Raw genomic sequence first — 72089 nt, forward strand, 5'->3', positions numbered from 1 at the left:
AAGTGTAAGGGTTTGAATCCCCTTGCAAGCAAAATGTAATTATTTTGCTACATGGAGATGGTAAGTGGTTGAATTGGATTGAAACTCTGGAAGGTTGTTGTGGACCTGGTAAAATGGGTCAAGTTTGAACTAGTCATGGTTGTTGAATTGAATTTGAATTGGGGGAAGTTGGAGTAAATCAAGGAGAAAACGGTGGAGGAAATCAGGAAGATTATCAAGGAATTTGATGAGTGGCCGAATTTGGGGTTACATGGTATTATGCATTCAGTTTTTGAGGGGAAAGCTTTTTGGGACTTTGTCTTTGGAGGTGCCGAATGTGTATAGGAACTTTCGGGGTCTTTCATCATCCTTTTGTTTCAGTAGCTTTCCTCTTAAGCTGTTGTTCTCCCAATCTTGGTGCATTTTTGACCATTCAGGTCTTTTCTTTTTCAGTATTATTTTGCAATTGTTTTTCATTTTGCCGAAACTCAAGTGAGCAAATGCCAAATTCTCTTAAAAGCATTCTTTTCTTCTTCCTTTAATTTCTTCTTTGGCCGAATCTGTTTCATCTTTTTTTCTTACACCGAATCTTTTCTCCTCTTTCATCGTATTATTCTGTCAATTCATTTTCAATAGCTGAATTTTCCCCTCATTCATCTTCTTCTCCTCTTGGCTTTCTCCTTTGACCGAACATAATTCTTTTGTCTCTCTTGTTTCCTTAAGCCGATTATTTTTGATTCACCGAATAGCATAACCTTGTAGTGAAGGGTGGTTTGGTCGAATTTTGCTATTGGTGATTGTCTCCATTTCATTTCCTTATGACGCCAACCTCTGTCAACTGGCCGAATATTAAAGCTTTCATCTTTATTCCACTATTCAATTTTGTCTTTCGAATGGGGAGGTTTCTCTAGTATCGTAGGGCATCTGAAGTGATTACGTGGGGATACACGAATCTGACAAGTGATCAGTTCAGATCGATGACTTTGGAGGATCAGTGATCCACTTGTGCTGCAGAGGTGAGATAGTGCTTATTTGGGTTAAGTGAGTATGATCGTTTAGGTAGGGGACTAACCAAATATTGGAATGAATGTAGGCTTTGGGTGTGAGCAGTTACTCGGCTTTACAAGTAAAGTGTGTAACCGTACACCCAATTTCGTTACTGTTAAACGCGGGATACAGGTGTGTATTCACACCCCTATTTAACTATGAATCGCCAAAAACCGAAAAGCCAAAATGCCAAAACCTCAGCATTCAAGCCCTCACGAGCGTGCGAATGCACGTGGGGCGAACTGAGCCCCAAATCGTGGGTAGCAGACTTTAAAGGCCACCACGTGCATTTTTGTGGACTGGGGCTATTATGGGCCTTGATAGGCCGAAATAGGTCGCATGGGCCCAATGGGCTTGTGGGCCTACACGGGTAAAATCCTCAATAAGTGATCATTGATGGGTTGGTTTATGAGGCTCGCGATGCCGTATGTGAATTTGGACTAAATGGGCCCACGCGAGCGTATGGGCCCACTTGGGCCCAATAGCGGGTTTTGGGCCCATATACACTATTCTGGCCATGTAGGTTATCTGAGTCTCTCGAAGTGACGATAGACCTTTTAGGAGGTCGTAATAAGTATCAAGACCCCAATATTGGTAAATGACCAAAATATCCCTAGGGTAAAATCTCCGTTTTACCCCTAACTGATGGGAAGTCCGCTACACCCTAGTGGTAGGTTGTCTGATGAATGTATGATAGTTATATGATTGATACCGAGCCTGACATCCTTCATTCACATATGTTACTGCGACATGTCATCCTGCATGGGGTTGGGTTAATATTGACGGAGGAAGTGTACGGCACGTAGTCGTTCTATACAAGGCTTTTAGTTTTTCTACGATACTTATGGCTTATAGCCATTCTGTCTACTGGTAGCATTGCTGCGATATTTATGGCCTTTAGCTGTTCTGTGTACGGCATTGAGCCGTTCTGTTGACTTAGTGCCACAACCAGTGCTAAGCTTGGTGTGTTGGCTGGGTGGGTCGATTTTATCCCTACATGGTGTGTTGCTTGGTATGGGTGGTGTATTGGTTGGACTGGGCTAGATATCTATCTACATACCTGCATCTGATACTGATTCGGTATCGGGCTTAGGCCCACCTGATTCTGTTAATGGGCTAAGGCCACCTGATATTGTTTCTGTGTTGGGCTCATGCCCAGTATGTTTCCGCATATTGTATGTCTGACTGTTCGTATTATAAGGGATTACACACTAATTTTTTGCAAACTCACCCTTCTGTCTGACTCACAGGTAATCCCCAGCCATAGGTGATTTGGAGTCGCGAGGAACTCAAAGGCGGCCACATGACCGCTGATGCTCTGCTATAGTCTTTTTATTTGCATTTTATATTTTGGGTTGTAATAAGGCCTTTACAATTTCTGGATTTTAAATTTGGAATTTTATATATTGTTTTATAACTGCTAGAATAGAACACGATTTTTCCAAAATAACAACTGTTTTCAAACACTACGTTTCCGCAACATTTTTAAAACGCTTTCGCAACTTAACTTTTAACATCAAGATTCAGTAATTATTTTAAAACTAACTTCCACAAGTAAGCGAGATTTTGGGAAAAACTCTTCAATGTGACACGCTAGATTCGCCATAACTTCTAGGCTGGGTTTGGGGTGTTACACAACTTGACGATATTGGTGCTGCCATCGGTAGGGCATGTTAGTTGTTAACCACTACAAAGAGCCCTAAACTCTAGGAACACACATGTGTTCAAAACAACATGGAGTATGATATATATTCTAAGGTGTGAATATGGAATCTAAGGCTAACACAAGGAAGGACTAGAGAAAAGTAAGAAAATGTGAATCTGGATTTGTTGCATGTTATGTATATCTGAAGAGAGGAATCAGACGCTGAGTAGGAACCTTTTGGTAATGTAGTTGTAGTGTGTGATAATATTGCTTGACAAGTGGTAAATCTTAATCCTATTAATATGTTGTGTATGTAGTGTATTTGTTAAGTTGTTATGCTTGGCGTACAATATTTGCCTTAATCAAAGTGAATTCGTAAGCGTGTAAGTACCAGTCAAACAATATGTTTGAGTTGATAAAGGTATAAGTTGGTAGCATTCGTGTTCCTTAAGGGAAATATTCATTCTGTTGATGTTAAAACAATTGTTCTCTGGAAAAGTAGGGGAAAAAAGGTATTTTCCAGATAATAGAGTCTGTCTGGGGATACATCTGCCATTGATAGGTATCCACCATTAATCTATGTATGAGGGTATACACCAAAATGTCTCTGCATGTGGAATATTGACTTGATAATTTATGTTTATGTATATATACATGTTGTGTTATCTCTGCTTCTATAACTTAATTGGAAAGGGTTGAGCATTTTAATTCTGGAGTTCACTAAGTTCTTTCAAGCTTACTCTCTTTCTTTCCCTTTTCTAGGTAGTACCTTAGTGTATAGGGATTGTAGAAGGGACTCACCCAGATAGAGCAACCTATGTTGTGAGCATCTCCTGTGTTTGTTTTGTAGCATGCATATACTTTTGTTTTTGGTGGGTGGCATGAAACTCTATTTTGTAACCAACATCTGTAATAAGTTTCGTCTTTCGCCAAATCATTGTTTTAAAGAGAATGTTTACATATTCTTGAAGTATAGGTTAAACCTTTGTAAATTATGGTTTATAAAATCATCTTCAATTGTATACGCCAAACTGATTTAGACGATATTTAATTGCCAATGATACACTTTAAACTTTTGTGTGGGAAATAACTTACCTTATGATTTATATAAACCTGGCGACTTTTGTAAAGCTTCTGTCGAAAGTTCATTTTCAATTATGTTTTATATTATATGGAATATCCCTGTTTTGATTATTTTTTCATTTAAAATCTTAGGTTAACACTCCAGTTCAATTAGTATGCGCCGAAACCTTAATAAAAGTATGAACAAATTTTAAGCCAGTTTTCAGTGTAATGCCTCAGTTTGCCATCGAGGGTTAGGGTGTTACATGGGGGTTAACATAGAAATTTTTCAAAATTTTTTGATTTTTTATGTTTCTATTAGTTATTTTCGTTAGTTTTTGTTTTTGTATGTTTGTTTGTGCCCGAGCTCGTAGTAATACAAGTTATTGGTTAGGAGCATGTAAGTAGGATTTTGTGTTTGAATTGTAAATTTTATTCGATAGAAATTGATTTTAGGTTGTTTAATGTTACACTAATTAGTTCACTTTATTACACTGTGAACAAGTGATAATGTGTTAAGTATACCAAATGACTATTAAATACATGAAAAGATATGTGTTTGTTTGAATAATAAGTGTGTTGGTTTTTAGCTAATTGTAGTCCATGAATTAAGACACTTAGAGGAGCCATGATTTTTACCTAAGGCACTGTTTGGTAGACAATTTCGAGCAAAAAAGCCGACCTTAATTTAAAATCCCTAGTATCCCAATTCTTTAGCCTAAATCCCTATTTCTTGATGAACCACAATGGGAGCCATGAGCCTTAGAGAAATAATCTCTAAATCCAATTTTGTTGGTCCCTACATGAACTTAGACATCAGGTCATTGATATTAAGGTTTAGGTAGATACGATACGGTGGTTTCCATAATAAAAGAAACATAAGAGTGAACCTAGGGGATAGTTTAATATTGTGAGTATAAGAGTCTTGCAAACTTGTGTATAAATTGAAAAATTGAAGAAAAATTATCAAAATAAAAATTTTTAAAAGGCTAAAATATCCGAGCGAAAAGTTCTCGATAAAATAGAAAAGAAAAATGAGTGAAAAAGAAAGAAAGAAAAGAAAAAGTCTTCATTGTTGCACAAATATCTCGCTATGATTGTATTCACTAATACTATATTTTACCTTAAGAATCAGAGAGAAAAGGTAGGTGAGAGAAGGGGATATAAGGTGGTGAGATAAAGGGTCTAATAGGGGAAGTATTGGGGTTAATATAATGTGCCAAACTATTTTCGTGCTTGAACCGATTGTTGTGCCTATTCTTTAATTCTAAACCAACCTAAGTTGCAGAAATTTACAAGCTGAAAAGACCTATGTGCCCTAAGTGATACTATTTGCGGATAAAAATTAACTAAAATTTGACATTCTAATTACTTGTATTCTTCGAGTATAAATGTAAATTTTGTGTACCTGTTTCGATGGATTAATGTACTTAACATTCTTGAATTTGTTTATTAGTAATTTTATGAAATAAAGTATGTGATATTAAAGGTCGAGAGTCAATTTTATATGGTTTTAGAGTTACTAATTTATTCTTGTTGTTCAATGTACATAGCTCCTGTAACAGTCATTTTTAGTGAAACCGGAATAGTGCTTTCGGGATCACAAATCTGAGTCTGTAAGGAAAGTTATTTTAATATTATTGCATGGTTTGCATTATGATAAGAATGTCTTATAAAAATTTCGTTAAGAAAATTTTACCGATTACATGTCTAATTTGATAAAGGACCAAATTGCATAAAATACAAAAGTTGAGTTCTAGTAGCTATAGGTATCAAATAGGTATCAAATAGCTATGGAATTCAAAATTTGAGGTCCTTATATGGAAAATAGACCATTAAAAGAAGTTAGTAGATATGTATGCTTAGTCATCCATGGAAAATTAAATAAAGAAAAGGACTAAAATTGGAAAGTAAAAATAATAAATTATGATAAATGATTAAATAAAGAAAATATCATCTTTTTCATCATCTTTGTAACATCCTGATTTCCGGGTTTTTTCGCGATTCTTGATATTTTAAGTAAGTTTCTAAAATTTGGTATGTGATTATGGAATTCATAATTTGGGTATGTAAATGGGCTTATGGAACGCCCATGAGATGGCCAAAACCTGGGGGAATTTTTAAATTTTGGACTTAGGAGTTAGGGGTTCTGGCTAGGTGCCCTTATATAAAGTTATGGGTAAAATGTATCACAAAAAGAGTTTTAGTAAAGTGGCAAGGGTGACGCCAATAAGCTCCTAAAAAGGTGGCGTGTGGAGCATAAGGGAAGACAGGGGATCGATTCCCTGTGTTGGCAAGTAAGAGTATTTATTTTTATGTGCAGGAAGGGTAAGTGTTGGAATCCAAGTGGATTCTGTAAGAGGAGAGTTTGGATCAAGTCAAATGCATGGATTAAGGAGGGATAAGGGGAGAGATTTTAGGGATTTGATATGAAGATAGAGTTGGCCGAATAAGGGAGATTGGAGGGGGGAATTTTGGCAGAGAGGTTTAGTTAGGGATTTTCGGCACTTAGGTATTTTTGTGCCATTTTCTCCCTGGAGGATTAGTCTTTTTCTCTCTTTTTCTTTTGCAGCCGAATCTACCATCTCTTCTTCCATCTTTTCTTCCTTCTCCTTCTTTCAAACAAGCCCACTATTCCCTCCATTCATCCATTGTTTCTTTCCTTTATCTCTACTTCTGCCGAAATACCGCAAAAAGCCGAAATCAGTGAAGATAGGGGGTGCCGATTCTTTGTGACCAGCAACCTTTTCTTTCCTTTTCAATTGTTGGCGTTCAATTCCTTTACCTTTTAGGCGTACGGATTCAAGAGAAGAAAGACTGTGGTAAGTGCTCGAACTCTAAACGATTCCTAGAGTAACTTTTGGCCAAAAGCCAAAACCCCTCTAGTTTAGGGAGGTGGCCGAATATGGGTATAGGCATTATGGGGTCTTCTTTTAATATTTTTGTGGTTTATTTAGTGGAGGGGCAGTAAGGTGTAGTTTCGACTTGGAGTAGCTTGGATCACCGGAGTGGCTAGACCTGGTCATCAATCGCGGCAAGGTAAGATTCCTAAGGCCACTATAGATGGTGGCCGAATGTGTAAGTATTAATATTAGATGATTTTTGGTTTGGTTCAATTATGGGAAGCTGATTATTAACGATGGATTATAGGAGAAATCGTGTAGGAGATCTCGTCGAGGAATATCACCAAACAGGTGTGTAACGAACCCTCTTTCACGAGCTTAAAGCGATAAATGCCGAAAAGCCGAAATGCCGAAATTCTGGCATTTCGAGGACTCGTGAGCAAGCGAACGCTCATTAGTTAGTTAGATTCATTGATATGATGATCAGGAACATTGGAAACGGTAAGAACGTGATTTTTGGCATTCACGGTAAGTTGGGCCTCGAGGGGCTGCAATAGGGCCCAATAGGCTTTCGGGCCCATTTGGGTAAAATTGATAGAAAATGGAAATCTGTTAAATTGCATGTTAAGACTGTTAATACTGTTATGGATATCGGCTAAATGGGCCTAGATGACAAAATCGGCTAAGTAGGGCCCATTAGGGGTTTTAGGCCCAATAACTCGGTTTTGCTAAAAGTGGGCCAGAAGTGCTGTTTAAACAAATGAATAGTTAGTAACTGATGATGAACATGGAAAAATCCCTAATTTTTTTGTAAAATTACGATATTACCCTTATAATATGAAAATGATCATTTTACCCCTAAGTAAAAATGACCATTATACCCCTAGGGTTTAAACGTAAATTTTAATACATGGGATTTTGATAAACATGGTATGTATGATATGCACATGACATGTATGATATGCACATGATGTATTCATAAATGCATTGGGTTGGTTTTTTATATGGATGGAGGAAGTGTAAAAGGGCTTATGCCCCAGTTATGATAAAGGGCTTATGCCCCAGTTATGATAAAGGGCTTATGCCCCAGTTATTAAAAGGGCTTGTACCCCAGTTATTAAAAGGGCTTTGCCCCAGTTATTAAAAGAGGCTAGGCCTCCAGTTATATGATAAAGCAGCTATGCTGCCAGTGGAGAGTTATGGCAGGGTGGGTCGAGTTAATCCCCACATGGTGTGTTGGTTGGTACGGGTGGAGAGTAGCGGATGGTGGGTTGAGTAGTCTCCCTAAAGGGGCTTGCATTCTCTCATTGACATTACATGTGATATTGAAATGGGCCTATGGGCCATACCGCTTACAGTAAAGGCTTTGGCCCAGTAATATGAAATATGAAAAGCCTTCGGCCCAGTGTTATGAAATATGAAGTGTGGAAAGGGCTATGGCCCAGTACATGTTGAGATTGGATTTGGGCTTAGGCCCAACAGGCTGTTATTGTTTTGGGCTCTGAAAGGGGCTTGTTGCACACTGAGTTTCCAAACTCACCCTCTTTCCTTAACCTTGCAGGTGAGCCTTGATGTGGGGACTTGGGCTGGAGGGGATTCAGAGTAGCCACGGTGATCGCCTTTGGACTTTTAAATAAGCGTTGGTTTTCATTAAATTTCCTTTAATTATTATTTATTTTGGGGTTGTAATAAGGCCATTTTAACTTTCCTTTTATTTCTTTTTGGGATTATTTTAATTTTAATAACTTTAAACCTGGTTGATAATTATTCAAATGGGCTAGACTTAGGACGTGTTTTCAAAACGATACTTGTTTTCAAAATAGCTCAACGCCACGATTAATCGATTTATCAAAGATGTCCACTTGAAAAATTTAAAACTTGATATAACAAAGTGTGGCTATGGTTGTGGGCATGTCTAGGATTGGATCCAATCAAAGAGCTTGGTACTTAAGCAGCCTTCATGGCTCACCTCCTCTGTCTCGGATACCTACCTGGTGCCCAGCTTCCATACACTTTGTTAACTCAACAAAATATATGGTTTTTAAAACACTAAAACGGAACGTGGGTTTTCAACTCCAATGTGGCACTTCAGATTCGACCATAACGTCTAGGCCAGGTTTTGGGTGTTATAATTTTTCCCAAATATTTTTACATGGAAACCCTAGTTAGAAGAGCTTGAAGGTAGCAAGCTTATCTGGCTCAATTAGATCCAGATAGACAAAATACGGAATTAGATCGAGGAAAAGAGAAAGTGTCGGACTAGTAGACAACAAATCAACGATCACTTGTCAAGGTAAGCTCGTGTAATTAAATTGTGTACATTTATATGTTTAAATTGAATGTTGTATATATATGAATTGTGTAATTTTCATGTACATAAAATTGATTACGAATTTGACAAAGCCCAATAAATGTTAAGTCCCATTTAAATAAATGAAATTCGATGGATACAAGATTCCCGAATTTGTTATGGGTCCTACATATGTTACAGACACGCCACAGCTCAAAAGAGCGCCCAGTTATAAGCTCTCATGAGCATCCCGATATTTGGCCCTCTCGAGCTTCCTGTTATATGGTTCCTACGAGCTTATCGATAATAGCTCTTCGGAGCAACCCGATCGATTGTGATCCTACATGTGTTGTGGACACACAGCAACTCTTATGAACATCTCGATACATGGCTCTTTATGAGCTTCCCGATTAAAGGCTCATTGTGAGCTTCTTGATTAATGGCTCTCAAGAGCTTCCCGATATGGCTCACTTGAACTTCCCGATACATGGCTATCCGAAGCTACCCGTTATTGGCTCGCATGAGCTTCCTGATTATGGCTCTTATGAGCTTTTCGTTATATAGCCCGGATAAGCTTCCCATTATACATGTTAGTCATATAATTTATGTGAATATCAAGAGATAAGGATGAGCTCATCATATAACCAATTTTCATGTACATATGTTTTCCACAGCATATATTCATATAAAATATACATTTCCATAATATTTTATCTCAAATTCAGATTATCACATGTCGAAAACTTTGCCCTAGAATTTATTAGAAATATCGATGGATACACAGGTAGTACACTTGAAGTGTACAAACTGTAACCCATCAATTCATATTCGGGAGTGCTCCTTAGAGCACATAACCCAAAAGCCCTCTCTCGAGCCATATAACAAGAAGCTCATGTGAGCTGCATAACGAGAAGCTCATAAGAACCATAATTAGGAAGCTCATGCGATCCAATAACGGGTAGCTTCGAAAAGCCATTAAATAAGAAGCTTCGGATAGCCATGTATCGGGAAGTTCAAGCGAGCAATATCGGGAAGCTCTTAAGAGCCATTAATCAGGAAGCTCACAAAGAGCCTTTAATCAAGAAGATCACGAAGAGTCATATATCGGGATGCTCATAAGAGCTGTGGTATGTCAACAACACATGCAAGATCACAACCAATCGGGATGCTCCAAAGAGCTATTAACGAGAAGCTCACAGGAACCATATAACAATAAGCTCAAGAGGGCCAAATATCGGGATGCTCATGTGAGCTTATAACGGGATGCACTTTCGAGTTGTGGTGTGTTCGCAACATATGTAAGACCACAACCAATTTGGGAATCTTGTATCCATCGAGTTTCATTTATTCAAACAGGACTTAACGTTTATCGGGCTTTGTCAGATTCATAATCAATTTTATGTACATAGAAATTACACAATTCATATATATAGACAGCATTCAATTCAAACATATAAATGTACACAATTTAATTACACGAACTTACCTTGACAAGTGTTAGTTGATTTTGTTGTCTACAAGTTCGACACTTTCTCTTTTCCTCGATCTAATTGCATATTTTGTCTATCCGGATCCAACTGAGCCAGATAAGCTTTCTACCTTCAACCTCTTCTAATTAGGGTTTTCATGTAAAAATATTTGGGAAAGATGATGAAAAAGATGATAATTTCTTTATTTAATCATTTATCATCATTTATTATTTTTACTTTCCAATTTAGTCATTTTCTTTATTTAATTTTCCATGGATGACTAAGCATACTTGTCTACTAACTCTTTTTAATGGTCTATGTGTCATATAAGGACATCAAATTTTGAATTCCATAACTATTTGATACCTATAGCTACTAAAACTCAACTTTTGCATTTTACACAATTTGGTCCTTTATCAAATTAAACATGTAATCGGTAAAATTTTCTTAATGAAATTTTTATACGACATTCCTATCACAATGCATACCATGCAATAATATTAAAATAATTTTTCTTATAGACTCGGATTTGTGATCTCGAAACCACTGTTCCGATTTCACTGAAAATGGTTGTTACAACTCTCCCCCCTTAAAGAATTTTTGTCTTCGAAAATCTTACCAGTAAACAGGTTTGGATATTACTTTCTTATTGTTTCCTTCGGTTCCTAGGTAGCTTCTTCTATTCTGTGTCGTTGCCAAAGAACTTTTACTAAAGCTACCTTTTTATTTTTTAACTCTTTCGCCTCACGTGCTAGAATTTTGATCGGTTCTTCATTGTAAGTCATATCAGGCCGAATTTCAACATCTGTCGAAGAGATAACATGTGAAGGATCTAAACAATATCATTGTCACATAGACATGTGAAAGACAATGTGAATCTTTTCTAGTTCAGATGGTAAAGCTAACTGATATGCAACAAGTCCGATTCTTTCGTTAATCTCATATGGCCCAATAAATCATGGATTCAGTTTTCCTTTACGGCCAAACCGGAGAACTTTCTTCCAAGGTGATACTTTCAAGAATATCTTGTCACCAACTTGAAATTCTATTTCTTTTCATTTAAGATTTGCATAAGATTTTTGACGATTAGAAGCTACTTTCAAACTATCTCTGATCACTTTTACTTTTTCTTTGGTTTCACAAATCAAATCAACTCCGTGTATCTTTTTCTCACTAAGCTCAGTCCAACACAACGAAGTTCTACATTTACGACCATACAGAGCTTCATACAGTGCCATCTTTATACTTGATTGATAATTGTTATTATATGCGAATTCTACTAATGGCAGATATTTTTCCCAACTACCTTCGAATTCTAATACACAGCACCAAATCATATTTTCAAGAATCTGCATTACACATTCAGACTAGCCATCAGTCTGAGGATGAAATGCAGTACTAAAATGTAATTGTGTACCCAGAGCTTCTTGCAACTTGTTCCAAAATCGAGATGTAAATCGAGGATCTCTATCAGAAATAATGGAGACCAACACTCCATGCAATCTAACAATCTCAAAAACATATAAGTCTGCTAATCAATCCAGGGAGAAATCCATACGTACCAGAATAAAGTGTGCTGACTTCATCAAACGATCAATGATTACCCAAATGGCATCTTTCTTTTTCGGAGCTAGGGGTAAACTTGATACAAAGTCCATAGTAACTCTTTCCCATTTCCATTCTAGTATCGTCACTGATTGTAATAATCCTAAAGGTACCTGATGTTTAGCTTTAACTTGCTGACATATCAAACATCTGGATACAAATTCAAAAAGGTCACGTTTCATTCCCGGCACCAGTACATCTTTCTCAAATCATTTTACGTTTTATTACTTCCCGGATGAACAGACATAGTACCATTATGAGCTTCGTGCAATATCTTATGTATAAGCTTTGAATCCTCCGGTACATATATTCTGCCTCTGAACAACAGAAAATCATCAAGTCCAATCTGAAATTCTAAATCAAAAGTCGATTCATACTATAACCATTTAACTTGCATTTCATTATCACTATTCTGAGCTTCGCAGATCTGCTGTAGAAACGTCAGTTTATTTTTAATTAATGTGTATGGTAAGTAATTAAGGTGAGTTTTGTTTGTTATTATCTTGATATTGAATTGAGATTATGTGAATTTTGTGATTATTGAATATTGAATAATGATTATTGTTTAAAAGTGAATGAAACCCTATTAACTGTGTCAAGCTGAGTCGAATATGGTTGGCATGCCATAGGATTGGAAAAGTTAAGGGAATTACTTCGACTTTGAGTCGATGAGACATTGGGTGTTATATTATTACTTCGGATAAATTCGATGAGGTACTGGGTACCAACTTACTTTGACATGGCCAATGAGACATTGGGTGTCAACTTATTACTTTGAATTATCCGATGAGGCATTGGGTGCCATATTGGTGTGTTTTGGTTGGATCCGTGTATCCGTCTGAGTTCAAGTTGTGTTAATAGGGATAAATAAATGAATTGGCAATATGAATGACTTTGAATGATTTTGAATATAAAATTGGAATGGGATATGGAATTGAATTATTCAAATGGAAAGCATGAATCATAGATTCATGGAATGGATAATGATATTGAAAATGAATTTTGTATTATATTATGAAAAACTATTTGAATAACAAATATGATATTTGAAATAATAAGTGATGAGAATGTGAAATATGTTGACAATACATGGAATATTTGAGTTATATACTCATGAATTAAGTATGGCATGAAATGACGTATTCATGAATTGAGTACTGCATGACTGATGCCATTGTACGAATAAATATGGTTGATATGTAAATAATCATTTATATAGCAATTGTGTGAATTAGGATATTGTTTAATAAATGAAAAATGATAGTTATGATGTGATACTAGACATTAATATGTCCTTATAAATTTAATTGTGCCTATTATATATATTATTTTTAAATATTCGAATTATAGAAATACCATTGAGTTTTTACTCAAAGTACAATGTTATTTCCTTGCGCAGACTAGGTACAGTGATTTTGAAAAGTTGTAATTGAGTTTGTAAGCCTTCATCTCATCACATCTCCAAGTTCCAAGAGGGTATGTTTCAAAATTTTCAATAGAATGACATGTACTTAGGAAGATCAAGTATGTTTCAAGTAGTAGGGACTAATATATAAATTATAATTCTTTTTTAATGTTCAAATATATTAGTGATTAGCCAAAATCACTTTGGCACCAAATGTAATATTCCTATATCAAGTTCCTTGGGTCAAACTGGGTATAGGGGTGTTATAGGGTTCGTATATTACGCTTAAAATATGGAATGAAAGAAATAATTCCCAACAATATAATGAAAGGAAATTGTTCAGCTGTGTGGAGAGGAATAGCGAAAGTGTGGCCGTTACTAAAAGAAAACTTATGTTGGTCCGTTGGGACAGGAACCACAGTCCGCTATCTGGAGGATGTACAAGTTCCAAAAGTAGGGTCATTTAAAGCACATATGTCTTTTATGAGAAGCTCGAACGCGAAATGTTTAGTTAAAGATATGGTTACGGATCAAGGACCATGGAATTTGGAGGCTTTTGGGGAGTGATTGACAGATGATGTTGTATAAAAGATAGTTAATATCCCCACTTCTCACCCCTTAGCTGGCCATGATAGTCTTTTGGGTGCACATGTCAAGTGGGGGCTTTATAGTTAAAAGTGCTTATCAAATGATAAAAGGAAACACATGGAATAAGCAAGATGCTAGGTGGAAAACCATTTGGAAATATCAGGGCCCACACCGAGTTCGCTTCTTTTTATGGTTCGTATGTAAGGAACGGTTGCTCACTAATCCTAAGCATGCTCGAATAGATATTGGCCAAAAATAAAGCTTTCTCAGTATGCCAGCATGACATAGAAGATATTTTTAATGTATTTTAGGAAATTATTTGAATGGTAGGGTGTTTGACTGTTTGTTTTAGTTAGTTCATTTTAGGTTTGTTTTTTTCCACAAAAAAAATATCTGTAAAATGACCGTAAATATGCTCAAATTTGACTATCAATCATATTTACAGTTTTACCACTTGAATAAATTTGTCAAAGCTCATGTGAAGATGGAAGCAAGAAAAACCGTTGTATGTGATCTACTGAATTAGTTTTTCTTAACGTAAATAGCAACAATCTAAAATTTTCATGGATTGTTTATTTTGATTTTTAATTATTTCCAAAATTTTTGGATTATATCATTATACTCTTTTAACATTTTCTAATTGTTAACATAAACTCTTTTTTTTCGTAACAATACTTTAATTAATTTAAATAAATTTTAATTACTTAGTCTACCTTGTAGTACGAGTTAGGGTTTCATGGTCTGTTTCGTAGCACGAATTTAATTTTTAGGGTTTTACTAAGGTTTTTCCGTCGATCTTAGAGATTTTGATTTTTAGGACAAAAGAGGTAGTATGGCTCACATCAATACGGTGGATGAAGATTTAGCCAATCTCAACATTATGGATGAAGAGGAAGATCCCTTGGTGGTGATAGGTGACAAAACTACCGTAGAGCAATTTTATGATTTATGTTTGGTGGGGCTAGTTCTTACAGATAGTGTTGTGAATTTTCCATCATTAAAAAATATGTTAGCCGATTTGTGGCCCACTAAGAGGGGTGTCGATCATGTATTTGGAGGATAAGCGGATCTTGTTCAGATTTTATAGCGAGATCGATCTAGAGCGAGTTATGGATGGTATGCCATGGTTTTTTAACCGTCATCTTATTGTTATCCATAGATTATCAAGGGGTGAGGGACCAAATATAGTCCTCCTTTGGGATACGGTATTTTGGGTACGGATTCACAATCTACCAATTGGCTTCATCATGGAGGGGATAGCACGACAGTTTCTAGATTTCATTGGAAAATTTGTAGAGTATGGCGCATACTTGGTGACAAAATGGATTAGTAAATTTATGCGAATCAGAGTTATAATTAATATTCGACGTCCGTTTAAAAGGAAAAAATGAATTGGCATTGAACATAATAGATTCACATATGCATTATTTCAATATGATTGCTTTCTGTGTGGTCGGCTTGGACATGGGGAAAGTTTCTGTCAGGTCCGATTAACTTTGGAGAACCAACAAGTGGAGTTTGGGTGGGATTTGTCGTTAAGGGTTGCGATAAGAAGGGGAGATTAGATGACGAGTAAATGGTTGTGGGAAGAGCCAGAAATTGGTAAGTGGGTTAGTATGGAAATTGATGGGGAAAGAAGGGAAAGGGAATTTGGAGCAGATGTAGCAAACAATGAAGATTATAGAGGAAGAATGGGATCAGTGGGATGCTTTATTCGATAGACTCGGAAAGTTATAGAAATAAGAACGAATGAAAGATCGAAACAATTTGAGGTAAAGGGGGATGGAGTAGAGGTGGAAGACATACCTATGTAATTTAAAGATGGAAATAAGAGGCAGAGATTTAATCCAGAACTGTGTAGAGTACTATTAGAATTGGGATTGGAAAATGAAATATCAGCGGCCAATAACAAGTTGGCCGACCGGGCAGAATGAAAATTCTTAGTTGGAATGTTCGTGGGTTAGGGCAACCACGGATAGTTAGATGCCTCAAAAACAAGTTGAGACACATCAGACCACAAATTTTGTTTCTTATGGAAACAAAGGTTACAAGTAGGCAAATGGAGACAATAAAAAAGAAATGTGGGTTCATTAATGGAATTGATGTTGAGGCGGAAGGGACAAGAGGGGTTTATCTTTAGGTTGGAAAGAGGGATTGAATTTAACTTTAAATTTTTTTTCAAAATCTCATATTGATGTGGAGGTGGAAGAAGAAAATGAGATGGTTCCTTGGAGATTCACAGGTTTTTATAAAGCACCGGTGGAGCATGATAGAAAGGAGTGATGGGAATTATTAAGATACTTGAAGCGCGGAAATAACAAGCCTTGGCTGATCACTGAAGATTTTAATGAAATACTATTTTCGTTCGAGAAACAAGGAGGAAGAATTAGAGAGGAAAGACAGATGACTGTGTTTAGGGAAGCATTAGAAGATTCTGAGATGAATGATTTGGGAGAGGTTGGACAGAAGGGTTACAAGTCTTGAGTGATGGCATCTTTTTCTAGGTTATAGGGTAAGCCATTTACAACATAGTTTTTCGAATCATTGCCCAGTGGTTTTGGATACAAATGGGGATGGAAGGTCGTGAGTTGGGGAGCAATAATGGAAATTTCGGTTCAACGCTAATTGGATATTGCATTCAGGTTTTGAAGAGCGACTAAAATATGAGTGGAATTCAAATAAACAGGATATTTTGGGGAAATTGAAGGAATTGGGAATGAGTTTGAATTCTTAAGCAAAAAATGAGAAAAAATAAAGGGAACGTCGAACTAAAGAATTAAATGCTAGATTATAAGAATTGAGTGCTAGGGAGATAAGTGATGCGGCGTTGGAGGAGATTATAGAGATTAAATTAAATCTGAATTTTGAAGCTGATAAAGAGGAGTTTGAAAACGAATCTAGGAATTTGATTACTAATTTTGATGAAATTTCCAAAATGGCAGCAATTTATTTTAGAGACTTGTTCTCTTCTAAAGAGGTCAGTAACTATGATAGATTGTAACACCCCTTACCTGTACCCGAGATTGAGACCAGTTATGAGGCGTTACCAGACATGTACTCTAACATTTTCGGGAAATACGGGTTGTAAAATTTTGTTCCAATTTAAAACCAATCAATCAACATCTTAATGTCCCAATTATGGGCCTACAAATTCCTAAACATACTTTGAGAACGGTCTGGGATTAAATTGAGAATTTCAAAAAGTTCCTAGAAAATTTGCTAGGTTAAGCCTCATACGCTCGTGTGAAGGCAATGCACACACCCGTGTGCTTTGGGACATGCCCGTGTCTTCTACACAACCTTGACACGCCCGTGTGGTCGCCCGTGTCAAAAAACTCGAGCATTCTATTTATGACATCAGCATGCATTTAGGGGCACACGACCATGACACACGCCCGTGTACTAGGCTATACCCTCCACACAGTTGGGACACACGGCCGTGTCTCTGCCCGTGTGTTTACACCATGCATTCTGACTTAAAAGTTTTAGGTGCAAGGGACACACGGCCATACCACATACCCATGAGGCTATCCGTGTGTCACAAATGGACTAGACACACGCCCGTGTGTCTACCCGTGTGGACCTTGTTGGGCAAATTTCCAAGCCTTTGGTCACCCTCTAATATGCATATCTACTTGTAGTTTTCAATAACACTTGATATGGTCTAATTAACTCTTAAATGACCTTAATACACCTCATTGCATGTAAACCTCATCTCATCGGTTTTCATACATGCTAGGTTATCCCCTCTATATTAAGGATTTCTATGACTTGTAACTCAACTGGGCTTGGCTCATTATCTTAACTCATTAAGAAATTGTGGCCTAACCACCCCATGCGATTTGGTCATAATATATATGACTAATTGTAACACACCATATTTAATCATCACAAGAACATAACATGCACAATTTGGTAGGTCATAACCTACACCAAAATGAACCAATTCCCATGGCGATATACAAGTGAACACGTATACTTTTATAAGCCTTCGTATTGGCTAATCAAATGACACATATAACAAAATAACAAAAGCCCTATACATGCCATTGAACAAAATAAGTATATCTATATACCAAAGCTAGACAAGATGATAGTGTGTTGATTCTCCAACCATCTCCCAATCTTTGAGAGCCACGAGCTCTATAAGACAGGGAAAAGAGAGGGGTAGCATTTACATGCTTAGTAAGCCCGAATAACTGGAAAGTAAACTTACCGATTAATTAGCATGCATCCGTATTAGGCAATAAACCAACAAGAATGAAATAGTTTCCCTATCACATGCACTGAATCAATAGGTTAGTCCCATAACAATACACCATGTAATTTGTCCTAGATGAGCTCATCATTCAACATTTTCATTTTTATATCTCATATTAATCCCGTGGAGTTTCTTGAAAATTTTGATGGATTATCCATTTACCGTCAAGTCATAAGAGCGATCATCTCCAGTACGCACTCCCGCAAACCTCACATCGTACGGCGGGATTACCAGTCCAGGCTAAACCCCCCGTAATGTGAACTCATAGGGTGATGTCGGGATTACTAGTCTATGCTAAATCCCTTATAGTGACAAAAACCCTTAATGAGCTCGGATCTGAATTACCAGTCCAGACTATATTTAAACCCTAATCAGATCACCCATCTGGGCTAAATCCACAATGCACACATATTCTTCAGGAGGCTCGATCACTCAAGGAACACCCGTCCGGGCTAGATCCTTTTTATATTTGAGATCAATGGATTACCCGCCCGGGCTAAATCCTTTTCTGCAACACATGCAGGATCTCAAGTCATGTAAGCCATGGTTTATCCATCGAATTTCCCTTTTGACTTCAACCGGGACATTTATTATCATATCATTATTATTAATACATTTCATGGATTTTCATGCCATCATTGTAACCAATTATCATACAATCATAAAACAAGCAATTAGACATATTAATAGTTTACTTAAAGTTATTCAAACTTACCTGGTACTCGTTTCGGTTTCGCATTTTTTTTATTCCAAAAATTTTCGTTTTCTTCAATCGACCTCCGGAATTTGTTCCTCGGGGTCTATAACAACAAAAATGAATCATTAATACCTTACATTATTCTTTTCGAGTCTAAATTTCACCTCCGGATAAAATGACAGTTTTGCCCCTAACCTTTCACATTATTTACGATTTAGTCCCTAGGCTCGTATGATGAAATGCATGAAATTTATACATTAACCAAGCCTAGCCGAAAGTTTTTTCCTCTTATGGAAGCCCACATTTTTACATTATTTCACATTTTTACCACATATTTTACACCTTTTGCAAAAAGGTCCTTTTAGGGGTTTTTCATAAAAACCACCTAGAAAAAGATGTTTAGCACACATCCAACTTTCATATTCCTTCATAAATCATCAAAGAATAAAAATTTCACACATGGGTCAATTTACATACATGAACCCTAACTCAAAATATAGGTAGAAATAGAAAGAGTAAGTTACCGGGATTTTAAAAATACGAAGAACGTTAAAAACGGGGCTAGAGAGCACTTACTATTGAGCTTGGAAAGCTTGAAAACCCTAGCTATGGAGAACCCCAATTTTTGATGGCAACATGGAGAGAATGGGCTGATTTTTGGCTTATTTTCCCATTTTATTTCATTAATTAGCCAAATGACCAAAATGCCCTTAAGCCATTTCTTTCAAATTTTATATATACATGCCCATTTTTGTCCAAAAACTTAAAAATTGGGAAAATTTCTCTTTAAATACTTCTAATTAATAATCTAAAGCAATTTCATGCAAATTTCTTCTAGAATCCAAGTTTTGCAATTTATTCAATTTGGTCCTTATTTTCCAATCAAACACCTTACTTATAGAATTTCTTTGTGAAACTTTAGAACATGCATATTTTCATATTCTATACATCATAATAATCATAAAAAAACTATTTCAATGTCGGATTTATGGTCTCAAAATCATTGTTCCAAATAGGCCTTATTTTAGGATGTTACATTTCTCCCCCCTTAAGGACTTTTGTCCTCGAAAGTCTTACCAGTAAACAAGTTCAGATATTGACTTCTCATGGTTTCTTCTAGCTCCCACGTAGCCTTTTCCACACCATGTCAATGCCATAAGACTTTTACCAAGGCCACATCTTTATTTCTCAGCTGTTTAACTTTACGAGCCTGAATTTTTACCGGTTCTTCACCATAAGGTCTAATTTCAATCTCCGTCGGTGAAATCACATGAGAGGGGTCTGATCGATATATCCTTAATTAGATACATGGAACACATCATGAATCTTTTCCAGTTCTGGTGGCAATGTCAAGCGATAGGCTAATGGTCCAAGTCTTTCAGTGATCTCGTATGGTCCGATAAATTGCAGACTCAGTTTGCCTTTTCGGCCAAATCTCAATACCTTTTTCCATGGAGATACTTTCAACAATACTCTATATCCCACTTGAAATTAGATTTCTTTTCTTTTCAAATTAGCATATGACTTTTGCTTATCCGATGCCGCTTTTAAACAGTCACGTATCACTTTAACCTTTTCTTCAGTTTCCTTGATTAGATCAACTCCGTGAATCTGATTCTGTTTGAGTTCCGTCCAATACAATAGAGTTCAATACTTTCTGCCATACAAGGCCTTGTAAGGTGCCATCTTCAAACTCGTTTGAAAACTGTTGTTGTAGGCGAACTCTACCAATGGCAGGTATTTTTCCCAGCTGCCCTAGAATTCAAGGATGCAACATCGCAACATATCCTCAAGAATCTGAATTATCCGTTCAGACTGACCATCACTCTGTGGGTGAAAAGTTGTACTAAAACTCAACCTAGTACCCAAGGCTTCTTGTAACTTCTTCCAGAATCTCGAAGTGAATCTCGGGTCTCTATCTAAAATAATCGATAGTGGTACCCTGTGTAATCTCACGATCTCAGATATAAACAAGTCGGACAACTTGTCAAATGAATAATCTGTCCGTACCGGAATAAAATGAGCTGACTTTGTCAACATAACAACCAAAACCTATATAGCATCTTTCTTTTTCGGGGTCAATGGTAATCCTGTCACGAAGTCCATAGTGATTCTGTCCCACTTCCATTTGGGGACCATCTCACGCTGTAGTAAACCAGAAGGTACTTGATGTCCAGCTTTGACTTGTTGACAATCAAGCATTTCGATACAAATTTGGAGATGTCTCTTTTCATGCCGTTCCACCAGTATATTTTCTTCAAATCATTGTACATCTTGGTACTTCCCGGATGAATAGACAAACGGCTATCATGTGCTTCTTGCAAAATTTTTCAAATAATTTCATCCTTGGTACGCAAACTCTGTCTCTGAACATCAAGCATCGATCAGGACTAATCTGAAAATTTGATTTATTGCCTGTCTCACATTGAGCTCTTTTAGCTTGTAATACACTATCATTATTCTAAGCATCATAAATTTCCTAAAGAAATGTCAGCCTAGCCCTTAGCTCTGCCAAGACCGAACCATCATCAAACAATGTCAATCGAGCGTTCATGGCCCTCAATGCAAATAAATATTTTCTGCTTAATGCGTTGGCGACCATATTTGCCTTTCCTGGGTGATAATTGATGACCAGCTAGTAATCTTTAATTAATTCTAACCATCTCTGCTGTCTCAGATTCAATTCTTTCTGAGTATCAAATACTTCAAACTCTTGTGGTCTGCAAATATACGACAAGTCTCACCATATAAGTAATGCCTCCAGATTTTCAAGGCAAAAACAATGGAGGCAAGCCCTAAGTTGTGCGTCGGATAATTCTTCTCATGTGGCTTCAACTGTCATAAAGAATAGGCTATCGCCTTGCCATCTTGCATAAGTACACAACCCAGTCCATTTAAGGATGCATCACTGTAGACCGCAAACTCTTTTCCCGGCTCAGGTAATACTAAAACTGGAGCTTCAGTGAGCAATGTCTTCAACTTCTCAAAACTTTGCTGACACTTTTCTGACCATTCGAACTTAACGTTTTTCTATAGTAACTTCGTCATTAGAGTCGCTATCATGGAGAATCCTTTCAAAAATCTTCGATAGTAACCGGCTAAGCCCAAAAAGCTTCTAATCTCAGTTACATTTTTAGGTGGTTTATGGTAGAGATCTTACTTGGATCAACTAGGATGCCATCACCCGAAACAATATGACCCCAAAACCCTACTTCTTGGAGCCAAAATTCACTTTTGCTAAACTTAGCATACAATTATTTTTCCCGTAAAGTCTGCAACACAGTTCTCAGATGCTTCGCATGCTTTGTCTCATCTTTGGAATAGATCAAAATGTCGTCAATGAACACAACGACGAACTTGTCCAGGTATGGTCGAAATATCCTATTCATTAGGTCCATAAATACGGTCAATGCATTCGTTAACCCAAATGGCATGACAAGGAATTCATAGTGACCATACCTCATTTTGAAAGCTATCTTAGGCTCATCCGATTCTTTAACTCGCAATTGATAGTAGCCAAATCTCAGGTCTATCTTAGAGAATACAGTGGCTCCCCTCAACTGGTCGAACAAATCATTGATCCTTGGTAAAGAATACTTATTCTTAATAGTTACCTTGTTCAGTTGCCGATAATCTATACATAGCCTTATCGAACCATCTTTCTTCTTTACAAAGAATACAGAAACACCCCAAGGCGAAAAGCTTGGCCTTGCAAAACATTTATCTGTCAGCTCTGCAACTGTGCTTTTAACTCCTTCAGTTCAGTTGGTGCCATCCTATACAGAGCAATAGAAATAGGAGTTGTTCCTAACACCAGTTCAATACCAAACTCTATCTCTCTATTAGGAGGTAGTCCTAGTAATTCTTCCAGGAACACGTATGGATATTCACATACTATTGGTACTGACTTAATCTTTAAATCTGTTTCCTTAGTGCTCAGTACAAAAGCAAGGTAGGATTCGTACTCATTTCTCATATATCTTTGAGCAACTACTGTTGTGATTACAACTGGCAATGTATCCAATTCTCTTGAATCAACCCGAAAAATCTCACCATCTGGGCACTTCAATTCAATATACTTGCTACCACAATTTACAATTACATCATGCAAGGCTAACCAATCCATGCCAAGTATTACATCAAACTCATCAAATGGCAATAACATAAGGTTAGCCGAAAAACAATGACCTTGAATCGTCAAGAGACAATTCTTACAGACTTTATCAATCAGAATTGACTTGCCTAATGGGTTCGACACTCTGATAATAAATTTCGTAGGTTCAATAGATATATTCATACTAGACACCAATCTCATGCAAATGTATGAATCCGTTGAACCTTGATCAATTAAGGCAACAACACAAGTATTAAGAAGAGAAAAGTACCCGTGATGACGTCAGGAATAGAGGCTTCCTCTCGAGGTCGTACTGCATACGTTCTTGTCGGGGCTCGAGCCTCTAATTTTGTAGTGACTTTGACCACAACTCGACTGCCACTAGCACTTCTGGGATATCTCGAAGGTCTACCTCGTGAAATAGGAGCACTCGATTTCAGGGCTACTTTCACCTCTTCATCGGTTCGCTCTAGGTAGTCTTTGAGGAAGTGGTCAAGAGAACCACATCTGTAGCATGTACCACTCTTCATTTGGCACTCTCCGAAGTGAAATTTATTGCAGCTTTTACAGTTCGGCTTTTGGTCATCTACACTCCCCACACTAGTCACCATCGGGGAGGAAGACTTCTAATTACGTCGTTTGGAGCCTCTCGCTCTACCCAAATATCTTACCGATGAAGTGGAGCATTCATGTTGGCTCCTTAATTTCTTTGTGGGAAATAAGAGCATCTTACCCCTGAATCTCTTATTCCCAACTCAAGCTTCTCTCTTAGCTTGCTTCCTTTCATTATTGAGCTCATCAGCTTTCTTGGCCCGACTGGCTAATACAGCGAACTCTCATATCTCAAGAATCCCAATCAACAACTTGATTTCCTTATTCAGACCTTCTTCGAAGCGTTTACACTTTTCTGACTCTATTTGAACCCATTCAGTCGTATACTGACTTAACCTTACAAAGTCCCTTTCGTATTCCGCTATAGTCTTATGTCCTTGTTTGAGTTCCAGGAACTCCTTTCGCATCGAGTTTAGGAACCTCAGACTGATGTATTTCTTAAACTCCGCTTGGAATAATTCCCAAGTGATATTTTGATGAAATGTCACTGAGTCATGAGGAATGTGTAAAATGTGTCGTTTCACTTTTGAGAGATACGACGTACTATTGGTGGAAAACTTTAATATCTGTGGTTCCGAGTGAACGGGTTACTTGGGATTTGTTTCAAGCTGAATTTCAGAAGAAATTCATTAGTCACAGATTCATCGATCAGAAACGTAAAGAGTTTCTCGAGCTTAAACAAGGTTGTATGTCTGTTACTGAATACGAACGTGAATTTGTAAGATTGAGTCAGTATGCTAGGGAATGTGTATCAAATGAAGCAATAATGTGCAAAAGGTTTGAAGATGGACTAAACGAAGATATCCATCTGTTAGTTGGGATTTTGGAGATTAAATAAATAGTAGTGCAAGTTGAACGAGCTTATAAAGCTGAAGAATTAAGTAAAGAGAAAAGAAAAGATGATTCTGAAGCTAGAGATGTGAGAAAGAGAAGTTTGAGTAGATCATTTCAATCTGTGTCAAAGAAATTCTGAGATAATTATAGCCGATCAAATGCTGATGTAGGACATTTGAATCGAGATCGAGCTAAATCGCATTCGAATTTCAGAGCTCCTGCTACTTCTGTTGCAAGTGTCGAGAATGTTTGATCTGAGAAACCCAAATGTAAACACTGTGGTAAAAGACATCTGAGAAATTGTAGATTGAATGACCGAGCCTGTTTTCGATGTGGATCTCTGGACTAATTTGTAAGAGATTGTTCTGAACCTGCTGAACAAGAGAATGTACAGAATTCGAGACCGAGCGACACCTCAATTAGAGGTAGACCTTTCAGAAATACAAAAAATGCAAGTAGTGGTTAAAGAGTTGCTAGGGATACTGTTGTTAGATATGATGCCAGAGCACCTGCCAGAGCCTATGCTATCCGAGCTCGTGAGGAAGCCTCGTCTCCAGATGTGATTACTAGTACTTTTACTCTTTGTGATACTTCTGTTATTGCATTAATAGACCCTGGATAACGCATTCTTATATATGTAGGAATTTAGTGCACAGTAAGACTTTGCCTGTAGAGTCTACTGAATTCGTAATTAGAGTATCGAACCCTTTAGGAAAAAGTGTCTTAGTTGATAAAGTCAGCAGGAATTACCAGTTATCGATTCGAGATATCTATTTTCCTGTTGATCTGATGCTTCTGCCTTTCGATGAATTTGATATAATTCTAGGAATGGACTGGTTAACTTTACACGATGCTATTGTAAATTGCAAACGAAAAGTCATTGATTTAAGGTGTAAGAATGATGAGATAATTCGAATTGAGTCTAGTGATCTAAATGGACTACCAGTTGTGATATCTACAATGAAAGCATGAAAATATGTGAAGAAAGGTTGTGAAGCTTATTTAGATTATGTGTTAGACTCAAAAGTGAATGATAAGAAATTCGAATCATTGCTTGTTGTCTGTGAATTCTTTGATGTGTTTCCTGAAGAATTACCGGGATTGCCTCCAATTCGAGAAGTCGAGTTTGGCATTGAATTAGTACCTACTACTACTCTGATTTTGATAGCTTTGTATAGAATGGCTCCGACCGAGTTAAAGGAATTAAAATCTCAGTTTCAAGAATTGATCGATCGAGGATTTGCTAGACCGAGCTTTTCACCATAGAGTGCTCTTGTTCTGTTTGTGAAAAAGAAAGATGGCACAATGAGAATGTGTATTGATTACCGTCAGCTTAACAAAGTGACTATAAAGAACAAATATCCTCTGCCTAGAATTGATGACTTATTTGATCGGTTGAAAAGTACTACTGTGTTTTCAAAGATAGATCTGAGATCGGGTTACTATCAATTGCGAGTAAAGGACTCTGGCATTCCAAAAACTGCTTTCAAAACGAGGTACAGGCATTATGAATTTTTAGTTATGCCTTTTGGATTAACGAACGCACCTGCTGTCTTTATGGATTTAATGAATAGAATTTTCAGACCGTATCTAGATCAATTTGTTGTTGTATTCATTGATGACATATTGATTTATTCATGTGATGAATTTGAGCATGCTGAACATCTAAGAATAGTATTACAGACACTGTGAGATAAACACTTGTATGCAAAGTTCAGTAAATGTGTGTTTTGGTTGCGAGAAGTTGGTTTCCTAGGTCATATTGTATCAGCCTCCAGTATCCGAGTTGATCCGAGCAAAATTTCTGCTATTCTGGATTGGAAGCCTCGGAGAAATGTTTCTAAAGTTCGTAGTTTTCTGGGACTTGCTGGTTACTACAGACGATTTGTAAAAGATTTCTCTATGATAGCAACTCCATTGACAAAGTTACTTCAGAAATATGTGAAATTTGAATGGTCTAAAAAATGTCAGAAATGTTTTGATCGGTTAAAAGCTCTGTTAATTGAAGCTCTCGTACTTGTGCAACCTGAATCAGGTAAAGAATTCATTGTTTATAGTGATGCTTCGTTGAACGGACTCAGTTGTGTTCTAATGCAAGAAGGAAAAGTTGTTTCTTATGCTTCGAGACAGTTGAAGCCGCATGAAAAGAACTATCCGACTCACATTCTCGAGTTAGCTGCTATTGTGTTTGCCTTGAAGATTTGGCGTCACTATCTGTTTGGAAAGAAATGTCACGTGTTTTCTGATCATAAAAGTCTGAAGTATTTAATGATGCAAAAAGATCTGACTTTTCGATAGAGGAGATGGTTAGAGTTATTAAAAGATTATGAACTTGTTATTGATTATCACCCGGGAAAAGCAAATGTTGTTGCTGATGCTTTGACTCAAAAATCGTTATTTGCTTTGTGTGCATTGAATGCTATTTAGTTCTATCTGATGACATCTTGGTTTGTGCCTAACTGAAGGCAAAACCCTTGTTTATACAATATATCTGATAATGAATTAATAGCAAAGCGAGCTCAGTATGATTCTGAATTCCGAGTTGATGTTGATGATTGTTTGAGATTCAGAAATAGACTTTGTGTTTCGAGAAATCCAGAGTTAATTCGGATGATTTTGAGTGAAGCTCACAGTTGTAGATTTTCTGTACATTCGGGAAGTACGAAAAATGTATAACGATTTGAAACAACTATACTGGTGGCCGAGAATGAAAATATATATTTCTGACTTTGTTTCGAGATGTTTAATCTGTCAGCAAGTTAAAGCTGAGCATCAGGAGCCATCTGGTTTGTTACAACCAATTATGTTCCAGAGTGGAAATGGGATCGAGTAACTATGGATTTTGTTTCAGGTTTGCCCTTGTCTCCGAAAAAGAAAGATGCAATTTGGGTTGTAGTTGATCGTTTGACAAAATCAGCTCATTTTATTCCAATTCGATCTGATTATTCACTCGATAAATTAGCTGAGTTCTATATTTTTTATATCATGAGATTGCATGGTGTGTCTATATCTATCGTGTCTGATAGAGATCCACGATTCACTTCGCGTTTCTGGAACAAATTGCAAAAGGCTTTGGGCACAAAATTGCACTTCAGCACTGCTTTTCATCCGCAAACAGATAGTCAATCTGAACGGATTATTCAGATACTTGAGGATATGTTGAGATGTTGCATTCTTGAATTTTAAGGTACGTGGGATCAGTACTACCTTTGATTGAATTTGCTTATAATAATAGTTTTTAATCGAGCATCAAAATGGCACCGTATAAAGCCTTATAGGTAGAAAGTGTAGAACTCCGTTATATTTGTCTGAGCTCTTTGAGAATAAGATTTACGATATTGATTTGATAAAAGAAACAGAACAGAAAGTAAAAGTAATCCGAGAAAGTCTGAAAGCTACCTCTGATCATCAAAAATCTTATGCAGATTTAAAACGAAAAGATATCGAATTTGAGATTGGTGATAAAGTATTTCTAAAAGTATCTCCATGGAAGAAATTGTTCCGATTTGGTAAAAAGGCCATTTAAAACGAAAAGATATCGAATAAAGGCCATTGCATATTTATTTTCTCATCATCTTCCTCCGATTATAGAGAAAAAAATAGCTATTGAAGCTTTGTGATATTCAACTATTACATGATTAATTAGGTGAGTTTATTTTGCTCGGTTTTTGATAATTTCTACGTTTCTGTGATCGTTGCTTCGTGTTCTTCAAAACCCATGTCTGAATTTCTGTTTCTGTTGAAGATTATGAAATGTGCCATTGATGATTATATGAGCTTTGTAAAGTTTTTATATGGATTATGAAAGATATAAGTGAGATTATCATGCTTTGTTCTTGAATTTTTGATGGAATAGAGCTATTTGGGCTAATTTGTGAAAATGAGGTTTTGAAGGACTAAATTGTGAATTAAATATGTTATTTGGGCTTGTATGGAAGCTATGTATATTTTTCCAAACTATAGTCTTGGTGAATTTTTCATATTTGTGATTTTGTGAAAAATAGACTAAATTGTCAAAGTGTGAAAATGTAAGGGCTAAAATGCAAAGTGCCCTAAATATGTGTTCATGGATTATTTTGAATGAAATGAATGATTGAATGGTTGAATTTTAATTGTTTTAGATCAAGAACAAAGAAAATCAGACTTAGATCGAGGGAAGTCCAAAATAGTTGAATAGTCGACTCGTTTCCGTCCGAAATTCATATGAGGTAAGTCAAATTACAATTACGTGTTAAATTGACTAAATTCTGCGCATACAAACTGTAATCTGTATTGGATGACCTTGAGGGCCTGATGAATAAATTTCGAGTAAACTCCAATATTATGCTAGTATCTGAAAAGCTCTGTATGTTTCTAAAAGAACGTTGACATTGATCTGAGATATCGTGTAAGATCGTGTCTAGGACACAAGCCTCGATTTGAGATTTACGTGTAAGACCATGTCTGGGACATAGGCATCGTATCTGATTTTGTGTAAGACCCTGTCTGGGACAGAGGCATCGATACTTAATTACATGTAAAACCACGTCTGGGACATCGGCATTGTACCCGTTTATGAGTATTTGTATCATTTCTGAATCGTCAGATGATAGAGTACGAGATATGGGAATGAATATATGAAATGTATAATCTATAGAGGTACGTTTGTTTATACCAAAATTTTTGAATATGAAAGACTCTGTTTCTGTGAAATAATGAATGCGAAGTATGTATGAAATCATGGAAATGAAACATGACATGTATACAAGCAAATGAGCATGGTTAGGCTCATGAACTATTCCGTTAAATGGTCATGAATTTTTGCTATTGATTTGTACTTTATATGCTTTAATAGTTAAACCAACTGTATTTGGCTTACTAAGCTCTTTGTAGCTTACTCTGTGTGATTTTTATCTGTTTTACAGTTATCGTAGCTACTGAAGGCTCGGGGATAGTCGAGGATTGTCACCACTCTATCGAACTCTTTTTGGTACTTTTGAAAGTAAAAATATTTTAAGTATGACATGTATAGGCTGGAATATCTATGTATTTAAGTTTTGATATGTATATATAAATGTTATGCCATGAGAGTTGGCTAGCAAATGATATGTTTGTGCTTAGTTTTGGTATGGATTTGAATAAGTTATTGAATGATGACAATTTAGTTATTGTGAAGCATGTTTTGAGCATGGAATTGGCTAAATTTTTTGGTATGAATGTTGTTTAATGTTGCTTGTAGGAATAACCCAAAAAGGGGTGGCAATTTGGCTTACACCAAGCCTGCATTACGGTCAGGGCACATGGGCATGCCTTGTGACTGTGTATGCAAAGTAGTAACCTCCTAAGCCCACACGGTTTAGACACATGGGCGTGTCATATGGCCGTGGGCTTAAGTCAGTAGCTAGCTAAGTATCACACGGCCATAGCACACGGACGTGTGACATCAACAGAATTGAAAAAAAATTCTGAGTTTTGAAATTTATGAATGTGTTCGGTTTAATTCCGACTGTCCTTAAAAATATGTTTTAGGTCTTGTAGACCTTTATAAGAGATGGATTGTAGATGATTGCCTTTGTATTAATGTTCTGTGATGTCTGTGATTCTAAATTGGTCTGAAATGTTCTGTCTGTCTGGTAATGTCTCATAACCCTAATCCGATTACGGTTACGGGTTAGGGGTGTTATATTTTTATTGGTATCAGAGCTATGGTTTATTCGGTTCTAGGACTACTATAGCATATGTGAGTCTAGCTATACATGCCATATATATGAAACTGCGATAGTGTGATGAATTCTGACATTGAAATGTGCTTTTATATAGCAAATGGATCCCGATAGAACTGTAGCTGACGATGTGGAAAGCAATACGCCTGCTCCCGCGCAAGGGACGGTGCAAGCTGATTCTCGACCGGCTACAAGTGGACGTGATGATGAGGCTAAACAAACCTTTTATCAGATGATGAATGAATGGTTCACCCAATACATTAGAACCAATCCGGCTGTACAACAATCTCCAACCCCTGTTAATCATCCTCAAACTTCTGATATGCCACGAGTGAATCCGATACAGTTGAGTAAACCACCAGTTGATAAGATTAAAGAGTATGGGGTTGAAGAGTTCCGAGCTACAACGAATGATGATACTGAAAGAGCCGAATTCTAGTTAGAGAATACATTAAGAGTGTTTGATGAAATGTCATTGAGTCATGAGGAATGTGTAAAATGTGTCGTTTCACTTTTGAGAGATACGACGTACTATTGGTGGAAAACTTTAATATCTGTGGTTCCGAGTGAATGGGTTACTTGGGATTTGTTTCAAGCTGAATTTCAGAAGAAATACATTAGTCAGAGATTCATCGATCAGAAATGTAAAGAGTTTCTCGAGCTTAAACAAGGTCGTATGTCTGTTATTGAATACGACCGTGAATTTGTAAGATTGAGTCAGTATGCTAGGGAATGTGTATCAAATGAAGCAGTAATGTGCAAAAGGTTTGAAAATGAACTAAACGAAGATACCCGTCTGTTAGTTGGGATTTTGGAGATTAAAGAAATAGTAGTGCAAGTTGAACAAGCTTGTAAAGCTGAAGAATTAAGTAAAGAGAAAAGAAAAGTTGATTCTGAAGCTAGAGATGTTAGAAAGAGATCTTCGAGTAGATCATTTCAGTCTGTGTCAAAGAAATTCCGAGATGATCATAGTCATTCAAATGCTGATGAAGGACATTTGAACTGAGATCGAGCTAAATCGCATTCGAATTCCAGAGCTCCTGCTACTTCTGTTGCAAGTGTCGGGAATGACCGATCTGGGAAACCTGAATGTAAACACCGTGGTAAAAGACATCCAAGAAATTGTAGATTGAATGACCGAGCCTGTTTCCGATATAGATCTTTGGACCATTTTGTAAGAGATTGTTCTGAACCTGCTGAACAAGAGAATGTACAGAATTTGAGACTGAGCAACACCTCAGTTAGAGGTAGACCTTCCAAAAATACGAGAAATGTAAGTGGTGGTCAAAGAGTTGCTAGGGACACTGTTGTTAGATCTGAGGCCAGAGCACCTGCCAAAGCCTATGCTATCCGAGCTCGTGAGGAAGCCTCGTGAGCAAAGTATTTTCCAGAAGGGGAGTTCATGTGTGCAGTTTTAGGTTCGAACCCTTCGTATACATGGAAAAGTATTTGGGGAGCTAGACAATTTCTTGAGGAGGGGATCAGATGGCGAATTGGGAACAGTAACGCAGTAAACATATAGAAAAATTCATGGCTGTCAGGACCTGGAAATGAAAGGATACAAGGTCAGAATATCGATATTGGATATACTAAAGTGACAAATTTAATCGGCAAGGAAACCACAACCTGGAAGCAAGATACTATTCGAGCATTACTCGAAGAGGAGCAACTTGAAAGCATTCTCTTAATCCCATTGGCGTGTAGTGAACCAGAGGATGTTTTAATATGGAGAGGTGACAATACAAGGGTTTATACAACTAAAAGTGATTACAAATGGCTAATTACAGTAGAGGTATCTAGATTACAGAATGAAATTCCAGCTACTTTCTTTATAAAGTTATGGGGTCTTAAGATGCGAAGCAAAATCCAAATACATATATGGAGAATAGCTAACGATTACATACCCACTTTACATAATCTCTAGAGTTTGTAAACTGGTTGAAAGTACACTTTGCTCGGTTTGTCAAGCAGATGAGGAAACGATGAGTCACCTATTCAGAGATTGCACCTTCGCACAGTAGGTATTGAGGGGATTGGGAGCGACAAATCCAACATGCAACAGAGAATCCAATTGGAAAAAGTGGTTAGTGATAAAGTTTAACAATATGAACATTGAAGAATGTAAAATTAGAACTATTGTCTATTAGGCTATTTGGTATAATCGTAACAAGATATATCATGAAGGAGTGCGTGAACAAGTAAATGAAGTAACTTTTATGGAGGATATATCAAAGAACGCACATGAAGCTAACAGTTCTGAATGGAAACCACCGGAGAATGATACTATAAAAATTAATTTTGACGTTTCATGCAATCAACATATGAGAAGTTCTTGTTCAAGAATCATAGCGCGAAATAAAAAAAGATTGGTGATGGCGGCATGTACCTTTCCATGGGAGAATATCTCAGATCCGGTTATGACCGAGGAAAGGGCATGTTTGCTGGGCATTACTATGGCAGAGGAAATGGGTTTCTTGGATATTTGTGTTGAAGGAGATGCGCTAACTATAATACGCAAATTAAACCCTACAGAAGAAGATAAATCTGGCATTAGCAGTCTGATTAAAGAAACCAAGGGGAGAATCCCCTATTTGAAAAGACTGAGTTTTAGATACACACCAAGGGAAGCCAACAAAGTGGCTCACAAAATGGCGATTGAAGGATGTCAGCATGAAAATCCACAATACTGGATAGAGGAGGTCCCGTACGCGGTGGAAGGACTAGTGAATAGTGATAGGAGAAGCGACGGAGATGAAGGATAGATGGAAAAAGTGTCCAGACATTGCGACATTGTGTTTGTCTGATGAATTCATGACCTTGACCGAGAATAAGGCTTCAAAGATTTTATTCTGGATGTTAATCGGTCTCTTTGAGTAACTGATACACAATAGATTTGGGGTTTCAAAAACAAAGAAGAAGAGTTTCCAAGCCAGAATTTCTTTGAGTTTGACGTTTCATTTCTTTTCTTGTGTTTAATGAACAGTTTATTTTATTTCCCTTTTCTTTCTTTTTGGTAATTTCCAATACACCGTTTTGGTGCCTTATAGGAAAAAAACAGTTGTAGGTTATTCTTTTTAAGACCTTTTATTCATAATAATTACTTCTTCAATTAATAAAAGTCTTTTTAAGGCCTTTATTCATAATAATTACTTCTTCAATTAATAAAAGTATCAGTTTGAAGTTCATAAAAAGAAAAAATTAATTACTTTAATCATACGATATTCTGCATTTCATTTCCTTCTATCAATTTCATAAAATACAATAATTTATTTTTAATATATAATATATTGAAAATAAATTATGAAAAGAATTAATTATAAATTTGTATTGGGATTTTTATTTATACGGGAGTATAATATATATAATATTAGTCATAAAATGTGAAAAGAATTAATTATAAATTTGTACTAGGATTTTTAATATTAACAAAAAAATTAAATTTACAATCAACTCAAGCGACTATTGAGAAAAAAATGTTTTAGCAGGATTGGGGCATTCAGTCAGGATGGCCGAGTGCTCTAAGGCGCCAGACTCAAGTTCTGGTCTTCATGAGAGGGCGTGAGTTCAAATCTCACTTCTGAAAAATTTAACTTGATTTTCATTAAGTATGTCTCTAGCTCTCTTTTGTCAACAAGCCCAAATTTTTATAATTTGGTTCATTTTTCTCAAAAAGCCCAAAAATGGGAGAGCAGCCCCGAACTTTATATGCGCAGCAACGTGATAAAATTAGAGTTTAAATAGAATGAAAATTATTATTTCTTGTAATTTATTTTTTCAGACCATATAATATTTCTATATAAAGAATATGAGTAGATAAAGAGTTACTTATCACTTAATTTTGACATGAAAATTTTTTAAAATTGTAAAATATAAAGGGTTCATAATTTAAAATTAATATTTATCATGCAACCTAATTATATTTTGTACTTAATTTTAATTACTATAGCAAATGTCTCTTATAAATTAAATTTTTAATACTTAAATTTTCAGCACTTAACTTATCAGTTTATTAAATACCACCTTACTTTTTTCTACCCCATCCAGCTTTTATAATAGTTCTATTACCTCTAATAATATTTTATGTCATTATTTTAATTTTTAGTATATATGTCATAATGTATCCAATAATTTCAACATTTGAATAAAAAGGAAAACCATATCTAGGAGTTGTAACTAATATTTTTAAGCTAGGTGAAATTAATTATTTATTAAGTCAATTCAGAGTACGATTCACATAAATACGAACTATGAAAATCCTAACAATAACAAATTGAGGTTCATATTTACCAAATTAGGACTGGAGAGTTTGTTTATGTGCAATGAAAGATTAATACCGCTATAATTCTTGTTCCTATCATAATCTTATTTAGGATTTTAATTTTTGATTTTACATTATTATCGTATCATAACGTCATTATTGGATATTAAAATTTATTAACTAAGAGGTTTAATTCAAAACAATCCAATATTTAAGAAAATCATTACTCATTTGCGAGGAAGTATACAAGTCAACCATTCATGATCTTTTTGAATAAAACATTTTTTATTTTTTTTAAAACAAAAATAGAATGTCCTTATCTATGGGTCAGAAATAATTATCCCCATCAATGATTTGTGACTCTTTTATAATAAAAAATATTTTTTTAACGAAGTGAATAAACGACGGCAATACTTTTTCACAGTAGAAAAACTTGACTTAATATTCGATATTTATTACCTTAAAGAACATCAATATTACCTCCCCATTCTAATTAAATCCAATAATTATGAATATCTCAGTCAGAATTCCAAATATAAATAAAATCTCATTGTTAAAGTTAAACTTGGAATTGATTATATTATACACCAAATTTACGCTTAAGTTGATTAGTTTTAAATTCTATTATTATAATTTAACCTAATAATATTACATGTCCAAACATATACAAATACTAATTACTATTAATCATGCCAAATTAAGTTAGTTCATAAATCATATAATATAGAATTAAATTTAGAAATGAGTTTTAACTTGGTCGGCATTGAACAAATTTATCTTATCAATTCTTTGTCTTGTCTTCTCATTGATAGATTCCACTAACTCCACTTTCTTTTCTCCATCTAAGCTAGAAAACTCATTGATGGGATAACGCATAAGATCAAGTATTGTAAGTGGGTTAAAATCATAAACAATTTCAAAAGGACAATAACTGATAGTTGAATCAATAGATCTATTACAAGCAAATTCTATAGATGTTAAATACTCTTCCTAATTTTTAAGATTCTTACCTACAACGACTCTATGTAAAGCACTTGAGACTTGATTGGCCACCTCAGTTTGGCCATCAGTTTGGGGTGACAAATAGTCGAGTAAAGTAACTTAGTTCCAAGCTTACCCCATAAAACTTTCCAAAGTGACTTAGGAACTTTATGTCTTGATTAGAAATAATGGTATGAGGTATACTATGCAGGTGCACCACCTATTTGAATAACAAGTTAACCACATATGTAGCATCATCCGTTTTGTGACAAGCGGCCAAGTGAGTCATCTTTGGAAACATATCAACATCAACAAAGATTAGAAGCTTATAATTAAGGCATGGTGGAAGGTGAGAGAAAAAATTTCTTCCTTTTTCCTCATACAACTGAAACCATCATTGCCAAAAGCTGGAAACTTCAGCCTAGGGTTCTTGAATTTCAAGCCTTCAATCGATTAGTTCAAAGTAGCCTTTTTATAGTAATTTTTATGTTTTTGAAATCTCAGGAGCTTAATCTAGTTGACCCGTGTGTTAATTTTTGAAACTGTTAAAGTTTATAAATATTTCCATTGTTTAATCTTAAAGCTTTTGGTGTTATTTGGTTAGATTTTAAGCTTGGATATGAAAAATGTCAAATTATTAAAGTAAAAACTATTAATGTTGAACATAAGGATTAAAGTGTAAACATTTCAAAATTGGTATGAAATTTCCATAATTAAGAATAATAGTTGGTTGTAAAAGGATGAAATTGAGATTGGTTTCAAAATTGAGGCTCGAATTTGAAAGTTATAACTATTTCGATTTTAGGGACTAAATTGAATAAAATGAAAAATTTTAGGGAGCATTAGAAAAATGAAATTGAGCTGGTATATGATTACAATTAGATGAAATATAAGATGTCTGGAATTGATAAATTGAATTGAATTGTTGAATAGATAAGAAATTGGACCGTTTTAAAGAAAATCGGGGAAATGACAAAAATTGTTAATTAATCCTTAGAGAGTTGTTCTGTTGTTGTTTTGACCAGGTAAGTTCACATAGCACAATTGTATTTAATTTTTTATATTTTATTTATGAATTTTTATTTGTTTGATATAGTTTGAATTGTTCACAATTTGGTATAACGGGTGAGTTATGGACTAAAACATAGAAAAGTGATAAGTTGATGGATAAAATTTAAAATGATGAATAGAAATTTGAAATAAAAATGAGTTCATAATTGATTGTAATTCCTTGATTGTTTACGATAAGGGCTAAATTGAATTGATTTGAGATTATTGTATATTGATGTAAATGCAAAATTGATTTTGTATTGAGAAAATTTATGTTGGTATATTGATATGTATTGATGAATGGCTATTGAATAGTATAATTGAATTGAGAAATTGGCTTATAATTTAAATGTGAAATAATTACCCTATTAGCTATTCGGTCAAGGTCGAGTATAATTTTCATGTCATAGGAAAAGAAGAGTTCTGTGTTATACGACTACGTGTCAGGGAGTGTTGGGCACCCCATTTATCGGTTATATCAACCAGTGCAGGTTACATCTATTTTTCGGTTATACCGACCAACGTTGGGTGCAACTTATTATTTTTCGATTTATCCGATAGACATTGGGTACCAAGTTGGTGTGTTGGTTGGATCAGTGTATCCGTCTAAATCCGAGTCAAGTAATATATATATATGATTGGATTTATGAAGTGATTGGATAATATAAATACAATTTACGATTTATAAATATCATTAGCATGTAAAAGATCATGCAAATTGGATTTATGAGCAGGAGGGCCATTATGAATTTATGACGAATCAAATAGTTTGATTTGGAGCTTGGTTTGTAATGTGATTTGACGAAAAGTGGCAAAATTGAAATAATGTTCAATGCATTATTTATATAAAGCATAATTGAGTAAATGTTCATACTTATAGGTGATAATGGATATAGACTATATTGCCTATGAATTAAATGTTGATGGATTATACAATTGACATTGAAATTTTGATTATAAGCAAATTGGACTGTTATATGATTGAAGTATTATATAAAATGGTTTTATGATAAACTCACATTATTGATTTGTGATTACCATGTTTAGGAAAAATTGTCCATTCGAATAACTTGTTGCATTAAATCATAAAATAAGGTAAGATGTTGTTTAATATTAGTGAACTTACTAAGCATTTGTAATGCTTACCCCCTTGTTTCCTTTTTCCCTTTAGTGCCAACTTGCGGAGCATGTTAGGCGGATCGTCGAGAAGCTTACACTATCCCAATATTGATTTAGTAGTCTTTTTATCATTTAAAAACTCGATTTTGTGGCATGTATATAGGAGATTCAGTTTTGGTCAATCTTGAATGTTGATGCTTTAGTTCTTGAATGTGGTTTGTGTTTTGATTGGCTATATGTTATGTACATAGGTTGATATGTGTAAGTGTTTTACATGATTGACAATGGTATTGAAGGCTTGCATATTATGGTTACATGTTTTGTATCTCAATATATATAAATATATGTATATATGTGTGATAGCAATGGTTATGTTAATGAAATCTTGTTGAGTAGTATGGCATGTATGCTTAATAGCTTAAATGGTGATTAGGTGTTGTGCTATGAGATTAATTTGGTAGGTAAATGGTGGTGCAAGAAATGAATGGCATGTTTGTGTTAAGCTTGAAATAATTTATTAAGTTTTGGAGCATGTTTCGGTGATTGATATTGAGTCATTTTAAGATGTTTTAAATGGGTAATGATGTATGCCATGTTAATTGTCTTAATTAATGTGCCATTTGAGGCATATTAGAGTGGTTTAAATGTAGTATTCTGGTTGATTTTGAATTGTTGAATTGAGGTGCCAATTGTGGCATATTGGTTAAGCACTTAGGATGGTTGTTATAAGTGGTGGTTTTGGTATGATTTTGATACTTTTGTATAGATTGAGAGATGGTAAAATGCTTACCTGTGGCTTAAGTGAACTTAGGACTAAAAAGCTTGTTTTGAAAGATACCTTTAGGTATACACGGTCTAACACATGACCATGTACCATACACATGCATTTGGCACAATCGTGTGGTCTGTATGTTTTGGGTGATAATTGGTGTACACAGTCACAGTCTCTCACATGGCCTGGCTACATTGCCCTGTGAACATTTGCAAAGTTTTGCAATTAGAATCACAAAACCATAGTTAGTTACATGGTTTGTCTACATGACCATGTGTCCCATCCTCACACAGCCTCAACCTTTCACATGGTCAGGGGACACGACCGTGTGTCCCCTGTTTATAAAATTTTCCCTTATTTTTGTATTTATTTCAAATTGATCCCGATTGATGCAAGGGGAATTTAAAGCTTTAGTAAGCTCGATTTAAACCCGAATTTAGTTTTATCTTATGTTATACTTGATCATATGTGATAATTGATATTGAATTGAAAATTTTGATCAATGAATTGCATGCAAATATTCCATATTTGTCTATAGCATTCTATTACTCTGGTTTGGCGACCAAACTGGGTAAGGGGTGCCACAATTGGAGTTTACTAGAAAAGAAAAGTAGTAATGTGTTGAGTCTCTACTTAAAGAAAAAACCTATTAGTAGTGGGGAATAACTCTTAGCGCAATATCATCAAGAAATGTGACTTGGAACTTCTTTTTGTAGGGAGTTTAGAATATTTGAAAACTGTCAGACATACGAACGTCCGGATAGGAAAAACTGCAACAAAAAGATAGACAATAGAAAAGAGGTGTCTACAAGTATAAGTTTACAATGAAAAACTTCGGGAAGTATTCTAAGGACCGTATCTAAGAGATTGTATGTAACACCCCTTACCTGTGTCCGACGCCGGGACAAGGTACATGGCATTACCGAACTTAAACATTCATATACATGCAAAAATAGGGCCATAAATTTTTTTTTAATTCAAAACTTTTCATACACATGCATAATGTCCCATACACGGGCCTACGATGCCCTAAACATGCATTGAAAGTAGTTAGGGACTAAACCGAGAACCTTAGAAAGTTTTGAGAAAACTTAGAAAATTTCTTTCAATGAAACAGGGTCACACGCCCGTGTGGGTACAAGGACACGCCCATGTCCTCAGGCCATGTAACTCTCTGACTATGACGTCAGCAAACAAAATTTAACCACACGGCCAAACCACACACCCGTGTGCTAGGCCGTGTCATCCACACGACTGAGACACACGGTCGTGTCTCTGCTCGTGTGGCTAACACTTAGGCTATTTTCCAAGCCTTTTGTTACCATTAATCCCTCACATCTTTACATACATCAAAGTTATACATCATGGCATCATTTTAATGATTTAGCAGACTTCAATAAGGTGTATTCTTAACTTTAACATGCTATCGTTCAAAAGTTTTACATACTCATATAATATCAAGTCTAGACACATTAATCCATATTCATTGACCTTGTCAAGTGACCTTATTTAAACATTAAGTATTCATATTCAATCATCATCGTCTTATTTCTATACCATACAATTACTTCATGGCTATAACCATTTTGATTGGTCATGAAGCATTTATCATACACACATGTCTTAACACCAATCATGCATGTCCCACAAGCATAAAAACATCATCGCATCGCAAACATTAGAACTTATCATGAATAACTAGGCTTATAAGCCACAATCATTATAAGCCACATCTCATGGATATATGCAATTAATCAATATAAGCTAATACATTTGGCTAATCATAATAACATTTATCATAAAAACTAAGTCCCTATACATGCCACTCACTTGAAGGTGCTTAATACACATATGTCAATACTCCAAAGGTGATGGCTTGATAGTGTGATGCTGCCTCTGACGATCTCCAACCCTGAGCTAACCTGACAACACTAAAGAAATAGAAAGGAGAGGGTAAGCTTTATAGCTTAGTAAGACCGTATGAAAATAATAAGCAATTTATCAACTTGCTTCTCAATGTAATACAATCTTATTTGCATTTTTACTTATGTTCCAGTCAAGTTGTTTTCTCGAGTCATGGTCACTAAATTATTTATATCTGGAGCTACGGAACTCCAAATTAATATTCACTAATTTTCCTGAAACTAGACTCACATATCTTCTTACAATAAAATTTTCAAAATTTTTGGTCTAGCCAATAAGTACATTTTATTCCTTAAATTTACACCTTTTTCGCTATTTGATAATTCCGACCCTTCTTCACTAAAAATTAATTATCTCAAAATACGGGACTCAGATGATGTTCCTGTTCATTTATATTAAAAATAGACTTATTAATAATTTTAAGAATATAAAATATAACCCATAACTATTTTTGTACAATTTCAAATGATTTTCTCAAATCAGAACAGGAGATTTCAAAATCATTCTAACTCTGTCTCACATCAATTTAAATATTTCATAGTATGAAACTCCTTTGCTTACACCGTTTCTTCTATGTGAAACTAGACTCATTAAATTTAATTTCATATTTTATTCAGCCTTTAACTCAATTTCCACAATTTTTGGTGGATTTTCAAAGTGAAACTGCTGCTGCTATCCAAAACTGTTTTAGTGTAAATTAATGATACTAAGTTTATCACCCTTATTAATTCATTTTCACCACATTGGTAAAAATACATGTTTATACATCATAAATATAGACCTATAATCACAAGGTCATGACAAAATCATTCTCATAGGCATGACTTACCTATTTACATCCTCACCAAATGTACATCAAAAACAGAAATCATTTCTCATGAGTTTGGCATACATACCTGAGTTACTCAACATGCTCATATACTTACTCATATTCATTCCTTATTAATTATACAATATGAATTGAATTCACATCTCATCAATTTCATGTAAATACCTGTACCACTCACAACATGGTCATAAGTTCTCTCATTTTGATATATACCATGAATCTCCCGTTGAACCATTTGGAATACTATAGGATATTCGATAGCCCCAAACATGGGATAAGAAGCCGACGCCAAGTCCCAGACATGGTCTTACACTGACTAGCACATCAAATTCGATGCCATGTCCCAGACAGGTCTTACACTGACTTTCATATATCGAGGCCATTGCCGTGTCCCAGATAGGTCTTACACTGGCTCTCATCTATCAGTGTCGATGCCATATCCCAGACAGGTCATACACTAACACACAACAAGCCAATGCCATGTCCTAGATAGGTCTTACACTAACTCTCGTCTCAATGCCGATGCATGTCTCAGACATGTCTTACACTGGCTCTCATAATGTGGCCGATGCATGTCCCAGACATGTCTTGCACTAGCACACATATCATCCAATGTCATGGCATGAATATCACAATCTATTCCTAAGGTTCAACCGGGAGTTATTGCTACGTAAATTCCCATAATTTACATTCACAAAGCAAGTCAACAATTCAGACCATACTAATCGTACAATACATGGTAACATTATATTTGCATTATTTATGTACAACTTACTCGTTTCAATGGAATATCATACTCCATCAAATTTATAATGTATTTTGTCATCACATGAGTGTTGTTAACTTTTGGCATCACTTTCTCATACATAACTCCATCAACATATAATTTAATACAATTATAGCAAAATATATTTCAAATATATTAACAATAATATGGATAACATGCTTATTTAGTCACACGGACTTACCTCGAATGCAATTTTGGCTAATTACTTCATTTTAGTCCATAACCTTGTACTTTCCGATTTAAGCCCAAATCTCGATTTTCTTAATCTAACATGATGAAATTCACTCATTTAATCATTAAATTAATTAAAAAAAAATTCTATAATGCACAATTTGGCAAAATGATTGTTTTGCCCTTAGACTTTACAAAAATTATGATTTTTCCCTTATGCTCTTAAATTGATTTTTATCAAATTTCCTTCTTTACCAAGCCTAGCCGAATTCTTTGTATAACTATAGCAACTCATAATTTCAATTATTTCACACATTTACAACTTATTTTACAACTTTACAAAATAGCCCCTTTTAGGTGTTTTCATGCATACTTCTTTCACAAAAGTTGTTTATTACACAACCAAGACTCATTTTCTTCCATAACAATTCAGCAAACAACATAAATTCTCTCATGGAAAAACCCTATACTTTCAACCATTTTGTAAAATAGTCCCCCCATTAGCTAGCTTATGTTACAAGGGTCCCAAAAGTGTAAAAATCATCAAGAAAAGTCATCAAAATCACCGCTGTTTAATTACGGACACCGCTGTTTAATTAGATATTTATTTCTTTTGGTATTTCCAATCCAAACGTTCGTATGTCTAGTGGTGGTCAAGTTGTTAGTGCCATTGCTGGGGAGGCTTCAACATTAGACATAAATTTTAATTTTCTACATTTTAATAGGATAAATAGGAATATTTAGAATTATAGATACGAATTTTATTTTCAGTAATTTTTTATTTTTATTTCAGTTATTATTTTTATTTTAAATTTTCTTCGATTTCAATGTATGACTTGAAGTGGAACCATTCTAATCAAGCCAAATCCTAAACCAGAGAGAATCTTGAGGTGAGCCCATTAGAAAATGCAAAAAAATCCACTTGTAGTGGCTAACTTGTCATGAGGAAACCCACTATCTAAAGAACACATTAAACCACTAGCACAGTTTCGAAGAGAGCCACTGATGGCTTGACAAGAGAGGACATTTCATGAATACGTGCTATCAGTAACACCCCTTGCCCGAGTCCGAGCCTGGGACAAGGTACGAGGCATTACCAGACTAAAACGTACACATACATGTAAAACTGGGTCATAAAATTTCTTTCAAAATAAAAACATTCATTCTTATTCATAATGTCCCTTATATGGGCCCACAACGCCCAAAACATATATCAGGGGTGGTTTGGGACTAAATCGAGAACTTATGAACCTTTTACAACACTTAGGAAGTTTTCCATGTTTGGACTGTCACACGTTAGTGTGGGTTAGGCTGCATGGTCATAGACGCCTGTGTGGCCTGGGACATACTCGTGTCCTCAGCCCATGTAACTCTCTGTTTGACATCAACAACGAAATAGGGTCACACGCCCGTATGCTAGACCGTGTCCTCCACACAAATGAGACATACGGCTGTGTCTCTGCCCGTGTGGCCCAGAAAATGGCTATTTACCAAGCCATTTGGCACCCTCGTTAGCACTTACTTAAACATAACTTCAATGGCACTTTTCGTGGCAATTTCATATCAATTTATTCATGCAAAAGGCACCGTACTTTTCCTAGTTTAAACTTATCAACTTCATGCCATGATTATCGTTAGCACATTCTTACACTTCATACTTATGCTAGGGTCTATCCATAAGCCAATTTAGTCACTTTAAAATCATCAAGTAATCTAGGGCACATTCACAATTCATCCATACTAAACACACATGACCATATCATATGAAACCTTTAGCACATGCATGCATATATGAATAGGTTTACAACCCAATAACCAATATAAGCCACATCACATGGCCATATACAAAATGAATCATATTCCCATTATGAGCCAATACATTTGACCAAATCAAATGACACATACCCAGTTGACTAATTCCCTATACATGCCATAGACTTAAAGTGCTTGAAATCATTTATACCCTTCAATAGCTGGATAGTGTGATAGAATCTCCGACGATCTCCAACCTGAGCTAGCTTAGTGACCCTATAAAATGAGGAAAAAGGAAGGGGTAAGCTATATAGCTTAGTCAGACCATATGAAAATAATAAGAGATTTATTTACATGTTTTTTTTCCATATTCTCACAACATGTTCTCAAGGTAACACAATCATAATTGCACATAATTCCACTATTTATCCATACTCTAGCCAAGTTGTCTACCCGAGTCATAGCCACTAAATTATTTATATCTTGAGCTACGGAACTCCAAATTAAGTTATGCTAATTTTCCCTGAAACTAGACTCATTATAAAATTTACAGAATTCTTTTTTTAGCCAATAAGTATAGTTTATTCTTTAAAGTTATCCCTACTCTGCTGTTCGACAGTTTCGACCCTTCTTCACTAAAAATTAATTATCTCCTCGTACGGGACTCAGATGAGGTTCTCATTTGATTCTTTTGAAAATATATTCATTAAAAATTAAAAAAAATATAAATTATAACTTTTAATTATTTTTATACTATTTTTAATGATTTTCCAAAGTTAGAATAAGGGATTTCAAATTCATCCTGACCTTGTCCCACAAAAATTCAAACATCTCATAATACGAAATTCTTTTGCGTACACTGTTTCTTCTATGTGAAAATGGACTCAATAAGATTTAATTTCATATCTTATTCAACCTCTAATTCAATTTCAAAAATTTTTGGTGATTTTTAAAAGTTATACAATTGCTCTTGTCCAGAGCTATTTTACTGCTAACTTTACTCTTTCATGATTTCTTTGTATTAACATCCATTTAATCATACATAACACCAAAGCATATCCTTAACTAACCATTCCAATAGCTAGTCATTATTAAATATTTACATGCCATTCATTGGCCAATTTAACCTATACATCAACAACAAAACTTAAACTTATCATGTCTCAATTTAATTTGGCCCAAAAGCCTCACATATGATCATCAATCAAATTTACCACCTATTTATACATCATAAGTATAGACTCATAATCACAATGTTATCACAAGATCATTTTCATAGGTAGGAATTACTCATTTACATTATTACCAAATGTCCCATATACATCAAATTCATTACTCATGAATTTTCCGTACATACTTTTACCCTTTCAACATGATCATACCTTGTCATTTCTTTGACATAATCTTTGGATTTACCCGTTGAACCTCTTGGGATACTAAAGATACTCGGGAAAACTCGTACATAATGTATCGTACCAAAGCCATGTCCCAGACATGGTCTTACATGGAAATCTCATATCGATGCCAATAGCCCAGCTATGGTCTTACACAATGCCTCATGCCGATGCCATGTCCCAGACATGGTGTTACACTGGCTCACATAATGATGCCAATGTCATGTTCCAGACATGGTCTTACACTAGCTCGCATGTACCGGTGCCGATGCCATGTCCCAAACATGGTCTTACACTGACAAATATCAAGGTCGATGCCATGTCCTAGACATGGTCTTACATTAGCTCTCGTATACCGGTGCCGATGCCATGTCCCAAACATGGTCTTAAATTGACACATATAGATGACGATGCTATGTCCTTCGACATGGTCTTACACTGGCTCTCATATCGCCATGGTCCAACCATGGTGTTTTTCGTCAATTCATTACGAGTCTTAGTCTGATTGTACTCGACCCTGCATTTTTCTTAGATTGATCTTTCAATTCAATCTCATATTATCATGATTCGATAACAATTGTACGTAATAATAATACATTATATCATTTCTAATTTAATAATTGATCGCTGTCAACTAATCATATGAACTTACCTCGTTCGCTGAAACAACGAATTAAGTCGACTAACCCAATACTTTGTTTTCCCTCGTTCTCTGTCTAGATCTCGTCTTTCCCAATCTATATAATAACAACTTTTACTTATTTAGTCATCAATTTATACAATTTAGTCCAAAAATTTAGATTAGGACAACCTTACACTTTTTCCCTTTATGTTTCACATTTTTACAATTTAGTCCCTATCACATAAAAGTGAAAATTCATGAAATTAAACACAACCCAAGCTTAGCCAAATTGTTATAATTATAACTAGCTGTCTATAAAACATACTTTGGCAAATATACAGTTTTTCCCGTAGGCTTTTACAAAATTACGATTTTGCTCCTAGTCCCGTATAACAATTTTCATCGAATTTCCTCATTAACCAAGCCTAGCTGAAATTGATTTAAGCTTATAGAAACTCTCAATTTCAATTATTCCACACATTTATCACCTATTTTGTAACCTTTACAAAAAGGTCCATTTTAGGTGGTTTCATGAAAAATCCTTTCACAAAATTTGTTAATTAAACAACCAAGATTCATTTTCTTTCATAAAAATTCAGCAAACAACATGAGTATTCACATGGCAAAACCCTAGATTCTCATCCATTTTGTTAACTAGTCCCTCCATTAGTTAGCTTAAGCTACAAGGCTCACAAAGATACAAAAATTATCATACTTGCAAGAGAATTAAGTGGCTGAAAGTTTGGGGTCTCAAAACCCCCATGTTTGCTGCCATTTTTGGTGGATGAAGAAGAAAGATGAAAAGATGACAACCTTTTTCCTTTTTGTTTTATTTTATTACCAAATAAGTCACCTAATGCCCGTCAAACTTTGACTTTTCAATTTCTTTTTCTCTATGTTTAGCCACTAATTTTTATTGGTCTATTTGCTCACTAAAGACCTCTAATTTAGTGTTCCATAGCTATTTAACAACATTAGCTTGTAGAACAAATCTTTCACACTTTATGCGATTTTGTCCCTTTTTGTAATTAAGCACGAAATCGCTAAAATTAATTCACCAAAATTTTCATACACTTATATAATCATGCTGTAACACATAAAATAATAATAATAATAATAATTTCTCTGACCTCAGATTACTGGTTCCGACTAGGCCCAAAATTAGGGTGTTACACTATCTACTTTAGACATTGTTCGAGGTAGTATCGAGAGACCAATAATTAAAACAAAAAATTTTGAAATTAAGACGGCCACTATTCAAATGATACAAAACAATTTGCAATTTCGGGGTACCATGATGGAAAACCCGAACCAGCACTTAAAGAGATTCATATAATTACACAACACGTTCAAATATAACAGAGTGACCGATGACACAATTTGTTTTTAATTGTTTCTGTTCTCACTTTGCGAAAATGTCTATGAATGGCTTGATTCCCAAAAGTCGGGTTCTATCAGGACATGGGACAATTTAGCGAGGAAATTCTTACACAAACTTTTCCCTATTAGTTGAACCATTCAATTAAGGCGTTACATTGCTAATTCTAAGCAATTAGAAGGTAAGACGTTATACGAAGCGTGAGAACGCTTCAAGTCACTACTTAGGAAATTCCATATCACGGTATTGAAGATTTGATGCAATTGCAAATCTTTTATAATGGATTGGATGGGAGCTTAAGAGCAAGCCTAGATGGCACATCAGCCGGAGCCTTTATCAACAATACCTACAAGCGAGCCTGTCAGTTGATTGAGGAGATGGCAATGAACTTGTACATGTGGCCTAACGATCGCTTTTCATATAGTCAAAAGCTATCAATGGCTAAGGTGGTTAAGGAAGATGACAAATATTAACATATTTTGGAGAAATTACATTGTCTAGAGACCACTATTAAGCCATCGATGAATGATGTTGCACAAAGCTACATGTTGTACTTGGAAACCCAATCAGAAGAAGTGAATTTTTTGAACAACAGGGGTGGAAATCCATATTCGAACACATACAACCTTAGTTCGAAGGACCATCTGAATCTAAAGTTGGGAGGTAATCAAGGTAGCAAAAACCCAACTCTAAACTGACAAAACCCTTCATATCAATCCTCATTACATGCAAAGATCTTATAAGAGATCCATGGGTAATGACCATATTGGTTGTCATCAATGCTTGGATCAGATTGAAAATGAGATGCAACTAATGAGGTTCGACGTTCAACACATAAAGACCGAATACATAAAAATTCAAACCGATAAGAGATGCGCAATATCATGAGCGCGCGTTAAATGAGATGTAGAGGCAAATGTGCACGGGTATTCTGAGTAATACCAAAAACTTTCCCTAGAGGGACGAAAAAGAGTATGTAAATACAATCGCACTTCGTTTAGGTATAACTTTAGTAAACTCGGAAAAGCTCATTAATGAGGATGACAAGATCGAAAAGGAATACCAAAAAGTTGATGAACTTGAAACAAAATTCCACATGGAGGAAAAATCTATACCTGTAGCTAAGCTAGAAATTACTCCACACTTGGAATTAGTGCCAAAGAACATACAATTTCCATCGAGGTTGGAGTACAAGCAATGAAGGGATGAAGAGGAATTCATAAGTTTTCTAAACCTCTTTAAATCCCTTAATGTAAATTTGCCACTACTAGAGCGTAATGATAAGATTCCTAAGTACGCTAAGGACTTGAAGGAAATTATGAGGCATAAAAAGTTAAAGAAAGGTCAGTAAATAAATATTGATGCCTCTTATAGTGCCATAATTGTTCAAAAAAAAAGCCTCAAAGCTAAAAGATCCGAGAAGTTTTACAATTCCCATGGAGATAGGAAATAAACATTTTATGATGGCCCTTTGTGACTTAAGGGCCAACAAAAATTTGATGCCCTTATCCACATATTTAAAACTCAAATTAAGGGAGCTGAAAATTATGACAATTATACTGCAATGAGCCGATAGGTCTCTCGTACAGCCCAAAGGTATACTCGAAGACTTATTGGTTAAGGATAGGGATTTTATAATCCCCATCGATTTTGTTGTCCTCGACTTCAATGAGGACCAAGACATTCCTATTCTATTGGGTCAGCCTTTTTTGGCTACGTCTAAATCGACCATTGATCTTGAAAAGAACGAGTTAATAATGAAGATCGATGGTAAAATAGAAGTCTTCAAATGTTGCCATGATTCTCAAAATACGGAACACAAAAATAAAATAAGGGATGATTGTTATATAATTTCTTTTAGTACCCCTAACAACCTTGGTCAAAGCTACAATTCTAGTTCGATATGTGTAGGTACCAAAGGGTCATAAGAATGTGACAAGTGGAAAGATCTCGAAAAGAAAGTTGATTATTAGACAGACCAAGATAATCGCCAAAGGAGAAAAATGGCGATGCATGGAATGCGAAGGCTATCGGATGAGTCCGATAGCGCACTTAATTTAGTCATGAAACTTTGAAAAAAATTTGTTGTAAATTTTGGTATATTTGAATTGCTGGATTTTTATTTTGGACTTTAATTAGGTTAGAAAGTATTAATCAGATTAAGATTAAGGTCGTCGGTAGCTAGAGGAAGCCTATTAGGGACCAGCACACCTCAAAACGCAAAAATAGAAAAAGTAAAGGTGGTGTCGTAACACTGAACCTCAATGTGGCGAGAATGAACTTTGAAACTCCCACTATTTTGAAAACTAGTGCATTGTTCGACACCACATCCTTGTGTCACGACACTACATTTCGAACCTAAAATCTTTTCAAATTCCATCCAACATCGCGACCCTAAACCTTATTTTCACGACACAGAATTTTAAACCAAAATTAATTTGAAAATTTGAGCTCATTTCGTGAGATTGACAAATGATGTCGTGATAGGAACTTCGAGCCCAAAACCTGGAGCATTCAAAATACAGTGTAACGACACCAACACTAGTGTTACAGAACCGACGTCGGGTCTACAATTTTTGACCCACTTTTCTACGCGACCCGTACAACCCTATATATATGCTAATCCATTTTTAATCCTAATTTTACTCTCTAAATACATTCTAAACCCTACCTAACCCTCGTAATAGTAGTTGACCACTTCCCTTCCATCTTTACTTTCATTTTTCATAGTATTTCATGAGCTATCGTCTCCACTACTCTCCTACATTGGTAGCCACCTCTTCACACAACACCGTGATAAAACATGTTTAATTATTTTATTTTATTGTTTTTTCATCATATTGGTTGTGTTTCGATTATTTTTTATATATTGCATTTAAAATGGCCCCGAGAAAAATTTGTCGTATCTCGCAATCGGTCGAATTGGGAGAATTTGATTCTACCTAATTCTAGAGCCAAGAAGTCAAGAAATACTTCTTGGAACTCCAAGGGAAAACATTTATTCAAGAACACAGGATCGACCCATCGTTCAATTTGAATGATGAGATTTGGGATTTAATTCGTACAAAACAAATGGACTGATTGTTGCCTCACACCGAAAGAGTCGATGATCCAATCAGTGGTTTACAAGTTTTTTGCCTCGCTAAAAGAGCGAGAAAATAATAAATCACATCATGACGTGTACACTCATGTAACTGTTTAAGGCAAAAAGGTCTTGTGTACTATCCAAAAAATTTGCAATTTTTATAATGCTCCATACTATGTCTCTGATGCTTTAGATGCATTAGATATTGATGATTTCAGAGGCATAGATATAGATGAGATTGTTAATTATTTAACCTAGGGGAAAGGCATTTGGAAACACCAACTGAGCACCAATATCCCATTATCATTCAATCAAGCAATCATGTTTTCGGTTGCCAAAATATGGATGCAATTTATTTGCACTTGAATCTCTCCGACCCTAAACGTGTCTAATGTTAATTCTTTTCGAGCTATTTTGCTTTATTGTATTTTGTTGTGTCGACAGGTGTGCATTGGCAAGTGGATCCACAAAGCAATATTTACCTGCATTAGCGGCAAGAAGGTCAAGATATTCTTTGCGCACCTAGTGATTGTGTTGTACAAGAAAGCCAAGGTCCTGATGTCCACAATGGAGCATTCTGTTAAGCTGATGAAGAGCATTTTTGGGAACTCCATCTATACCCACTATGTTAAGCTCAATCATAAGCATATCCATGGTTGGAATGCACGATGAAAGCAAAAGCTAGACGTTCCACCATCTCTAAAGTGGAAGAGCAAGGAAAAGGGCGAAGTGAGATGATTGACATGGAGTGGGTCATCTGGTGGATGAGATCGATAACACCTTTGGGAATTGACTATGCCCAAGTTTCGGTATTCCAGTGCTTGAGCCGTCACAAAATTAATACCCACCTATGCAACTTTTCGGGCAAGCTGACAAGGAATAAGAGGAAGAGGAAGACAACGACAATGAAGAGAAAAAAGAAGAGCTAGCCCATGATAAGGAATTCAATGGGATGTTCCAACTAAAACAACTATCTAATGGTGGAGTTAAAATTCACACTCCAAGACGTATCATCCTAAATAGTTTTGCGGGTGTAAGGGTCACCACACCAAACACGGTTGAGGAAAGGACCAAATTATTGAAGATAATCGGCCAGGTTCTAATTCTAATTAATAACTTTTAAACTATTAGTTTTTATTTTATTTTTGGGACTTGTATTCATATTTTGGATGATTTTATTTTTGTTTGGACTTTATCTGTTTTTGGTATTAGTTTTTTTGTTAGCTAATTTCTATGTAGGAACCCCCTTATGATATGAGGCACTACAATTTGGGAGCATAACTGGCACGAGGAGGACAACTCAACCACATTCAAGTAACTTCAATGCTCAAATTGGGTAGTTTCTTCTCTTATGTAACACCCCGAACCCGAGACCGTCACCGGAGTCGAACACGAGGTGTTAACAGACTTTTAAAAATTTTCCAGACACTGCCAATCTGCATAATAGTTGCTTTAAAAATCATATCTTGAGTTTCACAACTCGAAAATCAGTTTCGTGATTTTTCCCTGAAACTAGACTCATATTCCCATCTACATATTTTTTTCTAGAATTTTTGGTCAGGCCAATTAGTACAGTTTATTAGTCAAAGTCTCCCATGTTACAGGGATCGACTACCCTGACCTTTGCGCATTACGACTTGGATATCTCCTTGTACAGGGCTCCAATACGGATGCCGTTTGTTTCTATAGAAACTAGACTCAGAGGGGAATCTATACATATGTGGCTTGACTCCTAATTGTCTCTTGTTAATTTTTAATGAATTTCCAAAGTCGGAACAGAAAATCCAGAAACCGTTCTGGCCCTGTCTCACGAGAACCTGAATATCTCTTGACATACTATCCGTATGATTGTTTCGTTACTTTACTATGAAAGTAGATTCATCAAGGTTTGTTTACATAATTTATTCACTATTTAATTCCCTTCCTACTATTTTTAGTGATTTTCCAAATCTACATCACTGCTGCTGTCAGCATCTGCCTTTAAGGTAGACTTTACCTATTTCATGGTTTCCATGATTCAACTAGCCCTTTTTGCATAAATAGCACAATTTATGGAAGTGATTAACCATTCCCATGGCCAATCCTTGTCAAGCATATCTACACCAAATGATTATAACAATATACTCAAACACATATAAGCCATTTTCGCATGGCTATCCAAAATTTATACAAGTCCAAAGGGTCCACGACCCACAACAAACGGGTAGTCCTATACATGCCATTTCGAAGTTCAACCAAAATTGTACCAAAAGGGGGCTTTGATAGTGTGGGCGACTTTGACCTCAAGATCCCGAGTCCGATAGCTGGAGAACCAAATCTATAAAACAGAGGAGCAATGAAACGGAGTAAGCAATTTATGCTTAGTAAGTTTTGAGCAAGGAATTCCAGCACAACAAAAGTATAGCATTCATATGGCTAAACGGATAATTTCATATGCACAAATTTACGATATCGTACTTGCTTCACATTATCAACCCTTATGTACATACACAAAAGATCAACTCAGCCAAAGGCCAGTAGCTCGTTTATCAACTGAGCGAATACTTATTTGTAAGGGCTCAACTAAATTCAAGCACATACGAAACATACCTCAATGTTGGGATGTTTCGAGAGTATTAACTGGAATTTTACAGCAAGTTCATTCATTCCCAAATCACGTACCTTCGGAATTTAACCGGATATAGCTCCTCGTTCAAATGCCTTCGGGACATAGCCCGGTTATAGTAATTCGCAGAAATGCCTTCGGGACTTAACCCGGATTTAGTAACTCGCACAAATGCCTTCGGGACTTAACCCGGATTTAGTAACTCGCACAAATGCCTTCGGGCTTAGCCCGGAATTAGTATCTCGCACAAATGCCTTCGGATCTTAGTCCGGATATTGTTACTTAGCACAAGCCTTCGGGACTTAGCCCGGACAGCATTCAAATAACCATGCACATTTAACAATAAATCATGGCCCATTCGTATTTCATTTTCGTTAGCAAAACTCAAACACAAGACATTTATCATTCTTGCAAATTCGGCTCAATAGCCACACAAAGAGCATGATTTTAATTTGCTCAAAACATGATCTAATCACATCATAATTTAAGCTCTTTTACTCAAGAACTTACCTCGGGTGTTGTCGAACGATTCCAATAGCTATTCGACCACTTTTTCCTTCCCTTTATCGGATTTAGTTCCCCTTTGCTCTTGAGCTTAATTAAACAAATAAATTGATTTAATCATTTGAGCATCGAAAAGAGGAACACAAGGCACTTAGCCCATATTTGTACATTAGACATTAAAGTCACATATGTACGGAATCATGAATCAAACTCAACATTTTAGCTAATTTTTCCCCCTTGGCCGAATATGCATGTCTATTTTGGGGCCGATTTCAACACTTAATACATTCTACAAGTATGGTCACTTGTATTGACTAAACACCCTTTTGTTTCAAGTTCAAAACTTGGCTAATACACACATATACACACTAGTAAAGCATCCTCTCCCTTTCCATCAATTTAACACATGCATTGCTCATTAACATGCAAAAGTTATATTCGGCCTTAGCACACAACTTGCTAGCCGATTCTTCTCCATTTAGCAACCAATGCACATATGTGCTCACTCAAAAATGCTAAAAAGGAGGTTCAAGAATCATCAAGCCACCATCACATGCATCATTAACAAGCTTCATATTTAGCATGCAATGGCATTAACACAAACTCCACCTAGGCCGAATCTTAACTCATCCTCATGCCTCATCACCACAACATCAAACATCAACCAAGAATGATGCATCCATGGCCGAGTGTCATTTCCATCACATAGCAAGATTTAGACCATGGGCTAGGTAGAACTCAAGCTAACAACTAAAACATGCATGCATCTCATGGAACATCATCAAACATACCTTAGCCTAGCTACATGCATGGCCGAACCTCTTCAACCTTTCTTCTTCCTTCCTCCTTAAAATTTTTGGCCAAGGATGAACCAAAGGATGAGCATTTGTTTTTTCTTTGTTTTTTTCTTTCTAGTTTCGGCTAAATGAAGATGAGAAAGGATGAACAAAAATTTTCTCCTTTCTTTTCTTTAGCTCACGGCAATTGGGGGGGAAAACAACTACACACATTTTTTTTTGTATTCATCATACTCCTTTTCATTATTTTATGCCCATGCCCCTTATTTTATTTTTTTCCTACATACCTCACTAGGCCAACATGTTCCCAACATGTTTCCACCCATAGCATGGCCAACCACTAGCTCAAATTTTGGGTAATTTGACATGCAAACCCATCATTTTCACAACATGCATTAATAGACCATTTTAAATTAGCCTATCATATTTTCACCATGTCTCATATCAATCCCTATTTAATAATTTCTCATGCAATTGGCAAAATTGGAGAATGAAACTTCCACATACTCATGTACACACATAATAAGCATAGAATATGGAAATCAATTATTTTTATGACTCGGTTTTGTGGTCCCGAAACCACTTCCCGACTAGGGTCAATTTTGGGCTGTCACAACTCTCCCCCACTTAAGAAATTTTCGTCCCTGAAAATCTTACCGGTAAATAGGTTTGGGTATCGTTCTTTCATCGAGCTCTCGGTTTCCCAAGTAGCTTCCTCGATCCCGTGTTTGAGCCATAACACCTTCACTAACGGAACCCTTTTGTTCCGCAACTCCTTTACTTCATGAGCTAGGATACGCATCGGTTCTTCTTCATAACTCATATCGCTTGAATTTCAACCTCTGATGGGCTAATTATGTGCGATGGATCAGATCGATAGCGTCGAAGCATCGAAACATGAAAGATGTCGTGAATCTTTTCAAGCTCAGGGGGCAAAATCAATCTATACGCAACCGGACCAACTCGTTCGGAGATTTCGTACGGCCCAATGAATCTCGGGCTCAACTTGCCCTTACGGCCAAACCTGAGTACCTTTTTCCAAGGCGAAACTTTAAGGAACACTTTATCTCCCACCTGATATTCAATGTCCTTTCGTTTCAAATCCGCATACGATTTTTGACGATCTGTGGCTGCTTTCAGACTTTCACGGATTACCTTTACTTTCTGTTCGGCATCCTTAATCAAATCAACTCCGAATATTTTACTTTCACCGAGCTCGGTCCAAAACAATGGTGTACGGCATTTACGACCGTACAAAGCCTCGTAAGGTGCCATCTTAATACTTGATTGAAAACTATTGTTGTAAGCGAATTCAATCAAAGGTAAATACCGTTCCCATGAACTACTGAACTCGAGGATGCAACATCTCAACATATCCTCAAGTATCTGAATTATCTGCTCAGATTGACCATCGGTTTGGGGATGAAAAGCAGTGTTAAAATGCAGCTTGGTACCCAAAGCTTCTTGCAATTTCTCCAAAATCGCGAGGTGAATCTCGGATCTCTATCCGACACGATAGAAATAGGTACCCCGTGTAATCTCACAATTTGAGAAACATACAATTCAGCTAGTTTATCCAACGAAAAATCCGTACGCATGGGGATAAAGTGAGCCGACTTAGTCAGTCTATCAACAACAACCCAAATTGCATCCTTCTTACTTGTTGACAATGGCAGTCCGGACACGAAGTCCATTGTGACTCGATCCCATTTCCACTCGGGTATCATGATCGGCTGAAGTAATCCTGAAGGCACTTGATGTTCCGCTTTCACTTGTTGACATATTAAATATCTCGAAACAAAGTCGGAGATGTCTCGTTTCATACCATGCCACCAAAACCAACGTTTCAAATCGTTGTACATTTTCGTACTCCCCGGGTGAATTGACATTCGGCTACAATGGCCTTCGTTCAGAATCATCGAAATGAGTTCCGAATTCCTTGGAACACACAAATGACTTCTGAACCTCAAACAATCATCGTCATCAATTTGAAACTCCGATTCCTTGTTCGGAGCACACTCGGCCCGTTTTGCAACCAATTCATCATCAACTTTCTGGGCTTCACGAATTTGATGAATCAATAATGGTTTGGCTTTTAATTCAGCTATTAACACATTGTCGGGTAGAACAGACAAGTACACATTCATCGCTCGTAAAGCAAACAATGATTTCTGGCTTAAGGCGTCCGCAACCACATTAGCCTTTCCCGGGTGGTAATCAATGACAAGCTCGTAATCTTTCAACAACTCAAGCCAACGTCTTTGTCGCAGATTTAAGTCTCTTTCAGTCATCAAATTTTTGAGACTTTTGTGATCCGAAAATACATGGCACTTTTCACCAAATAAGTAATGTCGCCATATTTTTAAAGCAAATACGATGGCAGCTAGTTCAAGATCATGGGTCGGATAATTTTTTCTCATGTGGCTTTAATTGTCTCGACGCATAGGCCACCACTCGACCTTCTTGCATCAATACGCAACCCAACCCAAGTAGGGATGCGTCACTATAAATGACAAACTCTTTGCCTGATTCGGGTTGCACTAAAATTGGAGCTTCAGTCAAATAAGTTTTTAGTTGATCAAAACTTTTCTGACATTTCTCCGTCCATTCGAACTTAACATCCTTTTGAAGTAGCTTCGTCATTGGTGTGGCTATCGTCGAGAAACCTTTGACAAATCGTCGGTAATAACCGGCGAGCCCCAAAAAGCTCCGAACCTCAGTAATATTTCTCGGAGGTTTCCAGTTAAGTATGGCTGAAATTTTGCTCGGGTCAGCTCGAATACTCGATGCGGATACCACATGACCCAAGAAGCTAACCTCTCTTAACTAGAACTCACACTTACTGAACTTAGCACATAACTGCTTATCCCGCAAAATTTGCAACACTAGCCTCAGATGCTCAGCATGTTCGGTCTCATCTCTTGAATAGACCAAGATGTCATCAATGAACACAACTATGAACCGATCCAAATATGGTCTGAAGATCCAATTCATCAAATCCATAAATACCGCAGGGGCATTAGTGAGCCCAAACGGCATCACTAAGAACTCGTAGTGACCATATCTCGTTCTGAAGGCAGTTTTGGGTATGTCCGAAGCTCGAATTCGCAACTGATAATAGCCCGATCTCAAATCTATTTTTGAGAACACTGAGGCTCCCTTTAGTTGGTCGAACAAATCATCGATACGCGGTAACGGATATTTATTCTTTATCGTCACTTTATTCAGTTGACGATAGTCAATGCACAACCTCATGGTTCCGTCCTTCTTTTTCACGAACAATACTGGTGCACCCCAAGGTGAGAAACTTGGTCGAGCAAAACCTCTATCCGTCAATTCTTGCAACTGAGCTTTCAACTCTTTTAACTCGATTGGTGCCATACGATACGGAGCTATCGAAATCGGCGTAGTCCCAGGTACAAGCTCAATACCAAACTCTACCTCCCGAACAGGTGGTAAACCCGGCAATTCTTCAAGAAAAACATCCAGGTATTCACAAACCACCGGCACAGATTCGGGTTTCTTTTCTAATTCTTTGTCATCAAGTACATACGCAAGGTATGCTTCGCACCCTTTTCTTACATATTTCTAGGCCAACATTGCTGATATTACAGCTGGCATCCCCTCCAAGTCCGTAGACTCAACTCGGATTACTTCGTTATTTGCGCACCTCAAATCAATAGTCTTGCTTTTGGAATTCACAACCGCATCATGCGCGGTCAACCAATCCAAACCAAGAATAACATCAAATCATCAAACGGCAAAAGCATCAAGTCCGCCGGAAAACAGGAACCTCGAATTTCTAGGGGACATTTCTTACACACTTTGTCGACAAGCACGTAACGACCCAAGGGGTTTGACACCCGAATTACGAACTCAGTAGACTCAATAGGTAAGGTCTTACTGGATGCTAAGGTTTTACATATGTAAGAATGAGTAGAACCGGGGTCAATCAAAGCAATTACATTAGTATCCAAGAGAGTAAAAGTACCGGTAATAACATCAGGCGAAGAAGCATCCTCGCGGGCACGTATAGCATAAGCTCTAGCAGGCGCACGAGCCTCGGATCTGGTCGTAGCGTCTCTAGATCCTCTCTGACCACCACCAGCATTGCCCGTATTTCCAGATGGTCTACCTCGAGCAGTGGTAGCACCCGGTTTCCCACTCTGATTTACATTCTGTTCAGACAACCTCGGGCAATCTTTAATGAAGTGGTCAACCGATCCGCACTTGTAACAGGAGCGGTCAGGGAATCTACAACTCCCCGAATGCCATTTACCGCAATATCGACATTTCGTTCTGTCTCGACGTTCATTCCCAACACTGGCGACCGAAGTGCCTCGTGTACCCACAGGGGGTCGATCACGATCTCGTCTAAAAAGGCCCGAAGTACCTCTCGACCAGCCCACATCATCTCGAAATTTCTTCGATGCCTGTTGAAGAGACTTTCCCGAAGATCATTTACGAAACTCTCCAGTTCCCTCATCAACTTTTTGTTTTTCTTTTCTAAGCTCTTCGGCTTTACAAGCTCGCTCGACAAGTACTACGAACTCTCGTATTTCAAGAACGCCAACGAACATTTTTATATCTTCATTCAGCCCATCCTCGAAGCGTTTACACATAATAGCCTCGGACGAAACACATTCCCGAGCGTATCTACTAAGTCTAACAAATTTTCGCTCGTAATCAGTAACTGACATAGAACCTTGCTTAAGCTCAAGAAATTCCTTCCGTTTTTGATCAACAAATCTCTGACTGATATACTTTTTCCGAAACTCAGTTTGGAAAAACTCCCAAGTTACTTGCTCTCGGGGCACAACAGAAGTCAGAGTATTCCACCAATAGTAGGCAGAATCGCGTAGCAAGGAGATAGTACACTTTAGGCATTCATCGGGTGTACAAGATAGCTCATCGAGTACCCGGATAGTGTTGTCCAACCAAAATTCAGCTTGCTTGGCATCGTCGCTATCCGTAGCCTTAAATTCAGTAGCCCCATGTTTTCGGATTCTGTCAACTGGGGGCTTATTTGACCTTATTTGGTCAGTTACCGGAGGTATTGTAGGTGCGGGGGTGGTATTAGTCGGGAATGGAGGTTGTGGGACAGCCGTATTAGTTCGAATGTATTGGTTGAACCAATCATTCATCACGCTATAGAAAGCTTGTCTAGCTTCATCATTCGGGTTACTAGCATTAGGTTGAGAGTCCGCCGGCGCTGTCCCTTGTGCGGGAGCAGGCGCTACACTCTCAAGATCATCAGCTACCTCTCGGTCGGGATCAGGATCCATTACTATAAATAAACACATTTACAATTGTCAGAAATCACCACACTATCAAGTAATCACATAAAATGGCATGTATAACTAGACCCAACGCATTACGGTAGTCCTAGAATCGACTAAACCGTAGCTCTGATACCAATCAAATGTAACACCCCGAACCCGAGACCGTCACCGGAGTCGAACAAGAGGTGTTAACAGACTTTTAAAAATTTTCCAGACACTGCCAATCTGCGTAATAGTCGCTTTAAAAATCATATCTTGAGTTTCACAACTCGAAAATCAGTTTCGTGATTTTTCCCTGAAACTAGACTCATATGCCCATTTACATTATTTTTTTTAGAATTTTTGGTCGGGCCAATTAGTACAGTTTATTAGTCAAAGTCTCCCATGTTACAGGGATCAACTACCCTGACCTTTGCGCATTACGACTTGGATATCTCCTTGTACAGGGCTCCAATACGGATGCCGTTTGTTTCTATAGAAACTAGACTCAGAGAGGAATCTATAAATATGTGGATTGCCTCCTAATTGTCTCTTGTTAATTTTTAATGAATTTCCAAAGTCGGAACAGGAAATCCAGAAACCGTTCTGGCCCTGTCTCACGAGAACCTGAATATCTCTTGACATACTATCCGTATGATTGTTTCGTTACTTTCCTATGAAAGTAGATTCATCAAGGTTTGTTTAAATAATTTATTCACTATTTAATTCCCTTCCTACTATTTTTAGTGATTTTACAAATCTACATCACTGCTGCTGTCAACATCTGCCTTTAAGGTAGACTTTACCTATTTCATGGTTTCCATGATTCAACTAGCCCTTTTTGCATAAATAGCACAATTTATGGAAGTGATTAACCATTCCCATGGCCAATCCTTGTCAAGCATATCTACACCAAATGATTATAACAATATACTCAAACACATATAAGCCATTTTCGCATGGCTATCCAAAATTTATACAAGTCCAAAGGGTCCACGACCCACAACAAACGGGTAGTCCTATACATGCCATTTCGAAGTTCAACCAAAATTGTACCAAAAGGGGGCTTTTATAGTGTGGGCGACTTTGACCTCAAGATCCCGAGTCCGATAGCTGGAGAACCAAATCTATAAAACAGAGGAGCAATGAAACGGAGTAAGCAATTTATGCTTAGTAAGTTTTGAGCAAGGAATTCCAGCACAACAAAAGTATAGCATTCATATGGCTAAACGGATAATTTCATATGCACAAATTTACGATATCGTACTTGCTTCACATTATCAACCCTTATGTACATACACAAAAGATCAACTCAGCCAAAGGCCGGTAGCTCGTTTATCAACTGAGCGAATACTTATTTGTAAGGGCTCAACTAAATTCAAGCACATACGAAACATACCTCAATGTTGGGATGTTTCGAGAGTATTAACTGGAATTTTACAGCAAGTTCATTCATTCCCAAATCACGTACCTTCGGAATTTAACCGGATATAGCTCCTCGTTCAAATGCCTTCGGGACATAGCCCGGTTATAGTAATTCGCAGAAATGCCTTCGGGACTTAACCCGGATTTAGTAACTCGCACAAATGCCTTCGGGACTTAACCCGGATTTAGTAACTCGCACAAATGCCTTCGGGACTTAACCCGGATTTAGTAACTCGCACAAATGCCTTCGGGCTTAGCCCGGAATTAGTATCTCGCACAAATGCCTTCGGATCTTAGTCCGGATATTGTTACTTAGCACAAGCCTTCGGGACTTAGCCCGGACAGCATTCAAATAACCATGCACATTTAACAATAAATCATGGCCCATTCGTATTTCATTTTCGTTAGCAAAACTCAAACACAAGACATTTATCATTCTTGCAAATTCGGCTCAATAGCCACACAAAGAGCATGATTTTAATTTGCTCAAAACATGATCTAATCACATCATAATTTAAGCTCTTTTACTCAAGAACTTACCTCGGGTGTTGTCGAACGATTCCAATAGCTATTCGACCACTTTTTCCTTCCCTTTATCAGATTTAGTTCCCCTTTGCTCTTGAGCTTAATTAAACAAATAAATTGATTTAATCATTTGAGCATCGAAAAGAGGAACATAAGGCACTTAGCCCATATTTATACATTAGACATTAAAGTCACATATGTACGGAATCATGAATCAAACTCAACATTTTAGCTAATTTTTCCCCCTTGGCCGAATATGCATGTCTATTTTGGGGCCGATTTCAACACTTAATACATTCTACAAGTATGGTCACTTGTATTGACTAAACACCCTTTTGTTTCAAGTTCAAAACTTGGCTAATACACACATATACACACTAGTAAAGCATCCTCTCCCTTTCCATCAATTTAACACATGCATTGCTCATTAACATGCAAAAGTTATATTTGGCCTTAGCACACAACTTGCTAGCCGATTCTTCTCCATTTAGCAACCAATGCACATATGTGCTCACTCAAAAATGCTAAAAAGGAGGTTCAAGAATCATCAAGCCACCATCACATGCATCATTAACAAGCTTCATATTTAGCATGCAATGGCATTAACACAAACTCCACCTAGGCCGAATCTTAACTCATCCTCATGCCTCATCACCACAACATCAAACATCAACCAAGAATGATGCATCCATGGCCGAGTGTCATTTCCATCACATAGCAAGATTTAGACCATGGGCTAGGTAGAACTCAAGCTAACAACTAAAACATGCATGCATCTCATGGAACATCATCAAACATACCTTAGCCTAGCTACATGCATGGCCGAACCTCTTCAACCTTTCTTCTTCCTTCCTCCTTAAAATTTTTGGCCAAGGATGAACCAAAGGATGAGCATTTGTTTTTTCTTTGTTTTTTTCTTTCTAGTTTCGGCTAAATGAAGATGAGAAAGGATGAACAAAAATTTTCTCCTTTCTTTTCTTTAGCTCACGGCAATTGGGGGGGAAAACAACTACACACATTTTTTTTTGTATTCATCATACTCCTTTTCATTATTTTATGCCCATGCCCCTTATTTTATTTTTTTCCTACATACCTCACTAGGCCAACATGTTCCCAACATGTTTCCACCCATAGCATGGCCAACCACTAGCTCAAATTTTGGGTAATTTGACATGCAAACCCATCATTTTCACAACATGCATTAATAGACCATTTTAAATTAGCCTATCATATTTTCACCATGTCTCATATCAATCCCTATTTAATAATTTCTCATGCAATTGGCAAAATTGGAGAATGAAACTTCCACATACTCATGTACACACATAATAAGCATAGAATATGGAAATCAATTATTTTTATGACTCGGTTTTGTGGTCCCGAAACCACTTCCCGACTAGGGTCAATTTTGGGCTGTCACAACTCTCCCCCACTTAAGAAATTTTCGTCCCCGAAAATCTTACCGGTAAATAGGTTTGGGTATCGTTCTTTCATCGAGCTCTCGGTTTCCCAAGTAGCTTCCTCGATCCCGTGTTTGAGCCATAACACCTTCACTAACGGAACCCTTTTGTTCCGCAACTCCTTTACTTCACGAGCTAGGATACGCATCGGTTCTTCTTCATAACTCATATCGGCTTGAATTTCAACCTCTGATGGGCTAATTATGTGCGATGGATCAGATCGATAGCGTCGAAGCATCGAAACATGAAAGACGTCGTGAATCTTTTCAAGCTCAGGGGGCAAAATCAATCTATACGCAACCGGACCAACTCGTTCGGAGATTTCGTACGGCCCAATGAATCTCGGGCTCAACTTGCCCTTACGGCCAAACCTGAGTACCTTTTTCCAAGGCGAAACTTTAAGGAACACTTTATCTCCCACCTGATATTCAATGTCCTTTCGTTTCAAATCCGCATACGATTTTTGACGATCTGTGGCTGCTTTCAGACTTTCACGGATTACCTTTACTTTCTGTTCGGCATCCTTAATCAAATCAACTCCGAATATTTTACTTTCACCGAGCTCGGTCCAAAACAATGGTGTACGGCATTTACGACCGTACAAAGCCTCGTAAGGTGCCATCTTAATACTTGATTGAAAACTATTGTTGTAAGCGAATTCAATCAAAGGTAAATACCGTTCCCATGAACTACTGAACTCGAGGATGCAACATCTCAACATATCCTCAAGTATCTGAATTATCTGCTCAGATTGACCATCGGTTTGGGGATGAAAAGCAGTGTTAAAATGCAGCTTGGTACCCAAAGCTTCTTGCAATTTCTCCAAAATCGCGAGGTGAATCTCGGATCTCTATCCGACACGATAGAAATAGGTACCCCGTGTAATCTCACAATTTGAGAAACATACAATTCAGCTAGTTTATCCAACGAAAAATCCGTACGCACGGGGATAAAGTGAGCCGACTTAGTCAGTCTATCAACAACAACCCAAATTGCATCCTTCTTACTTGCTGACAATGGCAGTCCGGACACGAAGTCCATTGTGACTCGATCCCATTTCCACTCGGGTATCATGATCGGCTGAAGTAATCCTGAAGGCACTTGATGTTCCGCTTTCACTTGTTGACATATTAAACATCTCGAAACAAAGTCGGAGATGTCTCGTTTCATACCATGCCACCAAAACCAACGTTTCAAATCGTTGTACATTTTCGTACTCCCCGGGTGAATTGACATTCGGCTACAATGGGCTTCGTTCAGAATCATCGAAATGAGTTCCGAATTCCTTGGAACACACAAATGACTTCTGAACCTCAAACAATCATCGTCATCAATTTGAAACTCCGATTCCTTGTCCGGAGCACACTCGGCCCGTTTTGCAACCAATTCATCATCAACTTTCTGGGCTTCACGAATTTGATGAATCAATAATGGTTTGGCTTTTAATTCAGCTATTAACACATTGTCGGGTAGAACAGACAAGTGCACATTCATCGCTCGTAAAGCAAACAATGATTTCTGGCTTGAGGCGTCTGCAACCACATTAGCCTTTCCCGGGTGGTAATCAATGACAAGCTCGTAATCTTTCAACAACTCAAGCCAACGTCTTTGTCGCAGATTTAAGTCTCTTTCAGTCATCAAATTTTTGAGACTTTTGTGATCCGAAAATACATGGCACTTTTCACCAAATAAGTAATGTCGCCATATTTTTAAAGCAAATACGATGGCAGCTAGTTCAAGATCATGGGTCGGATAATTTTTTCTCATGTGGCTTTAATTGTCTCGACGCATAGGCCACCACTCGACCTTCTTGCATCAATACGCAACCCAACCCAAGTAGGGATGCGTCACTATAAATGACAAACTCTTTGCCTGATTCGGGTTGCACTAAAATTGGAGCTTCAGTCAAATAAGTTTTTAGTTGATCAAAACTTTTCTGACATTTCTCCGTCCATTCGAACTTAACATCCTTTTGAAGTAGCTTCGTCATTGGTGTGGCTATCATCGAGAAACCTTTGACAAATCGTCGGTAATAACCGGCGAGCCCCAAAAAGCTCCGAACCTCAGTAATATTTCTCGGAGGTTTCCAGTTAAGTATGGCTGAAATTTTGCTCGGGTCAGCTCGAATACCCGATGCGGATACCACATGACCCAAGAAGCTAACCTCTCTTAACTAGAACTCACACTTACTGAACTTAGCACATAACTGCTTATCCGTCAAAATTTGCAACACTAGCCTCAGATGCTCAGCATGTTCGGTCTCATCTCTTGAATAGACCAAGATGTCATCAATGAACACAACTATGAACCGATCAAAATATGGTCTGAAGATCCAATTCATCAAATCCATAAATACCGCAGGGGCATTAGTGAGCCCAAACGGCATCACTAAGAACTCGTAGTGACCATATCTCGTTCTGAAGGCAGTTTTGGGTATGTCCGAATCTCGAATTCGCAACTGATAATAGCCCGATCTCAAATCTATTTTTGAGAACACTGAGGCTCCCTTCAGTTGGTCGAACAAATCATCGATACGCGGTAACGGATATTTATTCTTTATCGTCACTTTATTCAGTTGACGATAGTCAATGCACAACCTCATGGTTCCGTCCTTCTTTTTCACGAACAATACTGGTGCACCCCAAGGTGAGAAACTTGGTCGAGCAAAACCTCTATCCGTCAATTATTGCAACTGAGCTTTCAACTCTTTTAACTCGGTTGGTGCCATACGATACGGAGCTATCGAAATCGGCGTAGTCCCAAGTACAAGCTCAATACCAAACTCTACCTCCCGAACAGGTGGTAAACCCGGCAATTCTTCAAGAAAAACATCCAGGTATTCACAAACCACCGGCACAGATTCGGGTTTCTTTTCTAATTCTTTGTCATCAAGTACATACGCAAGGTATGCTTCGCACCCTTTTCTTACATATTTCTAGGCCAACATTGCTGATATTACAGCTGGCATCCCCTCCAAGTCCGTAGACTCAACTCGGATTACTTCGTTATTTGCGCACCTCAAATCAATAGTCTTGCTTTTGGAATTCACAACCGCATCATGCGCGGTCAACCAATCCAAACCAAGAATAACATCAAATTCATCAAACGGCAAAAGCATCAAGTCCGTCGGAAAACAGGAACCTCGAATTTCTAGGGGACATTTCTTACACACTTTGTCGACAAGCACGTAACGACCCAAGGGGTTTGACACCCGAATTACGAACTCAGTAGACTCAATAGGTAAGGTCTTACTGGATGCTAAGGTTTCACATATGTAAGAATGAGTAGAACCGGGATCAATCAAAGCAATTACATTAGTATCCAAGAGAGTAAAAGTACCGGTAATAACATCAGGCGAAGAAGCATCCTCGCGGGCACGTATAGCATAAGCTCTAGCAGGCGCACGAGCCTCGGATCTGGTCGTAGCATCTCTAGATCCTCTCTGACCACCACCAGCATTGCCCGTATTTCCAGATGGTCTACCTCGAGCAGTGGTAGCACCCGGTTTCCCACTCTGATTTACATTCTGTTCAGACAACCTCGGGCAATCTTTAATGAAGTGGTCAACCGATCCGCACTTGTAACAGGAGCGGTCAGGGAATCTACAACTCCCCGAATGCCATTTACCGCAATATCGACATTTCGTTCTGTCTCGACGTTCATTCCCAACACTGGCGACCGAAGTGCCTCGTGTACCCACAGGGGGTCGATCACGATCTCGTCTAAAAAGGCCCGAAGTGCCTCTCGACCAGCCCACATCATCTCGAAATTTCTTCGATGCCTGTTGAAGAGACTTTCCCGAAGATCATTTACGAAACTCTCCAGTTCCCTCATCAACTTTTTGTTTTTCTTTTCTAAGCTCTTCGGCTTTACAAGCTCGCTCGACAAGTACTACGAACTCTCGTATTTCAAGAACGCCAACGAACATTTTTATATCTTCATTCAGCCCATCCTCGAAGCGTTTACACATAATAGCCTCGGACGAAACACATTCCCGAGCGTATCTACTAAGTCTAACAAATTTTCGTTCGTATTCAGTAACTGACATAGAACCTTGCTTAAGCTCAAGAAATTCCTTCCGTTTTTGATCAACAAATCTCTGACTGATATACTTTTTCCGAAACTCAGTTTGGAAAAACTCCCAAGTTACTTGCTCTCGGGGCACAACAGAAGTCAGAGTATTCCACCAATAGTAGGCAGAATCGCGTAGCAAGGAGATAGTACACTTTAGGCATTCATCGGGTGTACAAGATAGCTCATCGAGTACCCGGATAGTGTTGTCCAACCAAAATTCAGCTTGCTCGGCATCGTCGCTATCCGTAGCCTTAAATTCAGTAGCCCCATGTTTTCGGATTCTGTCAACTGGGGGCTTATTTGACCTTATTTGGTCAGTTACGGAGGTATTGTAGGTGCGGGGGTGGTATTAGTCGGGAATGGAGGTTGTGGGACAGCCGTATTAGTTCGAATGTATTGGTTGAACCAATCATTCATCACGCTATAGAAAGCTTGTCTAGCTTCATCATTCGGGTTACTAGCATTAGGTTGAGAGTCCGCCGGTGCTGTCCCTTGTGCGGGAGTAGGCGCTACACTCTCAAGATCATCAGCTACCTCTCGGTCGGGATCAGGATCCATTACTATAAATAAACACATTTACAATTGTCAGAAATCACCACACTATCAAGTAATCACATAAAATGGCATGTATAGCTAGACCCAACGCATTACGGTAGTCCTAGAATCGACTAAACCGTAGCTCTGATACCAATCAAATGTAACACCCCGAACCCGAGACCGTCACCGGAGTCGAACAAGAGGTGTTAACAGACTTTTAAAAATTTTCCAGACACTGCCAATCTGCGTAATAGTCGCTTTAAAAATCATATCTTGAGTTTCACAACTCGAAAATCAGTTTCGTGATTTTTCCCTGAAACTAGACTCATATGCCCATTTACATATTTTTTTCTAGAATTTTTGGTCGGGCCAATTAGTACAGTTTATTAGTCAAATCCTCCCATGTTACAGGGATCGACTACCCTGACCTTTGCGCATTACGACTTGGATATCTCCTTGTACAGGGCTCCAATACGGATGCCGTTTGTTTCTATAGAAACTAGACTCAGAGAGGAATCTATAAATATGTGGCTTGACTCCTAATTGTCTCTTGTTAATTTTTAATGAATTTCCAAAGTCGGAACAGGAAATCCAGAAACCGTTCTGGCCCTATCTCACGAGAACCTGAATATCTCTTGACATACTATCCGTATGATTGTTTCGTTACTTTCCTATGAAAGTAGATTCATCAAGGTTTGTTTAAATAATTTATTCACTATTTAATTCCCTTCCTACTATTTTTAGTGATTTTCCAAATCTACATCACTGCTGCTGTCAGCATCTGCCTTTAAGGTAGACTTTACCTATTTCATGGTTTCCATGATTCAACTAGCCCTTTTTGCATAAATAGCACAATTTATGGAAGTGATTAACCATTCCCATGGCCAATCCTTGTCAAGCATATCTACACCAAATGATTATAACAATATACTCAAACACATATAAGCCATTTTCGCATGGCTATCCAAAATTTATACAAGTCCAAAGGGTCCACGACCCACAACAAACGGGTAGTCCTATACATGCCATTTCGAAGTTCAACCAAAATTGTACCAAAAGGGGGCTTTGATAGTGTGGGTGACTTTGACCTCAAGATCCCGAGTCCGATAGCTGGAGAACCAAATCTATAAAACAGAGGAGCAATGAAACGGAGTAAGCAATTTATGCTTAGTAAGTTTTGAGCAAGGAATTCCAGCACAACAAAAGTATAGCATTCATATGGCTAAACGGATAATTTCATATGCACAAATTTACGATATCGTACTTGCTTCACATTATCAACCCTTATGTACATACACAAAAGATCAACTCAGCCAAAGGCCGGTAGCTCGTTTATCAACTGAGCGAATACTTATTTGTAAGGGCTCAACTAAATTCAAGCACATACGAAACATACCTCAATGTTGGGATGTTTCGAGAGTATTAACTGGAATTTTACAGCAAGTTCATTCATTCCCAAATCACGTACCTTCGGAATTTAACCGGATATGGCTCCTCGTTCAAATGCCTTCGGGACATAGCCCGGTTATAGTAATTCGCACAAATGCCTTCGGGACTTAACCCGGATTTAGTAACTCGCACAAATGCCTTCGGGACTTAACCCGGATTTAGTAACTCGCACAAATGCCTTCGGGACTTAACCCGGATTTAGTAACTCGCACAAATGCCTTCGGGACTTAACCCGGTTTTAGTAACTCGCACAAATGCCTTCGGCCTTAGCCCGAAATTAGTATCTCGCACAAATGCCTTCGGATCTTAGTCCGGATATTGTTACTTAGCACAAGCCTTCGGGACTTAGCCCTGACAGCATTCAAATAACCATGCACATTTAACAATAAATCATGGCCCATTCGTATTTCATTTTCGTTAGCAAAACTCAAACACAAGACATTTATCATTCTTGCAAATTCGGCTCAATAGCCACACAAAGAGCATGATTTTAATTTGCTCAAAACATGATCTAATCACATCATAATTTAAGCTCTTTTACTCAAGAACTTACCTCGGGTGTTGTCGAACGATTCCAATAGCTATTCGACCACTTTTTCCTTCCCTTTATCAGATTTAGTTCCCCTTTGCTCTTGAGCTTAATTAAACAAATAAATTGATTTAATCATTTGAGCATCGAAAAGAGGAACACAAGGCACTTAGCCCATATTTATACATTAGACATTAAAGTCACATATGTACGGAATCATGAATCAAACTCAACATTTTAGCTAATTTTTCCCCCTTGGCCGAATATGCATGTCTATTTTGGGGCCGATTTCAACACTTAATACATTCTACAAGTATGGTCACTTGTATTGACTAGACACCCTTTTGTTTCAAGTTCAAAACTTGGCTAATACACACATATACACACTAGTAAAGCATCCTCTCCCTTTCCATCAATTTAACACATGCATTGCTCATTAACATGCAAAAGTTATATTCGGCCTTAGCACACAACTTGCTAGCCGATTCTTCTCCATTTAGCAACCAATGCACATATGTGCTCACTCAAAAATGCTAAAAAGGAGGTTCAAGAATCATCAAGCCACCATCACATGCATCATTAACAAGCTTCATATTTAGCATGCAATGGCATTAACACAAACTCCACCTAGGCCGAATCTTAACTCATCCTCATGCCTCATCACCACAACATCAAACATCAACCAAGAATGATGCATCCATGGCCGAGTGTCATTTCCATCACATAGCAAGATTTAGACCATGGGCTAGGTAGAACTCAAGCTAACAACTAAAACATGCATGCATCTCATGGAACATCATCAAACATACCTTAGCCTAGCTACATGCATGGCCAAACCTCTTCAACCTTTCTTCTTCCTTCCTCCTTAAAATTTTTGGCCAAGGATGAACCAAAGGATGAGCATTTTTTTTCTTTGTTTTTTTCTTTCTAGTTTCGGCTAAATGAAGATGAGAAAGGATGAACAAAAATTTTCTCCTTTCTTTTCTTTAGCTCGCGGCAATGGGGGGGGGAAAACAACTACACACTTTTTTTTTGTATTCATCATACTCCTTTTCATTATTTTATGCCCATGCCCCTTATTTTATTTTTTTCCTACATACCTCACTAGGCCAACATGTTCCCAACATGTTTCCACCCATAGCATGGCCAACCACTAGCTCAAATTTTGGGTAATTTGACATGCAAACCCATCATTTTCACAACATGCATTAATAGACCATTTTAAATTAGCCTATCATATTTTCACCATGTCTCATATCAATCCCTATTTAATAATTTCTCATGCAATTGGCAAAATTGGAGAATGAAACTTCCACATACTCATGTACACACATAATAAGCATAGAATATGGAAATCAATTATTTTTATGACTCGGTTTTGTGGTCCCGAAACCACTTCCCGACTAGGGTCAATTTTGGGCTGTCACATCTTATCTATGGGATACACATTAGGGACAATGTGCCTAATAAAGTGTAGGGTGTAACACCCCACTCGGCATAATTCCAAGATAGCAGTTAGTGTTGGCAGATTGTTAGCTAAAGTATATGCTAAGGAAGGTTGATTTGTGCCCTATCTGCTAGGTTAAGATAGTGCTAGTTGTCGCGCCATGATTGTGGGATTATTTGGCTAATAATGTAAGTTTATAAAGACTTGGTTGAAGGTTTCTCTTTTGGTGAAGTATAGGTTACTAATCCATATGTCTTGGCATGGTCGTTGTGGAGAACCCGCCAATAAGCAAATTCTCTTGGTGAGCCTTGTGTTGGTGGATCATTCTATTTTCAACGAGTGATGGATTGCTAGGTCATAGACCCAATAGTTTTCCTTTTGAGCTTATGGGTATGCTATTCAGTTTTAGTTGGTTACTTGTTAAGATCTAGTTAGAATTTAACTAGAGTACTATAATGATAGTTTAATGTGTTTAGGTAACTAAATAACTAGTTTAGTTGGTTGCTTGAGTACAAGAAAAGTGTGCCACTCTGGTTAGTGGTGTTTGGCAGAAATGATTTGTCTAGAAATTATTATGTTGGCCACAAAAGGGTGCTAGGCCAGTTTTGCATGGTTGGCCACATGTAGGGTTATTGTAACAGTTGTAAGAGCTATAAATATTTGTGTGGTTGGTGAAGTGGGGGTTCTTTTTCTTCTTTCTTTTATTTTTCTTTATTTTTATTCTTGTAAACTGATAAAAGGGAAGAATCTCGTTAGAAAAGAACGAACGAGTGTCTGAATAACAAGTAAAAGTTTTAGAGTGTGACAAAAGACTTGTGTTGTAACCAGTTACCTTGAGATCTTCTATGAGTATCCAGATTATGTTAGTCATGTGTAAGTTTCCTTTGAGTCTTTACACTGTTGAGATCTAGTTGTCATAGTTATGGTTCATGAATTTAGGTGAAACTATCCTCATGAAATATTGTTAGTTGTTGCATATAATCATCTGCATGTGCATGTAGTGACAAGAAATAGACACGACCTCCTTAGTGTGTAAACTCGGTACCCGAATAAGATGAGCCACTAGTAGGTCATGTTAGTTGCTAACTAGATTGGTGGATGTGATAGAACACTAGTAGGGCATGTTAATTCCTAACCGATAGGTGAATAAGGTGGGCCACTGGTAGGGCATGTTAGTTGCTAACCAACCTGACGATATAGTG

The 72089-nt window shown here is 37.1% G+C and overlaps 1 long non-coding RNA gene and 1 other non-coding gene across 4 annotated transcripts; one reads left to right on the forward strand and one right to left on the reverse strand.

Annotated features, from left to right (window-relative positions):
* Nucleotides 1-30932: 30932 nt before the first annotated feature.
* LOC107910617 (uncharacterized) lies at nt 30933-33163 on the reverse strand. 3 transcript variants are annotated; one of them, XR_001687693.2, is made up of 3 exons: nt 32773-33163; nt 31780-32679; nt 30933-31697 (listed from the first exon to the last, which is right to left on the reverse strand). It is a non-coding gene; the product is annotated as an uncharacterized lncRNA (long non-coding RNA). The 3 variants fall into 3 exon arrangements; XR_001687694.2 differs by having other exon boundaries at nt 31777-32679; nt 32773-33161; XR_001687696.2 differs by having other exon boundaries at nt 32058-32679; nt 32773-33159.
* Nucleotides 33164-33652: 489 nt separating this feature from the next.
* Nucleotides 33653-33736, forward strand: TRNAL-CAA (transfer RNA leucine (anticodon CAA)). Its single transcript has one exon. It is a non-coding gene; the product is annotated as a tRNA-Leu (tRNA).
* Nucleotides 33737-72089: the final 38353 nt, after the last annotated feature.

The sequence above is a fragment of the Gossypium hirsutum genome, chromosome A06, assembly GCF_007990345.1.
Source record: "Gossypium hirsutum isolate 1008001.06 chromosome A06, Gossypium_hirsutum_v2.1, whole genome shotgun sequence".
In the NCBI taxonomy this organism is placed as follows: domain Eukaryota; kingdom Viridiplantae; phylum Streptophyta; class Magnoliopsida; order Malvales; family Malvaceae; genus Gossypium; species Gossypium hirsutum.